Source organism: Physcomitrium patens, chromosome 5 (genome assembly GCF_059467195.1).
Source record: "Physcomitrium patens ecotype Gransden chromosome 5, ASM5946719v1, whole genome shotgun sequence".
Classification (NCBI taxonomy): domain Eukaryota; kingdom Viridiplantae; phylum Streptophyta; class Bryopsida; order Funariales; family Funariaceae; genus Physcomitrium; species Physcomitrium patens.
Window position 1 is genome coordinate 18,068,302 of NC_143414.1, and position 71,771 is coordinate 18,140,072.

At 32.1% G+C, this 71,771-nt stretch overlaps 5 protein-coding genes and 1 long non-coding RNA gene across 27 annotated transcripts; 3 read left to right on the forward strand and 3 right to left on the reverse strand.

The window, feature by feature from the left end:
• Positions 1-6,751: 6,751 nt before the first annotated feature.
• Positions 6,752-10,209, reverse strand: LOC112282044 (uncharacterized). Of its 12 annotated transcripts, XR_016503137.1 has the most exons (11): positions 9,921-10,209; positions 9,573-9,722; positions 9,318-9,386; positions 9,017-9,149; positions 8,690-8,834; positions 8,511-8,583; positions 8,267-8,335; positions 8,010-8,139; positions 7,486-7,588; positions 7,040-7,336; positions 6,752-6,897 (listed from the first exon to the last, which is right to left on the reverse strand). XR_016503137.1 is itself a non-coding variant. In XM_090250742.1 (10 exons), exons 1-10 carry the CDS (start codon positions 9,931-9,933, stop codon positions 6,862-6,864), a joined length of 921 nt encoding a protein of 306 aa, XP_090106868.1. In that variant the 5' UTR covers positions 9,934-10,209; the 3' UTR covers positions 6,752-6,861. The 12 variants fall into 12 exon arrangements, 6 of the variants coding, with proteins under 6 accessions (XP_090106868.1, XP_024374941.1, XP_090106867.1 ...); XR_016503136.1 differs by having other exon boundaries at positions 7,040-7,186; positions 9,573-9,961; XR_016503135.1 differs by having other exon boundaries at positions 9,573-9,958.
• A 6,345-nt stretch (positions 10,210-16,554) lies between these two features.
• On the reverse strand, positions 16,555-23,510 carry LOC112282504 (mediator of RNA polymerase II transcription subunit 33A). 3 transcript variants are annotated; one of them, XM_024520145.3, is made up of 14 exons: positions 22,838-23,510; positions 22,390-22,678; positions 22,080-22,190; positions 21,673-21,993; positions 21,337-21,554; positions 21,134-21,238; positions 20,942-21,033; positions 20,363-20,693; positions 19,760-19,964; positions 19,509-19,623; positions 19,193-19,354; positions 18,354-18,999; positions 18,033-18,236; positions 16,555-17,893 (listed from the first exon to the last, which is right to left on the reverse strand). In XM_024520145.3, the coding sequence occupies exons 2-14, from the start codon at positions 22,659-22,661 to the stop codon at positions 16,758-16,760; spliced, it is 3,918 nt and encodes a 1,305-aa protein (XP_024375913.1). In that variant the 5' UTR covers positions 22,662-22,678; positions 22,838-23,510; the 3' UTR covers positions 16,555-16,757. The 3 variants fall into 3 exon arrangements, with proteins under 3 accessions (XP_024375913.1, XP_024375912.1, XP_090106869.1); XM_024520144.3 differs by having other exon boundaries at positions 20,351-20,693; positions 22,838-23,490; XM_090250743.1 differs by having other exon boundaries at positions 20,351-20,693; positions 22,080-22,168; positions 22,838-22,984.
• Positions 23,511-26,778: 3,268 nt separating this feature from the next.
• LOC112282107 (geranylgeranyl transferase type-1 subunit beta) lies at positions 26,779-30,601 on the forward strand. Of its 2 annotated transcripts, XM_024519326.3 has the most exons (11): positions 26,779-27,107; positions 27,435-27,525; positions 27,873-27,931; positions 28,118-28,263; positions 28,407-28,462; positions 28,704-28,780; positions 28,990-29,035; positions 29,259-29,386; positions 29,543-29,610; positions 29,834-29,921; positions 30,231-30,601. In XM_024519326.3, exons 1-11 carry the CDS (start codon positions 26,940-26,942, stop codon positions 30,375-30,377), a joined length of 1,074 nt encoding a protein of 357 aa, XP_024375094.1. In that variant the 5' UTR covers positions 26,779-26,939; the 3' UTR covers positions 30,378-30,601. The 2 variants fall into 2 exon arrangements, with proteins under 2 accessions (XP_024375094.1, XP_090106873.1); XM_090250747.1 differs by lacking the exons at positions 29,834-29,921; positions 30,231-30,601 and having other exon boundaries at positions 26,792-27,107; positions 29,498-29,610.
• Positions 30,602-33,965: 3,364 nt separating this feature from the next.
• On the reverse strand, positions 33,966-36,575 carry LOC112282905 (enoyl-CoA delta isomerase 3). 4 transcript variants are annotated; one of them, XM_090250746.1, is made up of 5 exons: positions 36,418-36,575; positions 35,786-35,988; positions 34,973-35,443; positions 34,282-34,595; positions 33,966-34,087 (listed from the first exon to the last, which is right to left on the reverse strand). In XM_090250746.1, exons 3-4 carry the CDS (start codon positions 35,388-35,390, stop codon positions 34,303-34,305), a joined length of 711 nt encoding a protein of 236 aa, XP_090106872.1. In that variant the 5' UTR covers positions 35,391-35,443; positions 35,786-35,988; positions 36,418-36,575; the 3' UTR covers positions 33,966-34,087; positions 34,282-34,302. The 4 variants fall into 4 exon arrangements, with proteins under 4 accessions (XP_090106872.1, XP_024376821.3, XP_090106871.1 ...); XM_024521053.3 differs by lacking the exon at positions 35,786-35,988; XM_090250745.1 differs by having other exon boundaries at positions 33,966-34,595.
• A 4,611-nt stretch (positions 36,576-41,186) lies between these two features.
• Positions 41,187-44,105, forward strand: LOC149989319 (uncharacterized). Of its 4 annotated transcripts, none has more exons than XR_016503140.1 (5): positions 41,187-41,481; positions 41,791-41,956; positions 42,360-42,535; positions 42,730-43,230; positions 43,463-44,105. It is a non-coding gene; the product is annotated as an uncharacterized LOC149989319 (long non-coding RNA). The 4 variants fall into 4 exon arrangements; XR_016503139.1 differs by having other exon boundaries at positions 41,248-41,481; positions 41,786-41,956; XR_016503142.1 differs by lacking the exon at positions 41,791-41,956 and having other exon boundaries at positions 41,250-41,481; positions 42,730-42,796; positions 43,059-43,230.
• Positions 44,106-44,979: 874 nt separating this feature from the next.
• On the forward strand, positions 44,980-47,717 carry LOC112282907 (uncharacterized). Of its 2 annotated transcripts, XM_024521073.3 has the most exons (3): positions 44,980-45,306; positions 45,490-46,240; positions 46,693-47,717. In XM_024521073.3, exon 3 carries the CDS (start codon positions 46,787-46,789, stop codon positions 47,273-47,275), a length of 489 nt encoding a protein of 162 aa, XP_024376841.1. In that variant the 5' UTR covers positions 44,980-45,306; positions 45,490-46,240; positions 46,693-46,786; the 3' UTR covers positions 47,276-47,717. The 2 variants fall into 2 exon arrangements, with proteins under 2 accessions (XP_024376841.1, XP_090106870.1); XM_090250744.1 differs by having other exon boundaries at positions 44,982-45,322; positions 45,490-47,717.
• The last annotated feature ends 24,054 nt before the right edge of the window (positions 47,718-71,771 follow it).

The window sequence follows — 71,771 nt, forward strand, 5'->3', positions numbered from 1 at the left end:
AGGTAGGAATAATTCTTAATGATATTATAATTATTTTATTTGAAGAAAATTAAAAAAGCCTCAATAAAAATCAAATATTAGGATAGTATTTTTGTCTTAGTATAATATACTATCAATGATTAAGATGACCTATCAACTATATTTAAAGAAAACAAAGACCATAGTATATAATAAATATGATTTGATGCATCTTGGACTTCTTCAATGTGTGATCATTGTTTCTTATGGAACTTATCTCTAAAAGAGAAGTAATATCACAAACATCCATATTTATTCCAATAATTATCTAGATAATGTGAATAAGTAAAAATAAATAAAAGTAGATTAATTTGATAATATATTATAGAGAAACTTCTCAAAAGTTTTATGGACTCAATTTTGTCTTTATATATGTCTATGAGTGATTGATAGGTTGAAAACTTGGCCAACAAGTTGGCCATGTGTTGCATATGTCAATGACTTGTGGTACAAGTTGGACATATGGCATATATATAAGAAATTTGTCTTGCAAGTTAAATATGTATCATGTAAATTGGATATATGTTGGAGATCTTCTAAAATATTACCATGTAGCTCTTACTTAGATAATATATAGAGGAAAGAATGAGGCCTTTCTTATTCTTATCAATTATTTTTTTTGCTTCTAGTCTAGTTTCAAAGATCTCTAGTTTTTTTTTTTTTTTTTTTTTTTTTTTAGAAATAATCATTTTATTTTATTTTTTTAATATATATTTATATTTTTTTTTTGATCTTCTTTCTTTATAAAATATCTTACTTATTTATATTCATTCATTAAATAATATATTTAATATATAAGCTTATTTTCTATATGCCTATAAGTATATAGAAATCTAAATTTTAAAAAGTTGGAATCAAAATTTGAGCCTTTACATGTTGTATGATGGTTTATCATGTCTTTGTACAATAATCGGTCTAAATAAATTCTCTCAAGTTTCTTAGCACTTATATAATAGGCTCTATAATATCAATATAATTTTAAAATTTTAGTTGGATTAATCCATTTTATTAAAAAATTAGACATTCTATGGATGTAAGTTTGATTACTTCAATAGTTTGAGAAAAAAAATAATATCTTTAAAAATTTAATAAAAATTTACAACTTAATATTTGAAATATTTTTTGTCTATCTTATTATCGATTTTTTCTTATTATAACACAATAAGGCCCTTCTAAGAATTCTAGGAATTTGTAAGGACCTTGTTATGTTATAACATGGCTAATGGATGAAAGAGAGAATTAAACATTACATTATAGAAGATCTTTCTTTAAAATATATTTATAAATTATCTTAAAAATATAAATAATAGTCAAAGAGATAGTAAAATTATTAAATTCTAAGGCTTCTTTTTTGTAAAATGAACTTCTACTCATCTTATAGGGCCATACACAAGAAAAAATAAGATAGATTAGCAAAATTTATATGATGGGCATCTTATGTAGAAGTATATAGAAGCTTCTAGAAAAAATTACCTAGAAAAATTATATGTTGATATACAAAGAAGACCGTTTATGAATATGGATTAAAATCAAACCTTGAGTTACTTAACCATGCTTTTAGGGATAATCCAAGATACTATAGTTTATTATAGAGTAAAATAGAAGAGCAAACTTACAAGGATTTGATTGAGTAATAACTTTAAGTGATTTGAGTTAATTTTGAATTTTTGAGAGTTTTTCAAAGTTAAAGGTGATTTACATGGTTTAGGTTTTTATATAAAAGAGAGTTTATATTTTTAAGAGTACTATGAGTATTATAGCATATTGATAGATAAACATTTGTAAGCTTGTGCATCTACTTGTCTTTAATTTTTTTAGGAATTTAAATTCAATATAACAATCAAATAAAATATTCTTGAAATCCAACTAGATTAAGGTCTTGGAATTTGGATTTCAAGATTTAATAAAGGTTTTTTTTGATCTTGAGTAATATGCTTATTGGATTGAAGTAAATATTTGTGAGCAAGTTATGAACTTAATTTTCAAAAAAATTATAAATTTTGAATGTAAGTAAACAATGTCATGTAGTGATATGACTATATGGTGAAAAATAAGAAAATATGGAATTTATATAGAAGAGTTTAATAAAAAGATGTAGTAAAAAAATTAAGATAAATAAGAAGAAGGTAGTACAAAATTTAGTCTTAATTTTACTTTTTATAATAAGAAATTCTATTTACTTTGTAGAAGCATAATTACCTCAAATCAAAGTAAATGAGATAAGTAAATAATATAGACATCTTTAGAAAAGAATTAACAATAGATTTAAGCAAAAATTATCTCAAATTACCAAAAATTGATACCTAGTATGAGTGTAAGTTTTCACTCTTCAACCCAAGTTACAAGATGGTCTCAATTAAGAGTTGCTTGTAATTGGTGATATAAAGTGAAGTAAGCAAATAACAAGAACAAAAGAAGAACAACCACAAAGCAATTGAAATAAATGACATGAAGCAATTACAACACCCAAAACTAAGTTACATTCTGTTCACTGTTTTTTTACCTAATAAAAAGTAAAAATGAAGAATAATATATATTTTTAGATATTCAATTTTATTATCTTTCCAATGACATAAGAAACATGTAAATCTGAATTATTATGAGTAAGTTATGAAGTTTTAAAGATATGAAGTAAATAATTGAAAAATGAAGTGAAAATATTTTACCTCAAAGGTAACTTGTTTATAGATCAAGGATTCGAGCCTCTCCAAGGCTCACATGTAGTATATAAGGGTGTCTCACAGGGGCCATGAAGCCTTAGTCTTATCCTCCTAACTACCTTCAAGGTGCTACAACCCATGTGGGACTTGTGTACTTTCTTTCGTACAAGGACTACACTAGCTATTGGTCCTCATATTTTCTACTAGAAGGACCAAAATTTTTACAATTTTGACCTCACCATAGTATTCAAAAATATCCAATTAGCCTAGGAACCTTGTGTGGCCTTCAATTCTTGCTTCATTTCTTTATAAAGGCTCCCAAAGTGGTAAAATTTATTTTTATCAAGATCTTGAAAATTGCTCTAAAAATTCCTAAATAAATCTAAATAAATTCTGAAAAAAATCTATAATATTTCTATAATGCTAATATTTATTTAAGGCTATATTTTCTTATCTTGGAAATTTTTTATAATAATATAAATAAATTTAAATCTACTATAAATCTTATTTTTTTATATCAATAATTAAAATGACATGAGGTTCTTTCTCATGCTTCTTCTAACTACTAATATTTATAGTTTTTATAAGTAATACATATAGATAGAAGACCAATATAAATATTGATCTTAATAAATAATTCTTACTATTCAACAATGAATAAAAATACTAAACCAACGAAGATAATTGCCTCTAAGACTTGCTAAGACTCCATTTCCACCACTGACATTCTAATTTTCTATATCTCTAAGGATTTCTATACTACTTACTATATCTTGTGATTTAAAGCATTCTAAATGCATATTTTTATCCTAAAACAAGAAGTGATTCAATTTGATGACTTACACCTAGAGAGGATCGATTGTAAACCTAAATCAAAATCAGATCTTAAGGCACAAAACTGCACATCTACAGCAATTTTTGGGTTCTTTGGTCAATTAAAAAGTAGAATTGTGTAGCGAATTTATAAAGATATTTTTGAGAGTTAGTTTCATATCATTTGGATTAATATTGAGGTATTGAGGAATTTTCAAAGTTAGTAATGTACTTGGTGGGTTTAGATTTTGAGAAATAAAAACAAGTTTACAAATTTTTGTATTTTGTAAGTTTCATAGTATGTTTATGGATAAAAATTTGAAAATTTGTTGTTGGGATTATTATAAATTTTTATAAAAAAATTGATTTTAATTTAGTGATTAAATTAAAGAATATGAGTTTTTATAGATTATAATCTTAGATAATTGAAATTTAGGATTAGTGAGGCATTTTTTACTTTGGAAATATTTTTCAATTTTATTGAAGAAAAAATTGGTAAAAATAATTTAGATTTAATTATTTATATACAATCTAATTTTTGGAGCAATTAAATGGTTCAAGAAAAAATCTTTATTGAAAGATCAACAATCAAATCAAAGAAGGAAGGTGGCCAACAATTGAGAGGTTTTAGAGGTTTTTTTGCAATTTGTAAGCCTAATTCTTCTCAAATTTTGTATGCTCGTTGATTTCTTATTAATTGAAGTTTAGGTGAAATTTTAGTCAAGGTATATGGTTCAATTAATATTTATTGAATTTTCAAATAGCTATAATAAATAATTAATATTTACTTGGAATTTTTTTAGAGTTATTTAGGATTTGATTAGGATTGATTGAGAATTTATGATTTGATTAGGATTTAGAATTTTTTTGGAATTTTATTAGAGTTGATCTAGGATTTAAGATTTAATTAGGATTTAGAATTTCATTAGAATTTGACCTAAGATTTGATTAAGATTTATTAGGAATTTAATTAAGATTTTAATTAGGATTTAATTTAAATTTGACCTAAGATTTGAATTGATTAGGATTGATCTAAGGTTCATGATTTAATTAGGATTTAGGATTTTTATAGAATTTTATTAGGATTTATTTAAGATTTAAAATTTAATTAAGATTTAGGATTTCATTAAGATTTAGGATCTGACTTAAAAATTGATTAAAGTTCATTAGGACTTTAATTAAGATTTTAATTAGAACTTAATCAAAATTTGATTAGAATTTATTTATGATTTATTTAATATTTATATTTTTCGTATTTAAAGAATTCTTTATTATTTCTTTAAATTTTATATTTATAATATTGTTTTAAGGTTTTATTTTTATATTTATTTAGAATTTCTGTATTATATTTTTTTGAAGTTAATGTATGACTCTTTGTGTTCTTTTGTAAGTCCTTTTAAATTTACTTAGATTGCTTAAAATTTGATTAGGATTATTAAAGATTACTTTAAGTTTATAAGACTCTATTAGACTTTGTATGATTTTGTTGCATTTCTACTTATCTTCTACAGCTAGGTACTTGGTACATTTTCAAGCAAGAATACATGTAATATGACAATGGTTTAATAAAAAATTATTACTATTCAATCAACATCAAGATTAGAAGAAGATGGCTAATATTGAAGCAATTAAGAAGATTTTTCTTCTAATTAATCAATCAGATTTTATTTTTAAAGTAGTGTACTTGTTATTAATTATTAGATTAAAATGTGTGCAAAATTTTAAATAAGATCAAAAAATTAATTAATAGCTGTTGAGGTTTTAAGACTATCCTATGGTTGATTAGGATTGATTAAGATTATTCAAGATTTATTAGGATTTTTTTAGAATTTTTTTAGTATTATTAGAGTTTATTTAGAAATTGATTAAAATTTGGTTATGATATGTTAGAATTTAGTGAGAAATATTTTAGGATTTAATTATAACTTCTTTAGAATATGTTTTTTAAAATTTCTTTAAGATTTCTTTGTAAATTCTTTAAGATTTATTTTTTAGAATTTTTTTAAGATTTCTTTTAATATTCTTTATAATTTATTTGATGTTTTTTAAGAATTATTTCATGATTCTTTTAGAACTTATTTATGATTCTGTAGAATTTAATTAAGATTTGACTATAATTATTAGGATTTAATTAAGAATTATTTAGAGTTTTATTCAGATTGTTAGGTTCTTTGTTTGTTATAAATACAATATTTCTACCACAATTAGATGCTTGGTGCATTCGTTAATTAATTTTTACATAACACAATAGTATCTAAAAATAAGTATACTTAATATATTTTAATAAAAAATATACATATAGTAATATTTTATTTTTACATTATTGATTGATGAGTTTTTAAGAATTCAACAGTATCAAGGTTTTTTTTATCTCTAAGTAACAAAAAAGTTTATAGAAATAAGTTTAATGAATTTTATTTGATATTATAAAAGTTTTGAAATGAAATTCCATTCTACTTTGAAACTTTGTATTAATACTAATATTAATAGTTATTTTTCTAATTTAATTTAAGAAAATAATAAATTGTGCTTTTGAATCTTTTAATTACTAGATTGAAAAAGTGGCAATATTGGATGAAATAGGAACAACCTTTGTACCACCTAGAAAAATCTATAAATTTAAAGAAAATTAAAAATGTTTCTAATTTGATGCTCTACATTGCATGATTTTTTATATTGAATAGTAGAACAGAATAGGCTCTAGAAGTCAAATTTGACTCTAAATTAACCATCAAATAAAAATTAATGTAAAATATTTCACTAATTGAAAATTGGTGAGAGATATCGATGCTTCTCCAAGTGCTTATTGAATTATATTTATAGATTGTTTCTTCAAACTGAACTTCTACAAATGTCTTCAATTTTAATCAATGATCGATACTTTACCTGCAGGCTTAAAGATGGCAGCTGTGATGACAGGTTTGAGAACTAGAAATGCCGTGTGAACATGATAGGCTAAGATGTTAAATTCACAAAGATTTAAGAGTGAATATATCAGCTCAGATAACATGTAGAACTAAAGGGGAATTTAGGAAGAACTAAAAGAGAGTACAAAGAGGTTGACCTATCAAGTTTGAAGCTGTGTCCTTTCATAACACTAACAAATGTGAATATACAACGTAACTCTACATCTAATTGATGCCAAGTTAGCATGTCTTCTGAAACAGTATAATACATGTAACAGACATATGATTTCCTCGACAATTTCAGAGGTTCTTCATATGACTATCAACGCTCCATTCCCATCGGAGTTTCAACACTTCTTGCAACTGAACTTTATTGAGACAAAAAACTCTAGGGATAACTGACACCTGATACAGCAACCAAGCATATAAATCCACAGTTGCGATGGCAGCATCGATCGATGCCCTCATTGCTCCGGTTCCTTCCATGCTGGTCCAAAAATCTGCCATGTCAGGAACAGTTTCATCACTACCACCGTCCCGTACCCCATGTACATACGTATCTAGCAAGCGTTGCAAAGTATATTGTTGCCTCTGTACCATATCCATATAAACCCAACGTGCTAACATCGAAGCTGAACACACCCGTTTGCTTGAAACAAAACAGCATGCTGCACTTTTCGGTCGTCATTGGAGAGACTCGAAGAAGATACACTCCATTTTTGTTCAAGTGTAAGTTTTCTGGGAAGTGCACTGAGCACTTGTTCTATGCTTTCTCTCCATCCAGCAACCCTAGGGTCGTTGTGTCCGCAGAGCAAGGAAGTTAGCAATGTGTGGAGATTTCTCAAACAACTTCTTCTGCCGTTCAAGCTTGATGACCAACTCTTCACGTTTATTGAGCGCTTCCTTCGGATTGTCAGATGCGTTGAGGTCCACCGTTACCTAAACCGTTAGCATTTACTAGTTTTGTGATTCTTGGGTTGTTGACAGCGATCACAAATTAACCAAAACTTGGCACCGTTAAGCTAGTTCGGAACGCGACTTGCGTCCATATTAGAACAGAGGAATGTGTGAGAATGCTCCCGACTTACAGCTTTCAGGAAGGTCGTCACTTCAATACTTCCCACAGGTTTGTCTTTCAAGAGCAAAGGCAAAGTGATAGCTTCGACTTTCTTCAACGACTCCAGCAAAATACTGCAAACCGAGGATATGCGAGAGCCCTTCAGCAAATAAGCAAAATATTATTCGGAAGGCATTGCCTCTTATTCATTGTGTTGCTTCGCAAGATAGCTAAATGCGTCTTGGCAACATCATTCTACAGAAAAGTGCAGCTCATACTACTTTTTGTTATCCTAGGTTGAGGCAACGTTTTCCTTAAGAGGCCAATTGAAGGTGCACAAATGGAAATATTAGATGGGATTTAGATGTGTCCAGCTACAAATACATTCGAACATTAGCCCAAAAGAGGAACAATGTAACTAAAACAATGAGGTGATGCTCGGTTGGGTTTTCAGAGCATCACCACACATATTCAGCACCAGTATTTTTCGCGGTGCTGTTGACCTGCAACTTGTGTGGTGATGCTATCAGGCGCATTGGGATAACGAACACTTACTCGCATTCTCCCGCTAATAAGCGATGATTGAACACCTGGATCTTGATTTTATCATTAGGGTCTGTCTTGTTGATCAAGAAATTGAAAGTTCCTCCTGATCCTTCAAGCCACACAAATTTATCTCCAGTCTCTGTCACAATTTCACCAAGAACGAGATATAGCATCAGGGAGCAATCTCGGGGGAGATATATATGACATTTCCAGTCTCAAAGCGTAATAAAAATGCAATTGTTGCGACCACAGAAACTCAAACTTACTGTGAAGTTTATCACTTTTGAATGTTACGTGCCTGTAGGTAAGATATGCTTGGATATCGGACACCTTGGCTTCGTGTAATAGACAGTTAAATAAACAAGGATTCAGCACGTCAGCTCTGTTGCACGTGTTAGGAATAAAGAAAACGAAGCCTGTAACAATTGTTTGACGGAGGTCTTGAAAATAGGAACCATGCGTGGGAAATAACAGAGAACCTCAATAGGAGTCAAAGACAATGAGAATTACATATCCGAGATGTAGCTCCCTTGAGATATCCTTTCCGAAGCGTCAATATGAGATCCCCGTACTCTCCGGATGCCTGCTCCAGAACGGAATTATCTACTTGTGATAACTACATTGGATAAATATATCAGGTTATTTACGACGAAGAATTGACTGAAAGTTTCCATCAAGAATTCTCTTACCTCACTCCTCTTCATTTGGGTCAGTACCACTAATTGTCCCGACTGCTTCTCTTTTTTCCAACCTAGCACCGGCACCATCACAGGTAAGATCCTCTCCTCTGGAGTGCTCTCCGGTGACATACCAGATACGTCTCGAAATTTAAGTCTGCAAGACCGTGCCGCATAAAGAGCTTTCAGCAATTATTGTTGATTGACCACAAAAGTAGGTAATAGTTGAAAGCTCTTCAAAGCTATGGAGAAGTTGAGGCACAGCTTCATTCCACATGTGCCTCGACTTCTGTCCCGCTGCTTTGATAAAGTGGTATGTGCAATTTAAGTCCCACTTACTTAGCTATCCCAATACTGTCATTGTTCCTGTTGAACAGCTCTAGGGTGACAATGTCATCCTGCTCCGTGAAGTCGAAAGGAAACCAATTGGCTTCCTCGGAAATCGTTGCCCAGATTGGATTCTTTCCCATATCTGGTACCAAATAGAAACAAGTCTTAGTCGTGGTGATGACTTTAAAATGTCGGAGCCCCGTTGAATAAAGTGTGAAATCCAGCAACCTTCAGTTTTAACCGCATCCATTACAAACCCTCCATTCTTATGCAATATACATTAGAGTCTGTACACTAGAAGACTTCATACCTTTTACCGTTTCAGTTGTGTAGAGCGTATTCTTGTAAAACACTTTTACATGGACCCATGTCCGCACCTCTGCGAGATCATATTCAGTTTCCAGAAGGATCAGCCTTTCATGCTAGCCGGTTTGTGAATAGAACAAGCACATGATTCTCTTCACAAAAGACGTGTGAAGAAATACGAATGTATTACCAAAAGGAAACGCTTGATAATTTGAAAGAAACAAGCGAAAGCCGGAAAGTATGATATTTGCTAACTTACGTCGGAAAGTGCACGCGTCGACTGCCAAGGCCCGCATGACCTTCAACTGAAGGTGACTCGTACGCGTCTGGCGAACCGACATTATATCCGCAGGTGCCTTGTTCATTGAGTCGTCTATATTCCTATGGCTTGAATTATTTCCTCCGCTTCCTGTAAACCAAAAAAACGCATGACCTTCGGAATTCCTGTCGCCCAAAGCGTTTCGTGTAACAAAACGGACAAACGAGGGGGCTCGTTTACAGCAACACCTCATGTACAACACCTCAGCAACACCTCAATACAGGGCAAGAGGTGACTACGAGTCCGACAAAACTTCACTCACGTTCCCAAGTTTTAAGAATTCCTCACCCCATGTCATCATTTTCCTCCGTTGTTCGACAAAAATGATAGTCGAAAATCCGTCTCTGGCTGAGAATCAGAAGAGCCTCGACACCAGAGACCAGAGATCTTTACACCAATCCTGTTCCGCTGCACCAACCTGATGAAGCAGTGGGAGCCAGATTGCCCTGGTCTAAAACATCCCTTGTGTAGAATGCAAGTGATAATCCACTGCAAGATCGTCGGTAGCAGTTAACTGTTCCGAATTCGCATGGAAGAAAGTTTCTAAGTAGGTGCTTTTTTAAGATCACTGAAACCTCGGATTTGAAAAAACAGGGAAATTGCGTGAGATGATGACTAGGATTTAGATGACCTTCGCCCACAATTAGATAAGCATTAGGGGAGCGTTTTTCCAAATTCCAGACTCTAGTCCTTCAATATTGTTTCTAAATCCGTGTTAGCATTGAGAAGAAAAGCTCAACGTTGAGAATGGAATCAGGAATCTTCTGTAGTTCAGCTCGTTTCACCGGGACCATCATTGACTATTATAAGTAAATAATAAAAAGAAAATTGTCTGTGCAATAGCACTCTACAAGTTAGGCTTCCCTGTACCAGCAACGACTGGGCCGTTTTTTTTAGGCCATAAGGACGCATAATATCCGGGAGATCCCACCACCAGTTACTGTCACTGATCCGCATCCGTGAAGAAGAACCGCCTTTTTTTGTGGCTGATCTCTGTGAATACGTGCAATACATTATTCAATAGCATCGAGAACAACACGACTCTCTGCAGGTAATCTTCGGCGGGACTCGAAACTCAGGAAGATGCTATTCCAAGCATGCACGCATCTCAAGGTTTCATTCGACAGAGTCGTGCCTGTGATTCCGAGTACAAAAGCATTTACTAACAATAGTCGGCAGATCCTTCCTAGCAATGCATTGCTGTCTGCCGGTGCTCGTTTCAGAGAAAGATCTGGAAGTCGCCTCTTTAATCCACCTCAATCCACCCCAACTTGCGAATCGTCAACCTTGGTCCATGTAAGACGATCACACCGACGCCTTGCACTTGATATCATGTAGAGGGGCTCTTAGTTTTGCCTAAACTTCTCCTGCACCTGCGATGCTTCTCACGGATTATGATAGATGATTGTTTATACACACCACTTCTGATTGTTTAAATCCATCAGAGGAGCTTGGTTTCTGATCAAAAGTATTGAAGCTGCATGCTCTAATCGTCCGCTCGCACTCAGGTCTAGAAACAATGCCACAGTGTAGACCAACGGTCCGCTTGCTTATAGGGGATCTCACGGCGTCGGTGACCGAACAGCGAGAATGATTTCCTACACGTAGCACTGTCGAGCCCCTGATGACCGTGTGTTGCTTACTTTCGATTTTCATATAAAATCTTACTAAATTTGTTGTATATGTAAATAGGAAGAACAAAGTTATAGTTAAATTAAATTAAAATAAGTTCTTTTTGTGCATGTAAAGATATATATCTTATATAAAACACAAATCAAGGAGGATAAACCAATAGGATAAATTGGGGATACAAATTGGCTTGTTGATTGACTAGATTTTATATGTATATGTATGTATATATATATATATATATATAGGGAGGGTGTTATTAATGTCACCACAATATTTTCTATTGCTATTACAATTTGTCATTCATCACATGTCATGACAATTTGTGCTACTTTCACCACAAGTTGTACACAATACTTTTGTTTATGAAATATTGTTATTGCACACTATAATGGATAAAGTGAAAATCCTTTATAGATTTGTATTTTAGTGTTTCATAAAATATATTGTGCTTTACAACACAAATTTAAGGCACCTTGTGGTGTCATTAGCAATATCCTCTAGATATTCATATATATATATATATATATATATATCAATACATACATAAATTTAAAATTTCTAGTAAGAATAATATTGCAGTTTAAAATGTGTAATATTTATACTTTAAAAGATTTATTCTATTTTTATTTTTCATGTCAAAACATCTATATTCTTAATAAATTATTATTAAATTATTAAATACTATTATTTAATAATTATATGATTAGTCAAGAAATATAAATTTAATGGAAAAAATCATATTATTTACAATCAATATTTTTTAACATTCTAATGCTTTTTTTTTCTTAATTTTGTTTGATATTTTTATTATTTTTAAAGAAATTAATAAAATATTTGTACCTTATATTTATTTCGGATGTAACAAATTTTAAGAAGATAAAGAAAATACAATAACATAATAATATTATTATTATTTTTAAACTTAATATTATTATTATTATTATTATTATTATGACAAACTGATCACAACTTTTTATACATTTAGTTAACAAAAAGAATAAGAAGAAATGTAAACCAAAAGAAAAATCTTTTTTTTGATGTTTTTTACAAAATCAGCTTCTAAAAACCAATCATTTGTATGCTAAAAGATTATTTAACACAATGGATTATATTATCATACAAACACATCACAAGCACAATAATATAAATATAATTTTAAAAAAAAAAACATACAAAGTCTACCATAATAAGATCCAAAAGAAATCTTGAAATTAAAAGGAAATGTCAAAAGGTAAATTGTTAAGAGGTGATATAAAATACTTCTTCATATCATCACATGCATATAATCAAAAGTCTATTTTCAAAATAATAATAATAATGAACTTTAAAATTCTAAAATAAAATTTTAAATCTAAATTTTAAAATTAACACTCAATCCAGATTTATAATATTTTTTATTCACAAATGTAAAATTTTAGTATATTATAGTCTTGTCATAATGTTTTTTAGATTGTATTAGTCTTGTGATTTTTTTCTTTTTGTTATAATTCTAATTTTAAATTAATAAATTTGTATAATAAATTTTATCTTTATTTTTTTATCTAATTAGATTTTTTATTTTTTGATTTTTTCTTAAGAAAGATAAAATATGTTTATATACTGTTATTAAATAAATAAATATAGAATAAAGAACCTTAAATCCTACATCCAGTTGCAAGGTGAATTCAAGAGCCAATAGATATAATGTAATATATTAAATATGCTTTTTTACACCAATCATTTGTATTTAGTGAAATTAGACAAATTAGTTGATATATGTGTTTGTTACTTTATATTTCTTTATCATAAGATGATAAAAATAATTATTATTATTATTACTTGCAAGCAATGATTTTAGATAGATCTATGTCATTCTTAGTCTTTTCAATTTTAGACCTATTTTAGTTGCAAAATTAGCTTTTTGTCACAAAAAAGAACTTTTCATAGCTTTAAAGGTCTTAAACTAGTCATTATCTTGGTCAGTAAAGATTCAGCCTACTTTCAATTTTTATGCACTTGTGTATACTTCCAAAACATATGTTGTTAAAATTTAAGAATATATAGTATAAATATCATAAGATATTGTAATATTCTTATATTAACTTGTGTCATCTATTGAATTATAGATGTTTTATATTGCCAAATCAATCACATGAGTATTACTACTTTTTTAGCATTTGATTTGAATTAAAGATTCTTCTAATCAAAATTAAAGTTAGAATCTCATTTATTTTTAACATTAGTCAATGTTAATTACTATTGTAACTAAGATTAATTGAATTTTTTTTGAATTTAATTATATTATGATCAAATTAAGTATTAAGCTCCATCAATACCTTTTTAAATCAAATTAAAAACTACATTAATAACATAAAATCTTTTGAAGTATTTTTTTATTACTATGATTTGTCTTTGCACTATATACAGCTCAAAAACATTATAAATCTTACAATATTATTATTATTATGTAATCTTTTTACTTTAAAACTTTTGATTCTAACACTTAGAAAGATTTTTTTATCAATGTATAATATTTTAATTAGACTTCTAATTAGTAGTCAGTTACATAACATAGTATAGACATAAAGAAGCCATGTCTTTTTTTAATCTCCAGAATTTTATTATAGAATTAAAACACCATAGAAAATCACTCCCAAAAAATAAATTATATCAGTAAATTTAATTTTTGATAATTAAAGGTTGTATTTCTATCATTTAGCATATTTTTTTAATATATAATATATATTAGTAACACAAAGTCATTAAAGGATGATGGAACGACTTAAAAGAGTAAAACAATAAATCCAATTTAATTGAATTAATTAAGATACAAAAAAACCTATATATAAAAAGATATGATATCCAAATATGTTAAGATTTACCTAAGATTCTAAGTATTTATTGCTCCTAGTTGAAGTTCTAAAGTGAATTAGAGGAAAGATTTCTACAAGTAATGGAAATTAAGTAACAATAAGAATTGTAAGTTATCCAAGAAATGGCAATAAATACAAACTTAGCATTTATCAAGGTAAAATGAAGAATAAATTTAGAATGACTTTGTAAAAAATTAAATAATGATTATAATCTAATAAAAGATATTAAAGTATATATTTTTTTTGCTACTTAACAATAAAATATTAATAATTTATAATTATAGCCAAATTATGTGATTTCTAAAAAATAATTTAAATTCTTTCTTTAATTTTTTATATATATATATATATATATATATATATATATATAATATGTTAAAAATTCCTTTAATTTAATATTTTCTATCTTTAATAGCTCTTATAATTCTTTGAAGTATTATAAATATGCTAATTATATAGAATCTTATATCTAATTTTAATAGTATATTACAAATATTATAAAAAATTATATAAAAAAATTATAATTAGGAAAAAAAATATTCTAATCTAGTAATATTCAATTCGAATTTTCATCATTTATACTAAAGAATATCCAAGAAAAATTAAACTAGTATTTTTTGTTCTATATAATTTAACAATCATAAACCTATATTTGATTAGGTATTGGAAACATAATTTGTCAATGTATGTTGATCTAATCATCTATTTTTATAATATTTATGTCATGGCTATTTTATTATCTATTAATTGTAGATATTTTATTAATTTTAATTTTATCATATTTTTTAAGCTACTAAAGAAATTTATTTTAAAATAATACTTGTCAAAAACATAAATATATATATATATATATATATATATACTTCTTTTATTAATCATATCAACAAACAATAATTTTCAAATAGAATTTATTTAGATATCCACAACATCTTTTTAATCATTTAAAATACAACTAAAATATTTTTCAAAGTTCTTAATTTAATCAAAAAACTTAGTTGTTATTCTTTTATTTTTTATTCTAGCTTTAAATGAATATTAATTCATTCTCTATAATGACTTTTATAGTATCATATTAGAATATACTAATATTTGGTGTCTACCTATATCTTCAATCCATGGCATTTCTTCAAATCCTACATGTATAATATATTAGTAATTTCTCATATTTACTCATCAACCATGTTTATGATTATAATAAAAGTCTACAAACATCATATATATTAAACATCAAATGTAAGAAATTAAAAAAATAAAAATAAAAATAGATTTTTTTATGCATCAATACTTTTTGTATTATTTCAACAAATTAACTAGCTAACATGATATAATTATAATTAAAAACTGAAAACATTCTCTTATTCTTTAATTTCTTGTTATACTAATCTAAATCATTTCATCCATGAAAAAATTGAATACAACATTTAAGAACCTTTAAAGCATTATTATATCCTAAAATAATTACATGACGATAATTTTATAAAACAAAATAGTACTTATAGCCACTATTTGTCAAAATAAAACCTACACATTTTAAAAAACTAACAAAAATCATCGACATGGCCAAAGCAAAAAAAAAAAAAGATAGTTCTCATAGAACCACCCTAAAATTAAATAGTAAATAAAAATAAGAATAATAACAAACAACCAATTTTTAGTCTATGTGTTATAAATAAATTGTTTAAAGCAAAAAAAACTTACATTCTTCAACCAATGTGTGTTGGAGCACTAAGTTTAGATAATTTCTAATGAGGGTTTTGAATGACTGCTTTGTTTAAAACAATTGGCTCGATTTATTGGTTACTTCCATGCAGAAGAGACTCACTTTTTGATTAACTTCAGATTGAATATTGTGTGATGTAGATATGAGATTGCCAGCACTTTGCACTATGCAACATGCTTTAACTTTTTATTCTCGTGAGTTTTTCAGAAAACATAATTATGTCCATTATTGCAGAGCAAGTTTTCATCTAGTTTGTTTGTTGTGGAGAAACTCACCTGTTGCAATGCAGGGAATCAGTAGTTTCACTCGTTCCATCTCTATGCGGTCTCGTAGCTCACCAACTTCGTAACAAAAATCACAGGATTCCGCCAGTTTGGTTGTGGAAGAATAGGGCCCACTCGTTGAATCTTTTAGTGAAAATAGCAAACATCCGCTGCTTTTCTAAGAACTTTCTTGAGTCGCATCATGTCCTCCGTGATCCAACATATTCATTCCATTTCGATCCATTGTTGCCTACAAGCATCTTACGTTAGACAGGAGGCTCAAGAATGCTTGATATACCTGCAATTCCTAGACTCTATCACATTTGTTGTTACATAAGATGCAAGCAAAATAAAGTCTGAGGTTGACTAGAACGTGTACAATGTAAGCTTGCTACATTATACGTGTCTACATATTGACTAGGATGTTGAACCTTCAAGATCACAAGATCATGATATAGTAAACTGATCCCAATTTCATTCGCTCCATGTAGAGGGAAGTACATACGATACAAAATTACATGCCATGTATCACGCTCATTGAACAGAAGACGTAGTATTACTCTTCTCTTACGAAACGATCTTTTTGTTAAGAGTAGAATGTCATACTAATCAAAATTGAATGTAAGCAAGGGAGACTTGCAGTTCACATCGTTCACTATTAACACAGAATGAGTTCTGCAGCCGCTCCCATTGCAGACGGCCCTCCTCTTTCTAGTAACGCAACGGCTAAGTCATGCTCATGCCAAAATCTCAAACCTGTTGCCAGCTTCTGTAACGTGTCTAGCTTGAGCTCCAATATCCACATTGGTGTGCAGGTAACCATGAGCGCCAGGAACCCAACAACATATGATCTCCACAGAGTTTGTTCGCAGCTTATGAAAATCTCGCCACCCAATCCTGAAGCTAGAAAGTCCATGTGCGCTCCTAACACGTAATGTCGCTGTATTTGGGAAGGGATCCCTGTATTCTCAGCTTGCAAGTGCACTGCGCTGGAGCCAGACACACCCCAGGCAAGAGCTCCTGACAAGAGAACAAAATGTGCTATGGCGTAACCCTCTAGAATCAAGCCACCCGTGGAGTGGATACCTTTAGAACCTTTCCCAGACAAGAACCAAGTTGGGATGCTGTCAGTGAAGAGCTTGGCTACCAGTATAGCTCCGCCTGATACATATAGTAAAGAAGCTCCTAAAGATGATGCTTGAACCGCTCTTGCCATAGAATTGGGCAATGAAGCTTGAACGCACCGCAAACGTGACCCAAGCCCGACTAACGATTCTTTGTTGAAGTCACCTTGAGTACCCAGTTCTCGGGCTGCTTCAGCTACCAGAATGAGAATTTCGTCGCTCAAAAACATAATATCATGGAAAAAGACGTAGGATCGGAGGTAAACAATTCCTGGAGCGACAGGTTCGGGACCATACGCAGACCAGGAACCGAGAAGCGCGCCTACGCCACCGTTCATCTGCAGCTTGGATCCGAGGGAGGGTGAAGAGGAAAGAGTGACGGCGAAGCAGCTCTTAAGCAACTGCAACATTGCAGGTTTGTTGTGCTTGAACACGGAGCAGGAGCTAATAAAGACAATATAGTCATGCCACCTCCTCACTTTTTGAGCCCAGAGAGCCGCAACCACTTGCATGCTGAACCAAGGTCCAGCCCCAGAACAGCTCTCAAGGCCAGGACCTGCAACGCTTAGCAACGTGTCTCCAGCTCTGTCTAACTTGAAAGTAATGGTCAAGCCTATAAGAGCAGCTAGCGGCAATGGCAAAGACACCGGTGCATTTCCTCCCCCAGAACCTGTCACACAAAATTCAGATTGAGTAGAGATAATTTATTAAGTGCGGAGGAAGCTTCGCAGTAACAACTGTACAAAAGTTCACTTGAATAGAAGCTCGAAGTAGGACTGCTGCCCATTAGTTTACCACCATTGGATTACCTGTTGGATTTGGAATGTGAACACCAACAGCAGCTAAAATGTCCTTCACCTCTCCCTGAATAGTGAGTAGATTGGCAGCAGGACTAGGCCAGTCCTGTCCGTTCATAGACGCATATTTCCATAAACCCCTAGTAGTCTCCGCTGAGCAATAGCTCACTATGGTTGCAATAGCGCCGGGAAGATAATCTACCAGCTCTCGAAGCCCTGCGAGCAACCAAATACCTGTATCTCAACCAATTCCGGATACAAACATACGCCAGTAGGACCAGCACTCACAAGATTACTGTAGGCACGTTGCGAAGATATAAGCAATAGACGTACCAGTGGTTAAATCACGAGGAGACAGACTGCCATGGGCACAAGCTGTCAGCGAATACTCCAAAACATTTGGAACAGCAGCAATTATGTCCCAGGCACACAAAATTGGCCTGCCAGAGACGTCCTCACTTGGACTTCCAGATATCCCTGGTGTAGGACCAGGGCTACTCTTGTTAACCTTCTTGAACATCATAGCAAGTAAACGATCTCCCACTTGATGCATGGGGTTGTTGCGAAGTAAGCCCGAGACAGTAGCAGATATGCACGCTTGATGCTGCATGTACCAAATCTGCAGCCGTGGGAAAGAATCCAATGATACTACACTGCCTGAAGATGGAGTGTACGTGGATCCAAGCACTTGCATACGCTGCTTGCCAAACCTGTCTGAAGGAGAAGCCAATTGCATGTTACGCAGCTGAAGCAGATACTCAAGGCTCAAGTCTGCACCAAGGCTAGCCCCACTACCTAGCAGACAGTGCTCCAGAGGTGGTCGATGAAACTTCCACAGCTTGACAAGCTGTAGAAAAGCTACAGAGAATAGCATATGAGCTGTAACATCCTCTCCCGCAACAGTTGCAACGGGTTTTGAATTTGAGAGTGACCCGAACACTTCGCAAATAGGGAGAAGTGATGCCGCCAATTCTGGAAACTGTACTTATCAAAGTCAATTTACCTTATACCACGATAAGATACTAAGTTTATGCGAAATAACAGATCTAATTAAACCTTAGTCCCAACAAGAAGGAAACAAAGGGAAGAAATAAAAGTATGTCCGCAAGGAAGTCAACCACTTGAAAATAACAGGTACAACGCACAAGATTATGGGAGATTTTCAGTAGTACCATGCCAAATAAGGAGAGGACGTTCATCGCATCAGCAGTGTTCATGCCTTGAAGTGCAGCATACAGCATAGGGGCATGCCCAATCAATGGGTTACTGTTTCCACCCCAGTTTTCGGCAACCGGCGGGGATAATAGTTGCACTGCAAAGTGCACTGCATATTCCTGTCATTCCTACACCTCTGTTACAAAAATGATCGTAGCATCTCAAGAAATTTCAGACAATCTCCATGAACCTCGCCACTGCTAAGATGCTCAACAAGTGTATAAATTGTGGGTACTTGATAGGGTATCACACAATAATTAATAACAAACGGACCTGCACATTCCAGCTGCGAATGAGAGAGGCTCCGCAGAGGATGCTAGCTGCTGCTGCTCTTTCTTCTTCAGGACCAACAATGGCTGTTTTGTAGACCTTTTCCAACTCTGCAACGCTTACAGACATAACAAATGATCGTCAGCAGAAGATTATGCATGGTACTTCCAATGTAACAAACTAACTCCCGTGCTATTCATAAACAAAAGCCCAAGTTTAAAACAACGGTTCAAAACACCCATTTTCTAGCATACCTTCCAGCAGGACACGACATCAACGCAACTCGCAGGGAGCCTGAGAAAGGAGCTCCATCCATGAATACGGACCAAGGAGACGGTTGGGAAGGGGAAGAAGGAATATTTGCAAGCTGCCCTCCAGTTACAAGCCAGAAGTAAGCCGAGTTGTCTAGCAAACCTCTGGATACACAGGAATCCACAATCAAGTGCCGCATAGTCCCAACTGGTGCAACACGTTCAGACAACGCATTCTTGGTGAGACAGTAACAGTTTGGTGTTATATTCCGTCAACGTAGTGGAAAAAAGTAGTAAAAAAGGGAAAATCATGTCTTTCAACGTCTCTTAAAGAATTATTTATTTTTTACTAGCCTGCATTATAGTCAAGGTGCACAAAAACATCACTATACGTGTTAAGTAATCACGTCATAATGAACAACGTCCCTCACGAACACTCTTACAAGACACTTACAACCAATCCTGTCGCACCAAAATAAACAGGCAATACGTTATGAAGAAAAGCACACATAAGAACATAATTTTAAGATTGCATCTAAGAAGTCACGAACATTTCAAAAGAAATAGCACTTGAACTACCTCAGAAACACAAACCTGCAGATTTACCAGAATTGCTGATCTCCACATTCATTTTTTGTCCCCCAGTGCTCACAAAAGCAGCCACCTTCGCAGCCACCTGATTTGCTGCAGTAACTGCAGCAGTTGGAGGAACCAAAAGAGACTCAAACTGACCAAGAACTTGCAGGCAAGTTTCCAGAGCAGCACGCCGACCTCCTGGAATTTTCCTATCCTTGTCATCTCCAGAAATATTTTCAGGGTGTGGTTGGCCTCTCTCTTCTTCTTCGATCACAATGCCTGCTGCTAGTGGCAAAATAGAAAGCAGCATGCACAAGCGGGACTCTACATGTGTGTTTGGACCTTCCATAGATTCACGATCCTACAAAAAAGCAAATGAGATCAAGTCAACAAAAATTTGACGTTCGCAATTTACGGTTTACCAATAGCCTCACCTAATAATTTACTAAAGTGGCAGTACTGTGCATGAACCAGCAAAACACAACAGAATAAAACGAGACTATCTCATAGCTTAAGTGCATGTGATTTGAAACACCGAGAGAAAAAATACTTGACTGGAACAGTATTTCAAATCGCCCACTCTATCAAGTATTACGTATGATAGCATACCCGTTTCACTAATCGCAAACCTGCTGTCCAAAGACCCAGAAATAAATCCACCCAGTTCGCAGCGTGTACCGACTGCATAGCCTTCATAACATCTGCACTAAGTTAAGCATGTCAATCTCACGCTCGTAATGAAATCAAGGATCGCATGCAGTTGCACTAATCACTAAGACTGTAAACGTTAAGAGAACTAACCAGCGAGGATCTCCGCATTGGAACGTTGGGACAGGCGACGTCCTTCCATGGCAGCTTCCATGTAGATATCGAACGGGAGCCAAGGTGAACTGTAGCCCAGCCCACCTGTCATAAATGTTAAAAAGGTGAGACTTACAACACCCAGCAAATAAGCAGAAATAAGTACCTGAACGATCCAAAAGAATAGATGGAAGAAACTCTACCTGCATTACCGAAGGACGATGAACGACAACTCGACGGCAGCAACGCGTGAATGACCGGCATCTGTGACGAGCGCCATTCTTGATGAAGACCTTGCTGTATAGCATTGGCTAACTGTCCTAAGGCATCCATAGCCTCCTTTGGTGCCTTGGACGAAGGATCATTGGTCAGCGATTCCAAGAGCTGCAACCTTTGCACAAACAGAGTCCACTGATCCTGTCTGCTCCACCAGGCAAATATGTTATTTATTTGCAAAACACCTGCTGAAAACGACTGAACTCAATTAAATACCAAATTCCAAACTTAAGATGACACGGCATCAAGCTTCTGTTACTGACAAGTTCCGGCGAGCGATACGAAGGAGGTCAGCAGTCCGTTTGTTCTGTATGATCTTCGCCATGAGGTGAACTGCCGCCAAGCTATTAGTTTTTTTCAGCTGTTCTAAACCCATTTCATGCTTCTCTTCGTGCCCGGCAGTCCCTGACTCCATCGTTCGACCGTGAATAGATCCTTCGTTTGATTTCCAATCCTCGTACACTGACTCGGCCAGCCGCGCCATCAGGGCGAAAAGAAAATGCACAATAACAATTCCGACCTCCGTAATGGGTGTGTCGGGCGAATTTGACAATTGTAGGGCCTCGTCCACGGCCTTCACGACCCTGAACCGAATAATGCCAATTAGAACGCTTCATTCCGAGATTAAGATACCACACGGAGTCACTATCGCGTAGGAGAATTAGATCACCTGTCTCGGCAAAGCATGAGCTTGGTAGACGACAGAGAAAACACGAAGGTGCTAGTCAGCTCCAAGTACATCCTGTAATTTTCAGGTTGCTGGTGTCGACTAGGTAAGATTCTGAATGAGACGATACAAATGCTCCCAACAAAATCAGTACAGCAGAAGTATTAAGTCACAAATAAGCCGCCGTCCTTCGAATTGTCGAAGGCAGCTACTGTCCCTTCAACAATAAATAAATAACTAAATAAATAATGTTACTACAGACGGAATGTCTCACAAAAGTTAAGAAAAATAATGGAACAGATGCGAAACATACCTGCTTGTAAGAAGAGCAAGCATATGAAGAACAGACACCATTTGGCATGACATGGCGTGCTGAATATAGGTCCATATAGTAGCGGTGCTCGATGCATAGGAGGCATTGGTAACGAGGCAGTGCACCAGAACGGAAGAGAGCTCGACACTCGGCAATCCGATGCCGTGCTTGTGAATGCACGTGACTAAATCCGTGCCCCACACCAGCGGAAAGTCGTTCTGCGCCATCGCCGTCTTCGTCACCTCCATCACTGCCTTCCATGATGGTTGCATCGTTCCCCTCCCGCAACCTGCATTTCTCAATGCCACTCGTCAAATTCTCCCGCTATGAAACAGCAAAAGCAATTGAGTGATGACCACTCGACCGAAACCTCGAGGAAACATCAACACCCTGTCAAACAGAAGACCCATTCCAGCAACTTCTCGCAACCTCGGGAAAGCAAACTTACCTCAACGGGCGAGCTGGCAGCAGCAACCCTCCTCAGATCCCACCGCCACTAATCGCCAAAGCCTGAGAATATACACCAGGCATGACGAACACAGCCAATCCTTCCCACACTGAACGTCTCCTCCGTCTCCAACTCAAAAAAAAAGACACGAATTGCGGACACAACCCACTTTATCAAAACAGCAGGTAGGATCCCGTCCTACAAACTTCTTAATTGGTGGCTGCAATGTGGGTCCCACTTCAAGAAGACCCAAGGCGACACAGCTTCTAAATACAGCAGGGCCCTGAAAGACACATGACCACTAACCCTTCACCCCCTGAGAGCAATGACGCTCACAAGCCACATCCAGCAACCGCTCTTCAACTCACAGACACCGAAGCTGGGAGGAGGGTTTAAGCAAATTCCTCGCAGGCGAATTCTCACAGCGGCATTTTCCTCTTCTGTTTCCAGTCTCCTACATTTGCGACCTCCACGTTTAGACAACTGCGCCATATATCATTATTTTGGGTGGAGAAGGCCCCGTCACGCTCACGCACCCTCCTCCACATTGTGGACGATGGGGGTGTGAATGCGCACTGTGCACAGTGTCTGTCTGCAAACCTAGTACTATGCTGATGATTGTCGCTGGAGCCTCTTCGCCGCTATTGCCTCGTTTGCGTACCATTACAATCGAAATCGGAGCGCGTCGAGGGATTTAGGGGTGCCGCTGCCATTTCTACAACCACCCCGCGGTTATAGATCCCACGCCCCCAGTGCGGTTGTAGATCGCCATTCGTGGATGGAGTCGCCTTTGATGGATGGATGAAATATTCCCCATTCGCCATGTCTTTCCTTATAAATATTTCACATCAATGGAAAACCCAATTGAAGATTCTAGAGGATTGTTGTCGTTGTTGGAGATGTGCGTAGACTGTGTGGTTGGTGCTGCATTATATATATATATATATATATATATATTTTTTCATTCTTTATGAGAGATGTGATAATTGATAATAAATATGAAAGATACTTGTTGGTATTAAATTAAAATAGAAAATATGTACGTCTGGAAAATAATCTTAGAAATGGACATGGGGATTAAATGTTTGAGAATGAGATGTTTGAGATGATTCCGAGTTAAATAAGATTTGGAAGGAGTCAAATTCACTTTGTTCAGAAAGAGTTATTTAGGAAGTTGAAAATGGAATTGATTTCATTTGTGGTCTAATTTGATATTATGAATTATTATAAAAGAGCATCACAGAAGGATATATACTAGCATAAATCACTTGTGTGGTGCTTTTAAAAGAAAATTATAACATGCACCAACCACACAGTCTATGCACATCTCCAAAAAATTAAAGAGAAATATATAATATATCTAAAATAAAACACAAATAAACGTACTAATAATACTTTACTTTCTCTTCAAAATAAATAACAAAAAAAATAATTGTAAATGATTGCACATAAATAAAACAAAAAAGGGAATATACATATTGTTATAATACTTTTGTTACAAAAGAAGATGAATTTAATTTTAGATCAATGGACTAATTTTGTAGTACATTGATAAAACAATATATCCAAAAAACATAATTTATATCAGCGTGAGCATAAAAAAATTAAAATACTATATATATAAATAGAAAATTATTTATTTTACTTAGAGTTGTAAAATAAATAAAATATGATTTTAGAAATGTCAAAAAATCGTTACATAAATATTGATGGGTCCTCAATAAAGATAGTGGTTTTACACTTTTTTAAAATTATAGATAAAAGAAGGTGATTATTGAAAATTCTAGAAGTTATTCTAGAAAAGACCCTCTTATTTTTATACTTCTATAAATTATTAAAGAACTTAAAAAGACATAGAACAATATGATTAGTACTAGAATTTTTTAACAAATAATTTTTATATTAATATTGTATTTATGTTTCCATGAACTTATCTTAAGTTATAATTATTAATAAACATTATTAATACAAAAATGTCACACCTTATTACAAGTCACATTTTAAAAAATATTCAAATTATTAGATAGAATCATAATGTGTCAAAGATATGAATCTCAAAGAACTAAAATACACTCTTAAATCACTCAAAAATATCAATACACTCTTAAGTCACTCAAAAAGACTAGAAAATCACTCAAAGATGATATAGTATTAAATTAGAATGGCTATTGCCAAAGACAAGAGAATTAGAAAGTCGTGGAAGAAGATTAAGTACTAGAAAGGCTTTGTGGGGGCATAAATGCCTCAAATCAAAGTAAATAAGATAAATAATTGATATAGACATGTTTAGAAGGGAGTTACTATTAGATTCAAGCAAAAATTATCTCAAATTACCAAATATTTATAGCCAGCAAGGAGTGGTTGTCAACTTGGGTTGAAATCAGATCTTGAGGCACAAAACTGCATACCTATGGCGACTATGGCAACTCCGGGGTTTTTTTGAAGAGATTGGAAAGTAAGATTTGAGGGCAGACTTATAAAGAGATGTTTAAGCATTGGTTTCATGTCAATCAAGTTATTATTTAATTTTTGGAAGAATTTTAAAATTAATGATTTTTTTAGTTGAATTAGATTTTGAACAATAAAATTATGTTTACAAAATTAAGGGTTTCTTGAGTTCTATAGTATATTTATAAGTAAATTTTAGGCATTATGTTGGTGTACTAGTTTTTTGTGTGTGTGTAAGTTTTGAGGTCAATTGAATAGTTAGATCAAAGTGTGTAAAGATTTTTGTGGATTGAGATCTCAAAAATTGGAATTTGAAGGTCAATGAGTATTTTTAAGATCTTTAATAATTTGTTAATTGGATTGAAGTGAATTCTTCTTATGTGGAGACTAAACTTGATTTTCAATAATTTAGATATATTTAAGAGGCAATTCAATGATTCAAGAAGGAGATATTGGCACTAGAAGTCCAACATTCAGATTGGAATAGGACGTTAGTCAATACCCAAGCAGAATTTAGATTTGATCCTCTACTTGGTAAGTTTGATCTTCTTTAAATTTTTTGTACTTGTTGCCAACTTAGTTTTTGAGAGGTATGTGAAATCTTAGGCGAGATCAACAATATAATCAATGAATATTGAGATTCTAAATTGCCCTAAAAGTAGGTTAATTTAATTTGGATTTAATTTAAGGTTCAAAAATTGGCTAGGATTTAGAATTTGTTTGGGATTTAGTTAAGATTTGATTTAGGATTGAATTAAGATTTGATTGGAATTTATTTAAGATATATTTAAGATTTTATTCTAATACTTCTTTTAAATTTCTTTAGGATTTCTTCATGCTTCTTTTGTAATTTCTTTGAGGTTTCTTTGGATTTGATTAAAGATTGATTAGCATTGTTAAGGTTTAATTGGAGTTATTCAGGATTTTATTAGAATTAAAATCTTTTTGTTGTAATTTTCTTTCTACCTTCTACAACCAAGTATTCAATTCATTCTCAAGCAAGGCTTTATGTAATATGACATCATGACATAATGCTAATATAGATGATGAATGATGGAGTTGCAAAACCACCAAATATGTTTGAACTAGTAAATTAAGTGGTGCCATTCCAAGACATTGGATATAAAAGAATAATATGATTTTAAACTTTAAACTAACTAGAAGGAATACATATATACATACTTGCATATATAAATTTAATACATTATATAATAATTTATTAATTAAAATAAATATTAAAAAATAAATAAATACAAGACATATACATACTTAGTTACATACAACAAACAATTGAGCTTTGTTTGTATTGTTGCAAAGATTTAAATCATTCTTTATGAATAAGTAGGACAAAGAAGGCGACCATGAATAATATCCAAGGTATAGATAGGAAATGAATGGATGTTTTATGATCCCAACGTCGTCGACCAACTTTCATTCATCCGTTATCGAGTATTCGCATCCCGGCCATGTCTGTCAAGCTTTGCGAGCCCGCGGAGAAGGGGGCGGAATGCGAGTTGTGGTCTCGTCGTCGCAATCGCGTCAGTCACCTCGTGGCTCGCATCGCCATTGATATGCGACTGTGTGCGTGTTCGTCTTGTGTGGAAGAAGACGAGCAGAGGAGCTTCAAGGCTGGCTTCAAGCTTTTTTGTGGGCGATGGCAGAAGACTCGCTGTCGGAGTTCACGCATCGCGCCCATGTATTCTACTTTCGGGATGCATTGTTGGAGCAGCTGCCGTCCCCGTACGAACCCAACGACGTGAATCGTCTTACGCTCGCTTACTTCGCCGTCTCTGCGCTTGATCTCTTGAATGCCCTGGACCAGGTATGTGCGATGATGATATTTCTTCAAGCAATGCTGTTGTTGGTACGTTGCCATTCCCTTCGGAGCGTCGCTCTGGCGAGACCCTGTCTCGATCGGAGTGCCTGTTTTGTAATTGCCCATGATTCTAGGATTGGGCTTTTTCTTTGGGTACGAGATTTAATGGGTGTAATGTACTGCTCCGATTTTCTCATCGCTATCATTTAATGTGAGAAGCGCCTTTTTTATTTTTTATTTTTTACTTTTTTTCTCCGTCAGATTTTGAGTTGGGTTATGGATAAGTTAGCGTCGTTACTCACAAGGTTCAATTGTGTGATGTTGCGGCTGCAGGTTCCAGCAGTAGATGTCATTGACTGGGTTTACTCTCTCCAGGTGCTGCCTCTGTCGGCTGATGATCCTCGCAGCTCTGTGATAAATAAGGGTATGAATTCAACCATGTGGACTCAGATATTTTTGTCCAGTTCTACGTCTCTAGCATCACCGCCGAGTATGTCGAACATGTAGTGAAAGTGTTCTGGACGATCACTGTGCATAATTACTATGGACATCAATGTACCAATTTCCTGTAATTTATATTCTTTACTTGCTACATTGGTTTCCGGGATGGATTATTCAGCTGCAATGACGATGTTTACATGTTGATCATGGAAGCTTTCGGTAATTTCGCTCGTGTAATAGTACACATGAAGGACTTTTAGCAGCAAGTTGTGGATGTCAAAGTGAGCTGCTGCCAACATCATGTACTTGTTTGGTGTTGTCTTTTTACAGAGCCTGTTTTCGGGTTTCGAGGGTCTCCTTCTATTGGCATTCGTTTCTGCTCGAATGGGGTATGTGCGTCTATGTACATGCCTGAGAAATGACTCGTGACTATGTCAAGACCTTGTTTGCTTGGTTGTATCGGCAAAATTTAAAATGTAATTTTTAATCTTATATTTTTGCGAATACAGATTTCTCGCTCGGCATAGCCAGCACACTTGGATTCATGCATCATTTACATGAGGTATCTTGTGCAGACGCCACCAATCTCGTATGATGGTGGCCACTTGGCGTCAACTTATTCTGCGCTATCTATCTTGCGTATCTTGGGGGATGACCTATCCTGTGTTGAACACGAAGCCGTTCTCAACACTGTCCGTGGTCTTCAGCAACCAGATGGCAGGTCAATATGTAGAAACAGTGCATTCCTATATGAAGTGTATTGTTAGAATGTTAACGGTGGACAGCAATAACGTAGATATTGATCCATTTAATTACATAACTTCTACTGGAGAGGATTCTGAGAACTGGTCCCTGTATCAACAGCTTTTGTCCAGTGCAGTTGGGAGCAGAAAGGGACTTGAGGTTCACCTACTGTGCAGGTGGAGTACCTTCCTTATTGCTAATATAGTCCTGTTCGCAGCAATTTGGATTTTAGGTCTTTTGGTCCTAGCTACATCAATCTGAACTCGATCAGCTTCCTACAAACTAGCGGATGTGAGAGATCCACATTCAGATATTTTCATGAGGCTGTTGTGTGTTCACGCCTGCTATGCTTCAGACAATAGTTTCATCTAACAATTTATAACGCTGCCGAGGGAGGTGGGGTTTACATGAAGACAGCTGCCATCTGTTCATTGCTCAATAATTGGAAAGGGATGGATGTGGATAAGTCAGTGGCTTACATCCTCAGCTGTCAGGTACTGTGCTTCATACAATATGTCTGTCTAATCCTCTCTTCACTTAAGTCAATTTTTCCATACGCAAATAGGAGTGTATACTGTGCAGTTTCTTCTACGATTAATCTCCAATTTTTTTGTTTTAAGAAATTTTCCTGACCCTCAAGATTTGGTGCGGCTTTTCAAATCTTATTTATTTTATTTTTTTGTGGGTTTCCTGTTGTGTGCAGTCCTACGACGATGGTTTTGGCATGTACCCCGGTCTTGAGGCTCATGGTAATAACAACATTGTATAAGATTTCTTCTTGTGTGTGTTTCCAGATCATTTCTTAGTCTAGAATTTTCTTCCTGATCTCCCGCGTTTGGTTTTAGAAGGAGCTGTACTGGCTTACTGCGATTGATGAGTACTTGACTTGCTTGGAATTTTGTATCTGTCCCTCGTGTGTTGGGACTGCCAAGTCTAAACTTTAATGTAGTTGCACAATTTACTGTTCAACAGGGGGTGGAACCTACTGTGCCCTTGCCAGTTTGAAGCTTATGGGTCGGCTTCTCAATGATAATCTTCATGACCAGGGACTGATAGCGGGTGTCTTAGACAGGACAGGCCTTGTAGGCTGGTGCGCCCGGGTAAGTTGAGCCGCACGCCTTTAACGATGTACTGTTTTTTGTAAAGTTTCATTCGCACTTGTGCTTCACAATCTGGTGGAGCTTTCCATCAGTCATTTCTCTCATTTGCAGCGTAAAGAACAAAGTGATAGACACGGGATATCTGGGTGAGGACAGAGACAGACCGACTGTGGAGGTTTTCAAGGAAGAGTGAACAAGCTAGCAGATACATGCTACGCATTCTGGTACTTTCATCATTAAGTTTTCTGGCTTTGTTTTGGTAGTCTTTTTGGTTTTGTCCCCTCTACCCTTCTTATATCTACTCATGTAATATTTGGAATGTACTGAACTTTAGATACGTCTAGCATGCGTCTGTACGCAGTTTTCATCGCTTAACCGAGAGATATCAACTGGCTGTTATATTTTTATGGAACCTGTCGTTTGCTTACCTAGACTTCGTTCGGGCAGGGTGGGGGGCTCATTGAAGATGCTTGGGAAATACAATTTATGCGACGCCGCTAAATTGAGGTCGTTTCTTTTCACTTGCCAAACAAAGGTAAGTTGTTGACCTTGTGTGTTGTTTTCGAGAAATTCATTATGCATCAGATGTGGTTCTTGCCTTCAAGGGTTTAATGAAAGTACAATGAACAAAATGAAATTTGATGGTAGTTAGCTGAACTACTAAGTTTTAATTTGGTAGTATAGGTGAACAATCTCTTTTTTGCAACTCTTCATTCATTAACTTGTTTCTAATTCCTCAAGGATTCTCTTCAAATGAGCTTGTGTGTGTGTGTGTTTTCTATTTTTTTAATTTTTTGTAATTTTATTATTTTTACAATCCACTGATGTGAGAATTTATTTACAGTTTGGCGGCTTTAGTAAACTGCCACATGGGTATCCAGATCTGCTGCACTCGTATTATGGCGTATGCGCGTTTAGTTTACTTGAAGAATCAGGCTTACAATCCTTGTGTCCCGAGCTGGGGCTCTCCACAAGGGCTAGTTATAATTAGGCATTATTTCCTTTTAGCGCTGAAGCTCTTGTACAAAAGCGACCTAGACTCAAGTTGCTGTAAGTGGAATTAAGGCAGGGATTGCGTTCATACAGGTGACCAATCTTGCAATTTCAACAAGCGACTTCGCTCCCTGACGCTCTGCTGTTGCATAGTTTACATGCAGCAAAAAAACTAGTGTGTTTCGGTACAGAATTCGCAACCAGCACCAAGATTTCACATCATGCATTGCTCCTCTCAAATTCCCTATTCATTTAATCGAAGTGTCTTTCTCCCTTCAAAACAGTGTCGACATACTGAAACCTTGCTATATGATCGACAAATGATCAGAAAGGTCTCGTTTAGATTCATTGATACTACGATGTTCACTGTTCTCAACCACCATGACAACTGGGTGTGTCGTGTCTCTCGCAGGTTTGCCATTAGATACGTTTTTTCTAAGCAGTTCTTTACAGGAATTTAGACCTGCGCCAAAATAAGCTCATCGAATTTCAGATAGATGTTTTGGACATGCCATGATGAACTGTGTCAACAATGCGATATTTAAACCAACCATGCAAATCTAAGTGGATAAGCACAACACTACTGAGCATGCACATGGAAGATCTAGCATGTAGAAATAGTACACCAATTTTCTGGAAGCAACGCGTCTTAACCGGTTAGAGTAGTGACAAATCGCTAGTAACAGTACTCCCCCGATATCTTATCCAAGGAGGCATGATACAATGCCTAGAGTTTCTCTGTCTTCGTTTCTAAAATATTACTCAGAATTAGCAAAACAAGGAAAAATGCAACTGTGCGATGTCCTAGATCATCCCTTAATCTTAAGTCGATGTCGCCTGAATAAGTGCCCATCCAGCAACACTTAAGCTTCTATCGAAGTGCATGTCCACAGAAACTCTAGTTACAAAATATCATTATACTTACATCATACCCAAGCTTTGACAACGGATTGGCTCTCCACCCATTCAGTAACATTCAAATACAATGAACACAGGCGACACCGTAATGAGCACCGACACAACGGATAGGGCAGTTTTGGGCCTCAAAGTTAGCACCTGATTTTGGATCGTGCTCAGGAATGGTAAATGACTAAACGTCAGCCAGAGCAATTGGATCCCACTGCTGGGGTGTCGTAGGAAGTCTCTTTTATTCGATCGATCTGGATACATTTTCTCAATTCCATCAGGTTGGAATGGATCAAACCTGAGCTACGTGCAAAGACGGTACTCATCGGGTCCTGCACAGATATGTTCCAACGAGAAAATTCAAATCAGAAGCACATATATCTAAACAAAGTAGCATTACAATCCAGCAGGCGAAGGAAGTCATGGAAACTATTGTCGATGAGTTCCAGACGACTCGGACTTAACCATTCTCATTGCTTCCATCGTCAACATCGCTTGATGAACGTCAATAACTGAAGCAACGTCGTGGATCAAGACGATCAATAGTGCAATGGTGGACCTCTTGACTGTAAATAACACACACCACACATAACACTCTAAACAATACACTCGACTTCCAAACTCTCAAGACTTCTAATGAGAACGACATATAGGCAAGAGAAGTAACGAGAAAGAGCTGATCATAAGGCAGGATCGATCACTGAACCTGTATGGATTCCAGAGTGAGGCGAACGGATGGCAAAACTCGGTGATTCTAGCAGGACCCACGATCCAGATGGTAACGAAGAAGTTTCGCTTCAATGCATCAAACGTTTACTGAACAGCTGGAAAAGCGACATCCAAAATCCTCATATTTCACGCAAAGTTCTCACCACAACGTGCACATCTAAAACTTGACCATAGGTCTACAAAACAAGTGAAAGATGACATGATGCCATACAAACTAGTGAAATTCTGTCCTGCTCATCCCCATCAGACAAGTCTATCTATCAATTGTGTGAAGATTGCATAGTTGTGAATATGTATTGATAACTAGGGAATAATAATTTGGAAGTTCATATCTCAATGAATGAACGCTGCTTATTCACTAATGCAGTTTGGCTTATTTAATCTTGATAAATATGCAATGATACAAGTTTATATATATAATACAAGTATCGTATTTTGTAATAACGTACAAAAATAATCAGATGTATCTTTTTAAAAGATGTTTAATAATTATGAATTTTTTAATAATACATGTGTAGCATAATAATTATACAATAAATAAATGAATGAATAAATAAAATACATATGGTAATTTTTGCATAAAAAATAAACATAAATATAATATAATATAATAATTCAATGTAAATATACAAAATAGTAATTTTATTTTTGTTTTGATAACTAAATTTCTTAGATTATTTTATGTAAAAAATACTAAAAAATATCTTTAAAATATTTATTAATTTTATAAAGAATTATTAATGTAGTTATATATGTATATGTGTATGTACATTTTAATTTAATGTGTTAACTATAAACTATAATCCCACTTGGCAATAACAATTTTGGTACATATCATATTTTTGGCTAAGTAATGACTAGAATTTGAAAAGTGATTTTAGGCAAGAGTGGACTAGGTTGATCAACAGGGAGCTTCCTTATTGACCATTTGCTAAGCTATGATCTTATTAGATGTGTTGCTTTCCTTGATGTATTCAACTAAATTTAAGTAGTATTTATATCAATGTGTTGACAACCACATTGAAACTTAGCTAAGAGTATTTTAAAATGAAAATTTGTATAATATTTTGATATAAAGAGTTGAGGAGGGCATCTAAGTTCATTTTCTTCTACTTCACAAAAAAAAAATATGAAACATATTAATCTCCACAAAATCTTAGGAGATTAATATTCAAGAACAGTTGTACAAGACTATCCCTAGACTTAGTCTCATTGACAAACTCCACTTGATAGATTATCATCTAAGAAACTTTAACACAGAAAACAAGTTCAACAATTCAAAATAAGTTAATCATTCCAACAAATAACAAGGGAGGGCAAGGGGCAGAGGGATTAAATCCTCTCTCAGTGTCATAAAGGTATTCTCTTCTCAGTTAGAACACATTTCTCTATCCCCCTAATAATTATGATGCCCAACTTTGTTACATTGTTTCGACCCTACTGCAAAAATTGTTTCAGCAACACTTTACTTGCACTACTACTTTGAGACCAACTTTTGGCCTTGGTCTTGTGACCTACTTTTCCTCTAGGCTTCCAATTTGTATGGGCACAATTGAATTTTTTGGACCTGTCCGGATTGTTCTATTGGATGAATATCAATTTCAAAAATTTATCTGCGTTGGGTGGTCGTTTCTTGGTGCACATTCAGCAAGGTTTATCCAGGACGAATTGCTCAGGATAGAATTACTCTAACTGTAGACCAGAAGACTCCAGGAAGAACACACCAATTGTGCTGCTTTAAAATAACCAGACTAAAATTTCATTCATTGAAGCAGAGAATATATCTCCACAAAAAAAGGCTTATTGTCTCTCTGATACCAATTCCTCTCATTTTCTGCAAATTATAAACAGAACTTTAAATCACACGGGCATGGATCCATTACAAATTCCTCGAGCATCAATCACAAGGTGCATCAGACAACACGACTGCATATTCCAAGTGCGCCAGCGGTGAACGTACCCACCAAGTAGGGGAAGAAACGTCATTCGAGTGTTGTGCATTTACCCAGGTAAAAACCACTTGAAATAAGACGTAACAGAGGCTGCTGGAAATCGCCATTACGCAAGTGTCATCTAGGAATCAGATAAAATGTTCATAGAATTATATATTGAACTATCCTTCTCTTCAGATGTCTTGTGCAGAAATATCCAACTGTCGACGGGATAGTGAAAAGGCATGGCACCAAACAGGAATCTCAGCCAGAAGCTAGGTTGAGTCAACATATTTTGGAAACCTGAATTAGTCGAAGAGAGAGCGCTGCACGTACCTACAGATAAAATCAATGCTATCACAACTTGGAAGAAGCGACGATAGGTTCCAGTGTAGCGAGTATCTCTAATTCCTTTATCTCTGCCTTGAACATCTGCTTCTTGATGGTTTGGTAGACGACACGGTCAAAATTCCTGCTTGCAAGACCTTTAGCAAGCTTCAGCGCTTCTTGATATGTGGATTGTAAATCTGAGGGCGAACTATGAACCATACCAGCTTCCACTGCTGTCTGGCCAGTGTATCGAAACGCAGATAGCATTGCCTTGTGATATGTCATAACGGGAAGCTTGCATCGAATAATAGCATTCATGCCTGAGGGAATTGGATAACAAAACCACCATTAAGTATAAGCAAGCATTGATCAACTAATACCCTACTGCAACCTCTACTTGCTGAATTTGGAGATAAATATCACACTAGACAAACTTGCAGGGCACATGAATGCAAGCATAATCTCAACGACAAGAGCACATCCAACCAACATAGCCATAGCAAAAGCTCCTGATAGCAAACCCCAGATCTTTCGAGTCCGCTAAAACTAAATTCACTCTACACCTCGCGATTGGTGAGACCAACCAAAAGAGTGTGCAGAGCTGCAGATGAAGTGGAGACATAGTTCCTCCATTCAATTGAGGAGAAACAAAGGGGATGAAACTGTTGCAGCTCACATGTATAAAGTTAAAATTCACCTGGGGAGAAGGGGAGTTTGATGTCGATCTCGCTGAGGAACATGAAACCTCTGTCGGCCCGCATGAACCTGTAGTCGTGAGCAAGGGCTACCATGCATCCTCCGGCAACAGCGTGACCATTCACAGCCGCAACAGTGGGTATCGGATAGGTGAGTATTCTCTTCAACAGTGCATGAAACTGGTCAATTAGCTGCATGTTTTCCTTTGAGCCCCTGTCCTCCAAGCTCAGACTTAGTCCATTAGAATAGAACTTTCCCTCTCCCGTGGTAACAAGAGCGCAAGCCTTGGGATCGGCCTCCACTTTGTCGAGGGCAGCCATAATTTCGGGAATACTTTGGGGAGTAAAACGGTGCTCCCCGTCTCCAACAAGCGTCAGGACGTAGACATTACCAGGTAAGAATTCTAGCCTCACTGCCATTGCTAAATATCTTTTCTGCCCCCTTTCTGCTTTGTTACCAATATAAGACAAACCTGTACATTCCATGTTGCAAATGTGCAGAATTACAGGAGTGAGAACTTGTGGCAACAAAAGCAAGAATAAAAAAAAAATCTGATTTCAACCCACAAACCTGAAGAAATTGGTGTCCTCAATATCCTCTTTAATCCACACATTTATATTATCTACAGAAAGTAATAGGATAAATTCAAATACGTCGAAATCCAATCTGTAAGAATGTCGAGAATACACTAAGCGACTCGATAATCCTAATTTATAGGTTGAGAGGGCTGTGGATGACACAAACTTGCATTAAATATTCGACCAATTCTCCTCACTGCGGGCAGATTTCAACGAGATAACTGAAGGAAACTCACCAGCGATGCACGGATGCAAGAATAATTGTGTTTGTCTTACAGCGATCAGTGCAAATTTCAAATAATTCGCATAATCACGTTATTCTCCATGCCTTAAACAGAATATAAGTGTAATTCCTTGCAAACCCACTGCACGATATCTATTCTGCCTAAGCGTTCCTTCACTCCCTTACACGTGAAGTATAATAAGTTTTAAGTGCAGCCTTGAAAAATACATTCCACAAAGAGTAGCATTCAATTAGCACAAATTATTGCAAAATTCACAGCAACCACTGATTGTGCAGAGAAAAGTCATGCCTTCTAGCAAATCTCTACAATTCTATGCACAGTTATGTACAATTATCTGGGTACCGAGAAGTAGCAAAAACTCGACAAGATTTTCTGCACCCACTAGCGCAAATCCCAGGATCATGCTTTACCAAAACAAAACCCTACTCTTCGCAAAACAAGTCATCTCTCAGAGTTGTTCTATTATACACTTCTCTATGTTCAATTACCGAACCGAATAAGCACTACTACTGCCAATCCTCAGCCAAAGTCTCAAACACCCACAATTTTCCTAAATCACATCCTCATCCAGCAAAAAAAACATGTAGCCATTCAGTGGCAAATGCAATAGCGGAGGAAATCACCAGAATTTAAATCGCTGCTCCACAAGTTAGAAAATCGAAGATCAGCGACCTCAGCGGCGTAATACTGACTATGATCACAGGCGAGGAAGAGATTTCTGTGGAATTCGACCGACAATATTCCGGAGCGCACGGGGCAGTTCGGCGCCGACGTGAGCGAAAGTGGAGTTGCTCCTTCACTTTCCAGCGTCCACCGCATCCGAATAAGAAAACCCATAAATAAATAAACAAATAAACAGATAATCCCCTCGAAATTTATCTTCAAATCACGTCGATGAAACGCCGATCTGTGCTCATCACAGGTAGAGCTAGAAAAATGCATTCGTCAAATCCTTCGATTACTGATGTTGTGTTGATTTGTGTGTTTGTGTATTTTTTCGTTTTTTTTATTTCTTTTGTTTCATTCATTGTTACCATAGGTTTGTCACAAAACTGGATTTACCAAATGGTGTGGATAGATTGAAAACTGAGCACAACCTTGTTGGATTCTTATATTTTAGAGGCATGGCTGATACAAGAGGAAGAGAACATGAAAATGCAAATGATTCTTTGAAAGGTGTGAAGAATTCTACCATCTACAGGTTCCAACACATTTGAACTTGTTATTTCATTTAATGTTCAATTTAATTTGCACTCCTACAGTACTTTTGGGTGTTTTAAATTTGTCTCAATTTTTTTATCAATGTTATAGCAATTATTCAATTTTTTTTATTTTAGTGTAACTAACATTTTGATAGCTATTTCTCATATTATATCAAAATAATTCAAACATGTTTTATTTTTATTTTGATGAGTATTATTTCATTTCATTCCGAAAATAAAGTAGCCAAAATTATGATAGTAAGAATTTTTTGTTTTGGCAACAAAAAAAACAATGATTACAATATATATATATATATATATATATTCATACATACATTTTTATAAAATAAAAAATATGGTTTTCAATACTAAAACTTATTTTAAAAAAATTATACAAAAGAAGCATTGTCTAGTTCTAGATGCAAACATAATTGCACTTGCAAAATCAAATGTATTTTCACGGCAAATAAAGAAAAACAATATGTAGAGGTGTTAGAGTGAGATTGTGTTGTATATCTATTAATTGTTATTCCACTATGCTAATTAGCCACATATATAAAATATTCTTAGATGTTTTTAGTATAAATTAAATATCTTTTTAAATGAAGAAATAACTTGAAAGTAAAATGGATTGCTATTTAGAATTTATTAAGTTCTAAGCCTTGTGATAGGTACCTACAAAATTTTGTTGTATACATAACCAAGTTAACATCAATGTTCTAATAATATATCTTAAGATCAATTAATGTTTTTTCCACTACTCTATAGAATAACTTAAGTTTTTTTTTAAAAAAATCTTTATTTGTATCTTCGGATTTGTAAATCATTCTGATGATCTTTGCAAAGCCTTCTACTAAATTGTTATTACTTATGTTTTCATTTGATGTTCTATTTTTATAAGATTTCAAATGAATAAGGTTATAATGTAGAAATCGATTATGTATCCACTTGGTACACCACAAATCTTGTAGGTATAAGCATGATATATTATATATTACATATAAATCCAACATAAGCATGCTATAATTGAATAAAAATTGAAAGAGTAGAAGTATCTTGTGATTTATATAAATCTAACTAACCTTAAATCTAAGGGGGTAGAACACCACTATTCAAATTTTGACAATATTCCAAATAAGAGGAATGCAAGTGCTTCTCAACATTTTTCATCTTCATGAGTAAGTTGTATATGGCTTCATTCCACTTCTTGAAGCAAAGATTGAATACAATAAATATAATTTAAATCCTATGTAATTCATTTATATAAAGCATTAGCATTCTTTTTAATTTAATAAATGAGAGAATAATGGAGAGTCTAGTACAAATTTATAAAATAAGTAAATATTTTTTTAATATAATAATATAATTATTTTAGTTCATGTTCTTAAAATCATGTTCTATTTTTTGGATCCAAAATTTTATTTAAATAGATACTAATTTAGAATTTCTTGATTTAAACTTCTAATGAATATATATATATATATATATATATATATATATAAATTCTATTGTATCTTAGATTATAACTTTCAGAATTTATTAAATCAAGATAAATAAATATAAGATCAAACAAAAAATGTATTTAATTTTTTTTTTGCACACATGATTTTTATGAGATTTTTTTATTTCATAGATTACTTATTTTTGCTCCTTTAAATAATACTTATATCATATAGATGATTTATTATTTTTGCTCCTTTAAATAATACTTATATCATATAGATGATTTATTATTTTTGCTCCTTCAAATAATACTTATATCATATAGATGATCTAGTGGTTGAATCTTATTTTTTTCTACTCCTTCAAGTTAAATTTTTTAAAAATAAATTAAAAAATATTATCTATTAGAAAAATCTAATATTACTAATAAGAGATTTTTTGGAAGCCTTGGTCCAATATATGATTTCTATGATTACTAAAATACTATCTAAAATAAACATAAAGAATAAAAAATAAAAAATAAAAAAACTTAGTTTGAATATTTACTTTTTAAAATACCTATAAATAAGTTTTTATAAAGATTTTGCATATATTTTTAAATAATATATTTAATAGAATAACCGAGATTCAATTACTAAGGATGAACATATGATTTTATTTATATATAAATATTATGTGTTTTTTAATATTATTCTATGAGAAATATCCATTAGCTAGAGCATGGTTAATCATAAATGTCATAAACATACATCATTACTTAAATAAGAATTATTAGGTAGAAGATAAATAAATATAGATTTGATAATATCTTGTATAATAGCTTCATAGAAGCTTCATAGACATGAATTTGATTGTAGACGTGTTTGTAGTTAATTGGTAGGTTAAAATCTTGGCCAATAAGTTGGCCATGTGTTGCACATTTTGGCAACTTGTGGTAAAAGTTGGCCATGTAGTACATATATAAGAAACTTGCCTTAAAAGTTAGATACATATCTTGCAAGCTAAATACATGTCAAAGGTCCTATAAAATGTCACCATTTATCTCCAAGTTAGATTGTATATATAGAGGCAAGAGTGAAACATTCTTCACCTTTGTCATGGATTTTTTTTATCCTTAATCTTATTTCAAGAATCTCTAGTCTTCTAGTTTCCAGCAATAGCCATTCTAATTATAATATATTATTATCTTTGAGTAAATATCTACTCTTTTCAAGTAACACAAGAATGTATTGAGGATTTTATTGTTTAGGATTCATGTCTTTAATAATAAATAATTATTAAAAATTATGAAAAAATTCTATAATAAAAAATTATATATATAATTATAATGACTCGTTTAGGTTTTAATTAATTTTAAATTAAAATTAAAAAAATTAAAATTATATACTTCTTATATTTCATATAAATTTTATTTAAAAATTTATAAATATATATAGATATAAAAATTTATATTAAAATATTCTATAATTATTTCAAAGGTAATACTTTTAATTTTATTAGCCACTTAATTATGTACAAGAAAAAATAAGTTAAAGTAAATAAAATCATATAAAGGTATATTTTCTTATATTTATGATTGTAATTTAAATAATATAAAACATTATTCTACGTAACTTTTATTATTCAAAATCTATCTCTCTTTATATATATATATATATATATATATATAGAATATTATAATGTCATAAGTTTTCTACCTTTGTTGATTAGAATTTTATTTGTTTATTTATTCTAACTAAGATTATGAATCAAGATATAATTTATTAGTTTACTATTATTTTAAAAATAAATCATGTACCATAATGATGTAATTGTACAAAAGATAAAGTGATATTTATTCTAATTAGTAAGTTGTATCAAATTAAATGATGTGAAAAATATGTGTAATATCATTTCTTATTAGAAATTAAACTTTAGTTGATGTTACATTTTAACAATAGAAAATGTATCTATAACTTTAAATTTTTACATAAATAATCATGTCCAACATAAAATATTCATTTAAGTCAATGAAATTACTTGCTTGAATTATAGTTGTGAAATATATACTTGATATAAGCTAATTTTTAAAATATATATATATATATATATATATATAAGTATACACATATGCGAATTTTTAAAAGTATAGCTTTATTTATAATCTAATTTTTTATATATTTATATATTTATATATTCATAATCTTTACAAAAAACAGTCCTAGACATAAACAATCTCAGTGCTAACGGGTGGATTATTAAGTTTTTGTCAAAAAATTCTTCAAGATTAACAGATATTACAGGATTTGTCAATCCGCATTCTATATTTAATCCAATTTTTTAAATCTTGAATTCATGCACCCACACTTATTAGCTTATTTCAATGTTAGATATATTACATTGAAGTATGACATTTTTCAAATTATCTTTTGCTCACAGGAATGATTGTAGGCATTCAACAAATGAATTGGTTATTACACATCATTGGAAAGTTTGGTTTACAGTAGAAACCCCTTTCCATGGCCTTGTGGCCTATCCCATAACTCAATTTACTTAATCTTTTAATATTGGATCCATTACGAAGGCTAAATATTTTACACCTGTGGTCCGCCTTTGCAACCATAAAAAAAATCATCCACGTGGATTAGCACTACCCGGGTTAAAATGGGTCCTTATCAATAGCAACCCGAAACGTTTTTCTGCCCGTTACTTTTTCTGCATTGCCAGAATGACGTTAAAAGTATGGCAAAGACTGAAAAGTTGCGCGAGGGAGGCGCAGGCACGCAAGAACGACGTCGTGGTTGTTGCTTCATTAGCTCTTGTGCTCTTTGGCAATTAAGGCCTGTTGCTGCCGGATCCCTTTCTGATCGCTACTTCTGCATGTGCCCTCGACTTGAATTTGCTTCCATCTGGCTACGCTCCGCATAACAGTTTGGTATACATCTCCCGTTTTCATCGGCCACTTTCGGACGGTGATTTTGTCGTCTTTGTACCGAGGCTGTCTCGTGTGAGATCGGATCGGTTATGCAGATTGTAATGTGCCGGTAGCATTGGAATTTGGAGGTATGCCTTGTTCCTTTCATTTCGACCGGAGTCGACGTCTTCAGTAATTTCAATTTTGGTCGATTAGCGGTCTTGCTCCCTGGAAATTGCTGTCGGATGTGGTATCAACTCGAGTGGTTAAATTCTGAGGGGCTTGTGGAACAATCATAATGTCGCATGTGGTGAAAATCGAATTAGCAGGTGCTGGGAGTGGCATTGTAGCTGGACTGCTGACTTGTTACTTGCAAGTGGTGGATTAAATTTCGCCCCATTCATCGGATAATGATTGTGTGTGACATTGAAGGTTTGTGCGTCGAATGTTTAGTGCAGGATTTATGGACTTTCAGGCACATGCAATGCACGAGGCCGAATAGTAGATGATTCATGCCTAGATTACTATCTCGACGCTGCAATTTCTGAGGCTGTAGGCGGGCGTTTTAAGTCCTCCACTGGCTTTGTCTCTTTGCTTTGAACTCTCTGGCACTCGTCAGGAAATGTGCGTGAGAAAATCTCATTCATTTATCGTCAGTATTCAGATGCAATCATTCTTGTCTGTCGGAGTCTCTTTGGAAAGCAGATTTTGTACATGGTTAACAGGTTTGATTAGAGGTTGGGGATGGACTGAAATTGGTCAACCGGCACATTACCGAAAACTGATGCTGAACCAGATGTCACATATTTGAGCGTTCGCGGATATGGTCTCTCAGCATCCTTTCTAGGAATGAATCACCTCAGTGCAGACGATCAAATCTAAGCTGGCAAAGTTACTGTATATGTAGAATGCTTGGAAGCAGAATAGTCGATTACCAACAACAATGAATGAAAACTCAGTAATAGGCACCATGATTGGACTATGTTTCCTTGACGTGACTACTAAAAATACTCACGGTTTCTTGCAGAATTTCAATGGACAGAATAACGTGCCAAGGTTGCAAAATATTCAGATGGAATGTTGGCCTTTTGAAATTGTTTCCAACGAAGTTCCGGAAGGGAACAGTTCAAAAAAGTTGAGAAGTTACCTTGCTTTGCCACCATGGTTTAGTCTCTGGCAGTATCGAAGCTTAAATACTACAAGGTTCGTTGATAATGTCGCTTTGTTTGCTCAGGTTATTTAATGAAACTGAAGGTGTGGTTGAGTAGGGTTTGTGCATCTCAACGTGGAAGATATTCTAGAGGGTTGGGAGGGTGAAAGGAGAGAAGTGACCGCACGTAGCAGCCTTCCCCAGGATGATCTGGTGACTAACTTGTACAGTTCTTTTATCTGTGCAGGCGATCAAGAACGATTTTTTCATAGGGCTTCTGTTATCGTTAATTGGCACTGCTTGCGCATGGATATGTTCAGCCTTCTCAACTTTGCTTAAGTTTGATTTCAAGGGCTGGATCCATTTGGTTCAATTTGAGCTCATTTGTGCTGTTGTTATCATTTGGACAATCTTTTCTAAATGAACCATGATTTTGGCTCATTTTTTTCAACTTGTGTATTCGCCTGGTCAATGCGTTCCGTTGTCAACAGTAAGGTCAGAACCCCGACCTAGTCTTATGTTGTAATCTGCGCAATAGTTCGGTAGAATCCTGAACTTGTGCTTCATGGTTTGCAGAGCGCACCATCGATTCTTTCTTCTTTAATTTAAAAAATAAATAAATCAGAGCTCAAGACAGAAACCTGAACAAGGAGGTCCATAAAGTCAAATGGCGAAGATAGTTCAGTAGAAATGCTGACATCTCTCTCTAGCGCAGGTCTAGCCGAGTCAGACTTTCCTAGTGTAATTGGTAGGCTTTCTGCTTCTATTACCATCCATGTTTCTGCAGGTCATGGTCTACTGTAAGTGCTATAGGGCTCCTCGGATTAAATAAGATGACTAGCTCGCCGTGGTGGTCGTATGCTCGTTCCTGATATGCCAGAAACTTCTGTGTTACAGGCTATCGCTTTCTATACAAAATGAGACTCCAAGTTAAGAGCGCAATTTTCAGAACGGAAGCATACTAACATGGATCATGGCAGTGGCGGTATTGCAGTACTTTGAGCGAAATAGCTTAATGTATGACATTCACAAAACCAGCTTAATAATCTGGTTTGGGCGATCACGGATGGTGGACATTGCATCGGAACCTAGACTTCTTCAGGCATGCAAGCAATGAAAGTGCAGAAACACCAGGTGTTATATCTATGTAACAACAAGCAGGTGCCTTCTCCTCCAACACCACGTCGCCTAGACAGACAAGATCCTAGGTAGCAGTGCAAACAGAACTTCTGGTGGCAGAATTTTTGTAGCCCACTTTAGTTGGCGAAAATCATTCAAGATATTTTCTGATGGCCATTTGTGGCGTTCGAAACGGCGGTTGAAACAATCCTCGTCCCTACCTGAGCTTCACCATTCACTTTGTGTAACATCATTCCAGTAGCCCTACGACTTAGAATTGGCATCGACAAACTATTCATTCTAAGGTGTAGCAATACTGTTAAATCCTTTTTCATATCCTTTACAGACATTCGAAGGGGAAATGTGTGGCGAGTCCACACGCCTTGAGCCACGAAATTGTTACATGGTGTAAGTGGTTGGTTTGCTTGATATTCACTTTAAAAGCTGAGCTTGTACCCAATTGTGATTCTGGTCAATAAGTATTTAACATTATTTCAAATTTTAGTTCCTGTTTCAAAGCTTCATGTGCTTTTGAGTCGAAGTAACGTCATGATTCATGTGCTTTTTTGTATGTTCAATAATCATATTAAATGTTTTGAAAAATCCACTACAATTATATTTATGTATTTAAAATTATTGTGTATTGAGTAAAATTAGTTGCTGGAATAAGAGTTCAAACGCACTTTGTGGTATTGTTTTGGTGCTTCTCTTTTCCTTTTTCAGAAATTAAAAATTAGAAAAAACGGTTGTGAAGTGGTATCATCCAAAAACACCATGCTATCTTGATTAATTTAACAATAATCAGTATTAATGTAACAAAGAATATATGATAAATGATAACTTTCATAGTATATATTACAATGCTCTTTTATTTCTGGTATTCAAATGTAGTCATATTGTGGTGGCACTTTTTTTCTTTTATATTTCAATTATAAATAAATATCACCTTGTGAAATCAACATAGTTTATAGTTTAACTATTGTAATTCTAAATAAAAACTACCCATGCATTCACCTTGATTCAATTTTTTTTGTAACTCACAAACATAGCGAAGATGAATCAAATATATATCTTTTGAAATCACGTGTCTGGATACTGGCGATTTATTCAAAAAAAGCGTCTAAAGTAAGATTCCTAATCATGTACATTGCAAGAGTTCAATCATTGTTGATCACAGATTCTTTCATATATTTCTTGCCTTACCACCACTTATTCCCTGTTACTGATTTAAAGCCAAATGCGCAAAAGTGCCGACTGAAGAGCAGCAGCAGTTCATAATGTTCTGGTTCCAAAGCGAAACCCTAGAAAAAGTTCAAGCACCGCTTGATTAGGTGCCGCAGGTGACGGTGGCCCCTGAAGTTTGAATCAGTTGTTTGCGTAGTATCTGCGTGGAGTGCTTGGCTGACGCTGTAAAAAGGTCCTGCAAGCGCTTCACCAAACACATTGATCATGTGCATTGACTCCTAAGCCCAGTTTCAGTCCACAACGCTGTTGATCACACCACGAGGATTGCGATGAATGTACTCGCCGCCTTCGATTCGAGGGAGTGGAGGGACCAGCGTCCTTGCGGGCTGCTCCTCAGCTTCTCCCGTGGCCAGCCGTCCTGACAGCTATTAGTACTTTGGAAGCATGCAACGTAGAGGCGAGCCTCAAAAGGGGAAACTGGTCAGCAAGTCGTCTACCGAAGTCTCTGCTTCAGTGCATGGTGCTGCGACGATAACGTAACTTTTACATTGAGCTCCTTGATTCACTATTTCGTCTGCACCAGTGGTTGTGGTATGGAATAGAATAGCTTGAGATGCTGTGTGCATAGGTATTCTGTTTCTTGCTTGAGTACGAAATGAATCGTGGCTGATATTCGTGTGCCCGGTCTTCTTTGGACATAAAGAGGGTGTTTGACGCAACCTATTATTCGAAATTTCGACGACGCGGTAAATTGGATTGGAATTTTTCGAGCAAGCAGTACCTGGAGAACTGGTGATTGACTGCAGAAGCTAGTCGTTGACATCGTTCCAGGATTTCATGACAGCCGCTCAAGATGGAAAACGATTCCACTGTTGACGAGCACAGCGCTCATGCCGCAACTTCGCTAATGCCAAATTACCAACGACTCAAATCAGCATATTCCTTCGACCTGTGAAATTTTAGCATGTGACACCTTTCACACCGTTGTTGTGGCCTACCTTTAGTACAGGTACAGTACTTGAAGCAAAAGATTTTCTTAACATGCGAAGACTGACAGAGACTACGTCGTCGCGCTAATTACAGACGGGAGATGCGGATCAAGAATAGACGAACAGTTTTAAAGGAGATGAATGGAAGGACCAAATTGAGAAGCGGCGAGAGCTGTAGATGACCTATTCCTGGATATTGGTCTGCGATTATGCAGGTGGAATCTGAGAGGTGGCTGTTTGAAAGTGATATCTATAACATTTTTTCGGATGCCTCGATCGAAGTGTCTGCCATAGCTACCCTAGTTGAAGGATGTTCTTGTAGAGGCCTTGGAGGGAGCAGTATGTTCAATGTGTCGATACAAATTCTGCGGAGGTACGGTAGTCGTGGCGGAATTGGAAGCTCTCTCGCGAGACGTGCTTTTCATTCTTGTCCGTCGGACCACCGGTTAGTGGAGCATCGTTCAGGTGCTGCTGTCCATTCTTTCTTGTCCATATCCGGACTGGCAATCAATCATCGATGCGATATGCAGTCATTGTGCTCTGGAACAGCCCGTCGGTGCGTGATTTGATACGCCCCATCGTGCTGACTCTGAGGTTTCTTGAATTGAAGCAGCACTTACGTAGAGCGTTTGTCAACTGAAGACTTAGGTACTTCGAAGGTTGCCATGAGTTGTTAGATCGGATCAATTTCAATCTCTCATTAGTCTGCTTCTCTGATCTACCCTTTCTCTGTCACGAACAGTTTGAACAGTTTGAACAGTATTCTCTTCAAGAGCTTTGAGCGTTGGTGAGTGCCGTAGATAAGATAGTTCGTCTCAATTTTGCATCTAACAGTCTTTGCCGAGAATCCGAGGCAATAAGGTACAGTTGTGTGAGTTTCTGTAAGTGCTCATCTTTTTCGCACACTATCTCCCCAGGAATTCTTTGCCCTTGAGTTGCTGAAGAGCTGCTACAGAGCTTTGCTTAATTCTTTCCAACAAACAACCATAAAGGCTTCTACTCCGAGCAACGATGGGAATGGGAGGGTGTGAAGTTCAGTTAAACTCTAGCAAATCCTCAGCTCGAAGGCCTTCAAGCGTACAGATTGTGAAAAGCGGGGGATGTATTAAACCACGCATCATTCACACATATTCTCCCAAAGTTTACAAGATCAAACCCGAGGAATTCTTGGATTTGGTTCAGAAGTTGACTGGGCGGCCTACCACTGAGGAATCTACATCGAAAACTTATCAGTTTTTTGGAAATGCCTCCAACTCCGAGAGTTCCCGCTCGCAGGAGAATGACTCTAGTTCGGTTCAGTCTGCGGATTATGACCGGGATGAAATTGTGAAATCCAGTGTAGAGGCGCTTGGTTCACCAGTCAGCAAGCAACTGCTCGCCTCTCTTGCTGCACCGAGGTTGGTCACTTTAAATTTCTTGCCTATGTTGTCCTCAACACCAAGCACTTTCAACCAATCTAGGAGGGATCAAGGGTTCTCTTTCTCGTCAACTGCATATTGATAAGGTAACTGCAATCGTCGTAATATGATGCAGTACGCCATTATATTGGCGTAGTAGCTTTAAACTCTAGTTTCTCTAATTACAATTAAGCTTTTAGTTAACTGAATTAGGTTTGAACGTGATGTGCTAAGTGACGGAACACGAACATTAACTCTATGCGCACTCTCAGGTCGACCGGTGAATAGTGTACGGAATTGTGTTCCTACTCTGTCACTGGTCATCAGCATATGTACAGCCCCCTAATGGAGGAGAAATGTCGAGAGTTTGAAGTTGCTCAAGCGAACGAGGATAGAAAATTTAGCGGGAATTTGAGTTGTGTCCTTGTGCGTATGTACTACCGGGAAATCATGTGTACAATATTAGAACAGTGTTCAATTTCGGACGCAGGGGTCATCCTCTGTCGTCTCTCACAATACATTACTACGAATCCGAGTTCCTCTAAGTTGCACTTTTTTTTTTTTTTTTTTTTTTTTTTTTTATCTGTCAATTCCACTCAGTCCAAAATTCGGCATGATTGCTGGAAACTCTGTTTCCACTCCTCTCTACTTGATGCTTGTCATTAACTTTTATCTAAAATGTCCTTCGATGTCTCACTTAGTCGAACTAGATGTGACTGGTATCTTTCTGGCCCACATTACCTTTTAACTGACGCATCTGAGAACCTTAGTATCAAACCCATGTTACAGTCTTCTCTGGCTTTGTCTTCAATGAACCGTTCACCGAATTCGCTATCATTAGTAGTTTCATGACACGGAGAGAATTGATGTAGTAGCTCCTGATGGATACATCTGATGCGCGAATGATTGAACAATGAATGGTCGAATGGAGCCGAGTCAAGCCTCATACACGTCGCTGGGTGAAAAAGTCTCCGATAGTTTGAGAGTTTCGGTGACGAAGAAGCGATTCGCAGGTTCTCTCACTTACCCATGCAGAAATCTCTTCCGCAATTCGTAGGTACGAGGATCTTAGCAACGCTCAGCTCTGAATCGGCTCATGGTAGGTAATCTAGGCAATCCCTGTCAATTTCTCTGGTCAATGTTGCGTGTTTCAATACAACACTTCTTCCCAATGAGGAACTTCTGCCGGAGTGCTCAGAGATTTGACCATGTACTCTCCTTACCCTCTGTGACCTTTCGAAACACTACCGTACTCGGAGAAAGAGGTCAGCATAGTTTTGCTGGAAGTACAAAGTACGCAGTGTACTGGTAGTGCCAAGAGAGTGTTTAGAAAGGTTGGTAACGTCATTGACATAGTCTTCCAGAATCCCATAAATTGTCAGACATATACATGAATATTGCTTAATCGACCTTACGTGAAGCCACTAAGGTCTTGCTAAGTCAACAGCCCAACGAGTAGGACAAATAAGTACCCACTTGGGTCACTGCATGACGATGGATAGTGGCATGCCCTGGGCTTCTCGCGTTCGTCGCCCCCGCCTTTATTGAACGACATTCACCTAGAGGTACCTTTTAAGGTGCGGCGATCTGCACCGAAATGGCACATGTGAGCGGAAAAATGCTGCAAGTTGGAGTGTCGTCGATCATGCTCAAATAATCGTGTTTGTGCGAAAAATCCTCGGAGAATCCAGGGCATCAAGATTTAGTAGCGAGGCAAGGGTGAAACACACACTCTAAGTTCAGCATCGTAATTTCACGTCTGGGCCGTGCGTGAGGGCGGATCGGGCGAACCTGTGAGCAAGGTGGAAGACGAACGTCCCCAGAGACGTCCGCCCACAACAGGACACTTCACCTGGTGCGAGGGAATGAGGAGTCCTGCCGTGGCCTCGGTTCACTAACAAAAGGTGAGAAGTAACAAATGTGCGAGGTGGGGCCGAGGATGGTGCGCGCGGGGAGTTGATCCTTTTTCCAATTCATGATTCATGAATCATCACAATACAGACAAATTCCGGCTGCCCTTCCCGCACAGGACCGTTGCGATGGTCAGCCAAATGAGCACCTGTCTTCCGCCCTCAATTGGTCAAACTCCCTGCAGCCATCCTTCGACTTCAACCTTATCTTCAATGGATCTCGAGGATGAGCAAAGTCAACGATTCAAGATGCGGGATGCGGCTGACACCTTGTTAATGATAATAACCCAGCTTCTCCTTTCTACTTGGAGGCTAGTCTCTAAATCGGGAATGTCGACTGCAGTTCAAACAGTAATATCGTCTCCCGTAAATACTTCCATCACTAGGGTGTTTTTCTTTTCCACCTCTTCGGTGGCACGCAAGTGATCTGACACCATCGATCTGGAGGAAATAAAAGAGCGCTCCAACTAACTAGCGCTAAAACATCTGCAAAAATCCTGCTGTGCCTCGGAATGATGCTAGAGCATGGTGTTAAAGAGCACGCGGAGCAATTGGCAGGAGCATGACATTTCCTTTGCTCACATCTGTCCCTGTTCGCTTTTAGGCTGATCCAAATATAGTGATGGAATGCAAAAGGTAGTGTGACACGATTGGGGATAATGAAGAGCAGATTGCGGTGACGTTTCACTTCGACTGAGCGCCGTTTCCATTGCCGATGCTGATTGACTTTTTGCGTGGTTGCAAGCATTTCCAGACATTCGGTGCAATTGTGGGTCTAGATCTGACCGACTGCACTGTAGAGCTGCTCATGTGCCACTCCGTCCTTCGTAGGAAGAATCCTTCCCCCACTCATGGCTATGGCTGCTTCTCAAGACCTTCCACTTCCAGGTCATGTTTGTAAGGAATAATGGACTCCAGCACCCTTCGGCCAACTTGATGGATGGCGTGAACGTCTTAGTTAGCTTTGATATCGGGAGATTTTATACAAGTAAAAATATGATTGCGATGTTGCATACATATTGTAATGTGATGTGGCCCTTTTTTTTTTTTTTTTTTTTTTATCATTTTCATGTGACATAGATATATATATATATATATATATATATATATTTTACAAGATCTAATTAAAATATCTAATTCTGGTATTTTTGAAAGGCTTAGTTATATGTTTACAAATTCACAAAATTTGGGTAACTATAAATAGGATGGACCAATTCTAGTTACAACTGTATGTGTTTTTTTTTTTTTTTTTTTTTTTTTAATAAAAAGACAAAGCCTTATAATGCAATAGTATTGATAAGAGATGCAAAATTGTCTTGGTTGCATTTTAAGCTACATTTTAAGAAAAAACAATGTAAAATTGTATTAGCACAGAATCAAATTAGTTAAAACTAAAGAATATAAAATGACAAATCTAGACTAGTAGGCTAAAAGACTTAGTTAAGGATTAAATAGGCATTAATGCTTCTATATTATTTCATACATTTTTTATTATAATATGCTTCTATAATTGTAATTAAAATAACTTAAAATTTTCTTTATATTTCATAACTGATGAGATATTAAGCACATGTATTACAATGTCTACTTAAAACTATATGTTAGTTCATCTAAACCAGAAGACTTCTAATAAAATATTAAAAAATATATTTAAGAAAAAAATATATATATATATATATATATATATATGTATATCTTTCCTTCTATTACTGATACAATTTAAGGATTCTATTTATGAAATGGCCTCACAAAAACTCATACAAAGATACAAAATAATTATTCAATTCTTTTAGTATTATTGAGATAACATCATTACAAATTATTTGAAAATGATGAATCTTATAATGATTTAAGGTTTTTATTTTTATTTTTATTTTTAATATAAATTATCTCATTGCAAATACAAGACTAAAGACCTAATCTTACAAAATAAAGATCCATGCTCTTTTAGATTATTTTTATAAAATTTATCAAAAAATTCTTTAATTAAGTCTTTAACTTATAAAAATAATTCTTAATTTTTAAAGTTTGCATGTAAATAAAGATTACCTTGCACAACAGGTTGAGTGCTAGAAATCAATTATGGAATTTGCAATCTAAATTAAATATAAATGTATAAGCAACATACTTTCAATTGTCTCTTTTAGCTAATTAAGAGCCTTTTCACGTATCTAATACAACAACCCGCATACAATTGAAGATGAATGTTATACTGTTATTGGTACAAAAATATACACATCTAAGTTGATGTAGTAGCTAGGCTATTAAAATGTAGAAAAAATATTAAAGAATGAATCTTCAAACCTTGTCCACAAATGAAGTTGTGAAGGACAAGAATTCAAAAGAAGATATATAAACAAATGAATTAAGTATTAAAGAGAGATAATAAAATAGAAATAAGAAAGTATACATATTTAATAAGAAACTAGAATGCTTATTGCTAAAGATTACAAAGCTAGAGACACTTGAAATTAGACTAAAAATATATTTTTTTTTCAAAAATGAAAAAGGCTTTATTCTTGCTTTTATATATACTATCTATTTAAAAAGCTATGTGGCGACATTCTATAGGACCTCCAATATGTATTTAATTTGCAAGACATGTGTTTAATTTACAAGACAAGTTTCTTATATGTATATCACATAATTAGCTTGTTCTACAAGCTATTTGCAAGTGCAATACTTGTTTAACTTGTTGGCTAAGTTTCTAATCTATTAATCATCTATAGACATGTATAAAGGTGAAAACATGTCTATAAAGCTTCTAAAAAGTTGGTTTAGAAGATATTATTAAATTAATCTAATTTTGTTTACTTATATTTATTTATATTACCTAAATAATTATTAGAATAAATATGTCTATGATAATATTCTTCCTTTTAGAGATGAGTGCCATGAAGTACAACAATCATATGTTGATGAAGTCCAAGATGAGGCAAATTATATTTGCTACATATTCTAATTGTTGTTTCTTTTGAAGGTATCATGGATATATATAGGTACTCTAGTAAATACCTATATGATTAAGTAGAAGTAGATAAAAGTAGATAAAAGTAGATTAATTTCATAATACCTTTTAGAGAAGCTTTATAGAAGCTATAATGATGCTATTTTGACTTTACATGTGTTTGTAGTTGATTTGTAGGTTAGAAACTTGATCAACAAGTTAACCATGTATTGGTAGCTTGTAGAACAAGCTAACTATGTGGCGTACATATAGAAAACTTGCCTTGTAAGTTAAGATATGTATTTTGCAAAGTCAACACATTTTGGAGGTCCTATAGGACATTGCCATATAGCTCCTAATTAAGAATATATATGGAAGGGAGAGTGAAGCCTTTTTCACTCTTCTCAATGCCTTTCTAGTCATTAGTCTTGTTTTTAGACTTTCTTACTCTTCTTGTTTTTGGCAATAGCCATTCTAATTCAATAATATATCATCTTTGAGTGACTTTCTAGTTCTTTTTAGTGTTACAAGAGTGTATTGAGGATTTCTTTCTTTGAGATTCATGTCATTGATAATTTGACAAGAATGCTAATTTATTGTTTTATCTTGTTTTAGAAGTGAGTGGATTATTTTACTTCTATTATTATATTTTGAAGGTTGCAGACTATCCACCTTTAAACAAATAATCTTATTTTATAATAGTAATTTTTTTTTAAAGAAAGTAGATTATTTCTCTTTATAGAAATTTTTATTTGATATTAGAGGTTGTAGATTATCCACCTCTAATTTAACTTTTTAAACTTATTTGAGTTGTTTATGAAAAGAAAGATTATGAATGCTACTCTCAGGAGAAGTGAAAATAGATTTGTAACTATTGTAGATCTTCATGAGCTCATTAACACTTTAAGAGTAAAAATCTTAAGTATTTCCAACATGAATCATAGAGGTACTATTCCTATGCTAATAGAAGAAGTTCAAAATTTGCAATAAAAAGTTGTGCATTTAAAGGAAGCAAGCAGATCAACCTCACAACCAAATTCAAGAAGTTTTGCTTCTACAAGTATGATAGAGAAAAGGATTAATATGCCTAAGAAGTTTGATAGAACATGATCAAAATTTTAGGGATTTCTGTAATAAGTAAATCTCTATCTAAGGTTGCATCTCTTCCAATACTCCAACGGATTTACTCAAGTTGGATTCATGAGCGCACTTCTATTAAAAAGTTCTGTCTCTTGATTTGCATCTTTATTCAAAAAGGATTCAAAACTCTTTTATGATTTGAATTCATTCTTAGAAGTGATTACGGCCACATTTAGAGAAAGTGATTAAGAAAGAGTAGCAAAGACCAAGCTTTTATCTTTGAGGCAAGGATTACAGTCAAGTACCATATATGTTGCTGAATTCTAAAATCTAGCTTGTGAAGTGGACTGAAATGAAAAAGTCCTTATCCATCAATTTTGATAAAAGTTGAAGGATAATATCAAAGATTTATTATTGATAATGAAAAAGATAAAATCTTTGAAATAATTTATAGCTCAAGCTATTGGATGTGACAATTGATTATTTGAAAGATATCAAGAACAAAAACTTGGCTAGAGAAGAACAAATCAAATAATAACAGTAGCTCCCAAGTTTTCAAAAACACATTCATCAAGGCCATAATTAATGCAAATTGATACGATACATTTTAAACTCCTCACGAAGCAGAAAAAGACTCAAGAATGTTAAAAAGGCTTATACTTATATTGTAGAAAATCTAAACACACTATTCAATAATGTCCAAAGAAACAATACAACCACGAAATGAGAAGCATAGTTGCAAAAGAAGATGATGTGCCAAAAAACAAGTTTCTCTAACTACAATAGGCACCATACAACTAATTTTTTTTTTTGTAATTCCTAATAAAGGTCTTATTTTCTCTTCAGATCCCTCACCTTATTTTATAATAGAAGTTTATTTAGAACCAAAAAATCACAAAGTCTTAACTTTGTTAGATTCAAGAACCTCTGTCTATTTTATAAACAAAGTTTGTGTCAAAAAATAAGAGATATCATTAGTTAAAAAAACTAAACATGTATATGTAGAAATCATAGATGGTTGTTACGCATGAGACTATTTCTTTAAATATAACAATTAAAGATCATAATAACATAATAATATTTAATGCAATAAGATCTTTATTCAATCTAATTATTTTAAGATTATCTTAATTAAAAAATATAATCTTTAAATATATTAGATTTTTTGTAACCTTAATTTTTTTAATAGTTTAATTCAAAATCTTGTTAGTCAAGTAGAAATATATAAGTTTAGTATATCCAAATTCTTACTAGTAGGTGCAAAAGCTTTTATACATGTTGCAAACAAAGGATTATCTTTTTTTTTATATGCCATGCTTAATTTTAATGACGAGAAGATATTGAATAGTATTCCTAGCGAGTATCAAGTTTTCTATGATGTTTTTGAAAAAAAGAACGCAGATATTCTTCCAGAGCATTGTCTTTATGATTGTTCTATCAATCTTCACGAATGAGCTCAACGACCATTTGGACCAATCTATAGCCTATCACAAAATAAGTTGGTTTTAGGAGGATTTATTAGTTAGATGGTCTTATCTTTCTAACTACCTTAAAGGTCCTACAACCCATATAGAACTTGTGCACCTCCTTTCTTACAAGGACTACACTAACTTGTGATCTTCCTATTTTCTACTAATAAAATTGATATCTTTGTATTTTTGACTTCACTATGATCTTTAAAAAGACATAATTAGCCTTAAAACCATGTGTAGCCTTTAAATCTTGCTCCATTTCTTTATAATGGCTCCCAAAGTGATAAAACTCATTTTTACCAAAGTCTTAGAAATTACTCTAAAAATTCCTAAAAAATTCTAAATAAATTCTAAATAAATTATGAAAATTCTCATAATGGTTTTATAATACTAATATCAAATTAAGGCTATAATTTTCTATCTTGATATTTTTTTTACTGTAATAAAATCAATTTAAATCCACTATAAATCTTACTTTTTATATAACTAATTAAAAAGATACGAGGTTCTTTTTCATACTTATTTTAACGACTAATTAATATTTATAGTTTTTTTAATAACTAATACATATAGATATAAGGAAAATATAAATATTGATCTTAATAAATAATCCTTGATACTCAATAATAAATAAAAATATTAAATCAACTAAGATAATTACCTCCAAGACTTACTAAGACTACATTTCTACAATTAACATTCTATTTTTTTATTTGTCTAAGGATTTTTATACTAGCCACCATATATTGTGGTTTTAAGCACTCTAAATGCATCTTTTTATCTCAAAATAATTAGTGAATCGATTTGATAACTAACACCTTATAAAAGCCATCTACATTAATCTTTTGTCAATCTTGAACTTCCCTTAACTATATCTTCATTGTTGCATACAATTTTGACAAAATTTTTGCCAAATCTTTTTTGTAGGATTATCGACTTTTAAAAAATCAAAGGTTTCTAGTTGTAGATGGTAACTATAACTTATAAAAAAAAGTATTTATTAAATAGAAGAATGTACCAAATTATTATATACAAATTCTACATTGAAATGATAGTTGATAGTATACCTTGAAATGATAGTTGATGGTACACATTGAAATGATAGTTGATCAATCATTTCAATGATAGTTGATGGTACAACTCTTTTTCAATATCATTAACAAAAAGAGTTGTTCAATCATTTCAATGATAGTTGATGGTATACCTCAAATACTGCTTCAAAACTTGATTCATCTATTTTGTTTGTCCATCAAATTGAGTATGAAAGATCAAAGATAATTTTATATCTACCTTCAATATTTTAATAAGGATTTTTCAAAATCTTAATACAAATTGTGTCTTTGTATTTGATATAATATCTTTTGGCAATCCATGATAGCAATAGATGTTGTTAAAAAAAGCTTAGGTATTTTTTTACTTGAAATAATTTTTATACATAGCACAAAATATGCCATTTTGGTGAAATAGTTTATAATCATAAATATAGAATCATATGAACTTAAACTTCAAAGATCTGTTATTAGGATAGATAGAATTTGCTATAAGAAAGTATTGGACTTTTGGCTATGACTAATTGCTCAACTAAATCTCAAGATTAGAAAAACATCAAGTTTATATATAAAATTATTGCTATAGGAGAAATTGCATCAATATGTAAGCCCTAAGTACCAAAGATCATTCAAAATATGATAAAAATACTATAAAACCTTATATATCCTTAAGATAATTTTTTCCTAAATTTTAATAATTCATATCTCACGATTAGTCTATTCAAACAAATCAAAATTATATATGAAGTATTAATATACTTTCAAAAACTACTACAACAAATTTCAATTGCAATTTCATTAGAAATCTTGAAATATTGCCAAAATCCTAATAGTAGCTTTAAATACTTATTTATATACACTCGTGTTTAATTTTCTTCATATCTCATAAATTAAGTACTCAAATACCATAAAATTTTGATGTATATTTTTTTAATCTAATAAAACATACTTTCAAAAATTTTGAGCTAAAAATTCGTCTAAAAACTCAAGATATGGCTCCAACCATTATTAACAACAAAACAACTCACTTACTACTTTTGAACTACATGTGCTGACTTCAACTCTCCATAACTCCTTCATAAAAACTTCAAAGATAATAATTCTTTAGTAAAAGTCGTAGGTCTTGAAATTACCATTGTAATTGCCTCTTTCAATTTCTAAAACCTATTGTAGAACTCCTTATATCCTCAAAAGAGCAACTATATGTCTTAAAAAGACATCTTAATTTTAAACGACTATATTTTCATCACTCTAATTTCAAACCTTCTAAAATTTATACACAAATTATAGCTCAAATCTTAAACCTTGCAATCTTTTCTTTTGATTCTTAAATTCTTCTTTTGAAGTTACCAAAATTCTTATTATGATCCCAAATAGCCTCTTGAAAGCCTATTGGACATTACTTTTGACCAATAGAAATGAAGATCTTCATCCTTGCCTTCATCCATCCATATCTTACTTTCATCTCTTCAAATAAGTTTCTTAAAGGTTTGAATCTTCATCTTTGAGCTCCAATCTTTTTTTAAAAAAATTTATACTAAATATCAAAATCCTTTATAATTTAAACATTATAATGCTTCATGAATATATAAATGTATTTATATATTTGTCAAAATATAATTATCAAAATAAATAAACATCAAAATAAATTTTCTTATATAAACTCTCTTTAAATTAATTTATTAACTACTCTAATTTACATCAATATTTATAAATATATTATTTATATTAGATAATTTTTACATACTATAAACAATTACAGTACAATATTGGAATAAAATCCATAGAAACAAAAGACCATGATTTTTTAGGTATAGGCAATGGTTGGAGAAGTCAATAATGTTGATGACAAGGAGGTTTTGACCTTGAGCTAACATCATATAATCATACAAAGTCTTTTACATCCTTTCACATTTGCATCTACTAAAGATCTTTAGATATAAGTTCCAAAGTTTTATTTTATCCAAAATATCATGCTATTGAAAAGTCATAACAAGCTTTATGAATATATAAATGTATTTTTTAATTTTTTTAATAAGTAATCTTTAAAATAAAATAAAATATTTTAAAATTCAAACTTAAAAATATTATAAGACTTAGAAGAAGTATTCTTAATATTATAAATAAAAAAATTAGAAGACATATTTGATTGAATTTTCTTAGCAAAAATTGAATCAACAATCAATGTTGATTTTATTGCTCAAAGATGAAATTGCTCAAGCTTTAAGATGATTATTTTTTATTGATTAAAAGTTTTATTATTTTTTTAATACAAGATAAGAATATCTAAAAAGTGTGTATAAAAAACCTTGTTGTTTTTTAGGTCAATATGTAATCTTGAAATCAAATCTTCATAATGACAAGTTCCAATGGGCTTGGCGATGATTCAACACGTATGTTGATATAAAATACTGAAGTTTTTTATAGCTTATATATATTATAATTGGATTAGAAGCACATTTGAGATTGTGACTCTATTATTGAAAAGAATCCATAATTACAAGTTCTTTATTGTGGATTTTATAGTTAATCTTTGTTACTAAAAATTTCTTAGAATAAAAAGCTACTAAGTGGAATTTGTCATTTGCTCTCATTTGTGACAATACTGCATCCAAGGCAAAGTCTAATACATCAATTTCTATTAAAAATTCCTTGGATAAGTCAACGCCATATAAGATTGATATAAAATAAATTCTTTTTTTAAAACATCAAATAATACTTTAACTTCTTTATTCTATTCAAGTTTACCTTTACAAGTCAAACGTGTAAGTAGAGTTGCAACTTGAAAAAAATTCTTAATGAAGATCTAGTGGTAATTAACAAAGTCCAAAAAATATTGCATATTTCTTATTTTTCTTAAAATCTTTCAATCCATAATAGTCTAAACTTTTTTAGGATCCATCATGAGGCCTTTGTTAAAAATCATGTTTCCTAAGAAGTCAACTTGAATAGTATAGAATATATAATTTTTTATCTTGGCATATAATCTTGTATCTCTAAGTTTTTATAACACATGACAAACATGAAGTTTATGTTCTTTTATGCTCTTAGAGTAGATTAGAATATCATCTAAATAGCATATGATAAAAGCATTAAGAAATTCATAAAAAAAAATCATTTATGAGATGTTGAAAAGTTGCTAATACATTTGTGAGTCTAAAAGGCATGACATTATATTCAAAATGTCCATACATAGTTTAAAAAATAGTCTTCTATTTATCTCTTTCTTTGATACAAATCAAGTTGTATGCTCTTCATAAATCTATTTTTTTTATAGATCTTAGCTTTATTGAGTTACTCAAGAAGTCTTAAAATCAGAGATAAAGAAAATCTATTTTTTATGGTGATCTCGTCAAGTCTTTGATAGTCTATGCACATTCACAAAGATCTATTTTTTTCTTTCTTAAATAAGATAAGAGCTCCTATTGGAGGTTTTGAATTGCATTTGAAGTTCTTAGCTAAGTTCTTGTCAATGTGCCTTTTTAATGAAATCAAATTATTTTACAATAAGATATAAATTGATCCAAATATTAATTGAGCTCCTTCTTGAAGATTAATTGAATAATCATAGGATCAATATTTTGAAAGAATATTTGTGTTTTTCTTTTTAAAAACGACCTGAAAATCTTAATAATAGTTAAAAATATTACTTGACACCTTTCCACCATCATAAATGGATATGGCATATATAACAAAAGATGATTTTTTTTGTTGCATTTATGAAAGCTCTTACACCTACTAATAGGAATTTGGATGTATTAGACTTATGTATTTTTATTTGACTAATAGAATTTTAGATTAAACTACAAAAAAAGTGAAGATTATAAGAAATCCAATCTATCATGATTATACTTTTTTAATTATAATAATCTTAAAATAATTGGATTAAATAGAGATCTTATTATATTAAATATTACTATACTATTATAAACTTTAATTGCTTCATCTAAAGGAATAATTTCATGGATAAAAATTCTAAAAGACAACAAATGACCATCTATGATTTTTACATGTACAAATTTAGTTTTTTTAACTAAAGGTATTTCTTGTTTTTTTGACAAAGTTGTTGTTTATAAAATAAGTTGAGGTTCTTAAAACAAAGACTTTTTGATTTTTAGGTCTCAAACATATATCTATTGTAAAACAAAGTGAAGGATTTGAAGAAATAATAGGACCTTTATTAGGTGTTGTACATGATTCTAGACACATAGTTCCTATTATAGTTGAAAAAACTTCTTTTTTAATACGTTTTCTTCTTTGGAAATGGTTCTCTTCATTTTGTAATTGCATTGCTTCTTTAGACTATGTTAAGCAATATGCTTAGTTTCTCTAAAATATAAGCATAAATCTTTTTGATAACGTTAAGTCTTTTTCTACTTAGTGAGAGGTTTAAAATATACCATATCAATTTGAATCGATTTTGGCCTTGATGAATAAGTTTCTAAAAACTTAAGAGCTTTTGTTATTATTTGATTTTTTCTTTTTTATTTAAATTTTTATTCTTGATGCCTTTCAAATAATTAATTATTGCATGTAATGGCTTTAGCAATAAATTATTTCAAAGAATCTAATTTTGGCATTATCAATAGTAAATCTTTAACATTATTTTTCAATCCATATCATAATTGATTGATAAAAGCTTTGTCATTTCAATCCATGTTGTAAATAAGATTTTGAAATTTAGTAACATATATGATGGCTGATTATGATTCATTTTGTAAAAATAAGAATTTTATCTCTATTATTATTTTCAATTACTTTCTCCAAATGTGGCCATAAAAACTTTTAAGAATGAATTCAAATCATTAAGGAGTCATGAATCTTTTTCCATCAAAGATAAAAATTAAAAAAAAAAAAATTCTAAATAAAAGTACATTTATGAATTCAATTTGAGTAAATCTATTAGGATGTTAGAAAGAATGTAATCTTAGATAGATCTTGACTTATTATAAAATCTTCAAAATTTTGATCTTGTTCCTTCAAACTTCTTGGTCATATTAATCCTTTGCCTCTTTCATGCTTATATAAGTCTATCCTAAGAATATTAACATGCTTATAAAGATCTACAATAGTTACAAATTTATTCTCTTTTTTTCCAAATGTAGCATCTATGATTTTTCCTTCTATTTCAAATAACTTAATAAATCTATAAATAAAATAGAAGAAGATAATATGAAGCTTCTAATATCAAATAAAAATTTCCACAAAGAATAAAGATTTGCTCTTTTCAAGGAAATAAAATTAAGATTTAAAAAACAAAGAATGTTAATTCAAAGGTAGATAGTCTGTAAATATAGAAATACAATAATGAAAATAAGGTATTCCGCTTACTTTTAAAATGAGGTAAGAATATTTAATTAATATTCTTGTCAATTTGTCAAGATTAAGAATTCAAAAAAGATACATAATTAATTGAGAAATAAATCAAAGAGAGATGACATAATAGAAATAAGGAAGAAAATATATTAAATAAGAAATAAAAATAACTATTTCCAAAGATTAAGAAGCTAGAGACTTTTGAAATAAGACTAAAAATAAGAAAAAAATTGACCAAAGTAAAGAAGACTTCATTCTTGCCTCTATATATACTATCTATCTAAGAGTTATGTAACAATGTTCAAAAAGATCTCTAATATGTGTCCAATTTGCAAGACAGATGTCTAACTTACAAGATAAGTTTCTTATATATGCGCTACATAATTAGCTGGTTTTTCAAGTTATTAATACATTGTCTTGATGTATTTTATTTAAGTGTATCAAAATTATTTAGACGGCAATTAATTTTATTTGTATGAAGGGAGGAATATAATATTAATAAGTTTACAAATGTAAATAGAATTTACAATAAGAGATTGTTACTTTAGATGGATTGTTTAAGCTTTGAAGGTATTGTCTTTTAGGATACATATCTAATTCTATAAGAATTGAAGATCTATATTAGAAGAAGGTTAGGGTGGAATTTTTTGAATTAAATAGGCTTCTTTGGACTAGTATGATATAAGAAAGAGGATATAGAAGGAAGAACGGGAGAAAAAAGAGGGAATGAAGAAAGAAGAGAAAGGAGAAAGAAAGGGATTGTTAGAATTTTGGAACAATGAGATTCAAATCTAGTTTGAATTTTTTCATGCCATCTAATGTATTTTTATATTTTTGTATTGAGATTTTTGAAAAAAAATAGATTTTTTTGTTAGCTTTGCAATAAGCCTTAGTACGTAAGAAGAAAAACTATGATGTAGGAGATCTATGCAAATTTACAGATGAAGATTTTAATGACTATAGCTACAATAAATGGCCAAATTTTCTTTAAGTTTGGTTCTTATTTTCTTTCAAATTTATTTTTTGACTTTGATATTTTAAAATTTATAGCTTGAATTAAACTCAATAAAATAAATTTTACTTAAATGGAATTAATAATAAGTAAGTTATAGATATTTTAATAAGAGAAGGTTTGGATTGGACATTAGAATTAGGAATTGAGTGCATCTAGATACAAAAAAAAGAATTAATCTAAAATTTGTACTGAACCTTTAGACTATCCTTTTATATTTGAGTTCATTTGGAATAACATTGTCCCTTTTTGTAATCCACTTGTAATCAAGGATCCTATGTTCTCCCAAAGAGGCTTATCTTTTTAACAATATGTAATACATGGCTAATATATTAGCAAAGTTGTCAACCTATCAATCACCTATAGACATGTATAAAGACAAAAATGCATCTATGAAGCTTCTAAGAAGCTCTTCTATATGATATTATTAAATTAATTTACTTTTATTTAATTCTTTTTATTTTTATTATATAGATAATTATTAAAATAAATATATCTTTAATACCTAAAAAATGCCTAGATACATGTACACTGTACTACCATACATTTTACTACTATATAACATATGCTAAACACAATATAGTACCTACAGATATATTATCTTTTTATCATATCATATTTGATATGCTATATGTTTCATAAAATATTTGTATTTAGTATATATTATTTAGCCTTATAAAATTTATATTTAGTTGATATTTTGATTATATTTTGCATGTATTTCTATTATCTTTGTATTCTCTAGTATTTCATATTTAAAAGATCTTGTATTATGTATGGCCTTTATATAATATCTATTACATGTTAACTCGTAAATCATATATTATATAATAATTAGATCCAGATTATATTAGAATTTTGACTATTTTAGATTTTTCTTAGATGTTTTTAAAATATTTAAAATATGTCAATTGGATATCTTCCAAAATGCCTTCTAATACTTAAAATTTTCTATTAGAATTCCTACATATAACTAGAATTAATAAGCTAATTCTATTTTACTTTTATTTAGCAATTTCTTTATTTTTCTACAACTAAAATTTGACAATTGACACTCTTATTTTGTTCTTTTGTTCTTAAAAATTCCATGAGTTTATTTGATTATTTATACATAGCAACTATCTAGGATGACTTGCAATAAAGATGAATCTACAATTGACCGCTTAAAATCTAATAATTAAAAATTTATTTAATTATAGAATTATTATTATTATTACTATTTTAATTTTTAAAATCAAATTAAGTAAATTTTTTCTACTTGATATTTTTAAAACTAAAATTGGCTTATTCTATAATTTTTCATATAGAAGACAAAAAAATAAAATATATCATGAAAATTAAAGATTTAAGAAAAAATAAAATAAGCCAAGAATTAAATCGGTGGTACTTCTAGATTTTTCTTCTTATGAGAGGATTTCAGCATCAAGCCTTATAAGGCCTACATATCCCTTGGATGTTTAATATTGGTCTTTCTTGTACTAACACTAATTCATTGAGGTAGCCTATTTTTTCCAACAAAATTTGAACTCAAGACAATCAACAATCTTTCATTTGACCAATACTTATACAATCTTTGGATGGTTAAACATGACCTATACTTATAATTCCTAATATGTGAAATTAATAATAATAATAATAATAATAATAATTATTATTATTTTTTTATTCAACAATCATGAGAGTTTTATCAAAATAAAATAAAATAAAATAAAATATTAAAATTTTTAGAATTATATGCTAAAAGAGACTAAATTAAGAGGAAGAAAAGACTAATGAATAATTCTATTGCTTGTCTTGAACTTCAAATTTTATTTTTTAGAATCTACTTAAATTTGATGATATTATTATTCTAAAGAATTGAATAAGAGTGACTTTAAAGATGAGATGTTTGACTATATATGTAATAAAAATTATACTTGATATTCTTTACATCAATTTCTAAAATTTCTAGTAGAAAAATCTTCTTTGTTGAGAATTTACAACCAAATTGAATTATTTAAAAAGACTTCTTTAATCAAATAAGAATTCAACCAAATAATATCAAATTTACTTAAAAAATCTAATCTCTTAGCATCTTATAAAGAGAATCAATATGCTATGCCTAAAGATTCTAATCTTATATTTTTTATCAAAAGATATATATATATTTCATTGAATTACCTTTGTATGTTGAGCATTTTGTCTTTTGGTCCCATTTAGACCTTCTAATTATTTTAGTCTATCAATTAAAGATTTTTTAATTGACAATCTTTGTATCAAATCAATATAAAGAGAAGGAATTTGAAGTTAGATTGATAAAATGGCTTATATACTATAAATCAATAATAATAATAAAAATTTCTTGGATTGTATCAAAGATAAGAACTTAGTAAAACCAAATAAATAAGTGAGATTTTTTTAAAGAAATATAATTAAATAAAAAAATATATGTATTAAAAAATAATTGAAATGGCTATTGTCAAAAGATAAGAAAATTAGAGACTTCTTAAAACTAGACTAGAAACAAGAAAAGAATTGATAAAATTAAAGAAGGCTTCATTCTTTCCTCTATATATGTTATTTACATAGGAATTATGTAGCAATGTTCTATAGGACCTCTAAACTATGTTGAATTTGTATAACTTGTATCTTAACTTGCAAGACAAGTTTTTTGTATGGGCGCCACATAATTAGCTTATTTTGAAAGCTATTAACATATATGGTACGTGGTTAATTTGTTGACCAAGTTTCTAACCTACACATCAGCTACAAATACATATAAAGTTAAAGCAATGTCTATAAAGCTTTTTAAAAGCTTCTCTAGAAGATATTATGAAATTAAACTATTTTTATTTATTTTTATTTATTTATATTATTTAAGTAATAATTACAATAAATATATGTCCATGTCATTATCTCTCTTTTTAGGACAAGTTCAATGAGGAGCGGTGATCACTTGTTGAGGAAGTAAAAAATGTGGCAAATTGTATTTGCCAAATACTTTGATTTTTATTCTTCTTGAAGGTAGTTGATAGGTCCTCTTAGCTATAGGTAATATCCCATTTTAGGATAAGAAGACCATCTTATTATTTGATCATTGTTACAAACATAAATATTTACTCTAATAGTTACTTATATAATTAGATAGAAGTAGGTAAATATAGATTAATTTCATAAAGTCTTTTTGAGAAGCTTTCTAAAAGCTTTATATACATGGTTTTGACTTTAAATAAGTTTGTAGGGTAGAAACTTGGCCAACAAGTTAATTGCATGTTGGTAGCTTGTAGAATAAGTTAACTTTGTATAGTAGCTTGTAAAACAAGCTAACTATGTGGCACATATATAGATAACTTGCCTTGCAAGTTAAGAGATGTGGCTAACAAAGTCAACACATATTGGAGATTCTATAGAATATCGCCACATAGCTTCAAGTTAGAGAGTATATATAGAGGCAAGAATAAAGCCTTCTTCACTCTTATCAATGCCTTTCTAGTCCTTAGTCTTGTTTCTAGACTTTTTGGTCTTCTTATTTTTGGCAATAGCCATTCTAGTTCAATATTATATCAACTTTGAGTGTCTTTCTAGTTCTTTTCAATGATACAAGAGTGTATTGAGGATTTTCTTTCTTCAAGATACATAACCTTGACAATCATTATTGAAACCTTCATAACTTCCTTCAAAAAAAATATTTGTAAGACCATTAGAAATTATTCCTATTTTTAATAAAATCACCAAATATGAAGACTCTCTTTTTAGTTTGTGATACCAAACGTATTATATCTTGCCATTTATTTGAAGAAAAACATGTCACTTTTGAAGGTCTTTATTTTTATTACATCATCTTGAAGGTTGTGGTAATTACAATATTTTGTCTAATAAGTCAATAAATGATGGTTCTTGAGATAAATCTATTGGTTCTTGATTTTTTGTCTTTTTAAAGCTAGAATTATACAAAAAGTACAAATAAGAATAAAAGATAGAATAAAATCTTTTTTAAATTATATTTTTTTTATAATAAAAATTTATTATCCTTTATCTTCGTTTTGATGGATGTCATTGATAAAAAGCTTTGATCTTCTTTGTTGCATTTATAAGATTTTTTACTTGCTACCATGTACATTTGCTAATATTATATCTATACCAATGAATAAGATATTCAAGCTTAAGTGGATGCTGCTTCAAGTCTAAGACTTCTTCTATTTCAAATTATTGATTATTAGCCATTTTTATAAGAGGCAGTGGTATTTGTCTTCTTCTCGAGATATTCACTATCTTATATGGTTTTAAAAGAGATATGTAAATATGGGATGGATTTTCATAGACTTTGATAGATGTAATCAATTAGCAACTAGATTGACTTGTTTACAAATAGGAAATGGTTCAAGTCTACAATAATCCAATTTGTCACAAGGATGAATAATTTTAATATTATAACAAAGTAAACATATATCCTTTACAACTTTAAAAACATATATCATGAACTTTAAAAAAGTCAAAAGCATCAAAGTATAAATGATAATTTTAATTAGTAAAAAAAATATTTGTTACATAAAAAAATTTATTATGTTATTATAATCAAACTCTACCAAAGGCAAAAAAATTATCTGATCATTTTATTGGTAGTTGATGGTATATCTTAAATATTTCTCTAAAACTTGATTTATACACTCTATTTGTCCATCAATTTGACAATAGAAAGTTGAAGATAATTTTATATCCATCTTTTAAATTTTAAAAAGCAATCTCTAAAATCTTAATACAAATTGAATTTCTCTATGTGATATAATATCCCTAAATAATCCATGATAGTAATAAATATTGTCAAAAAAAACTTTGTGGTTTCTTCACTTATAATAGATTTTGTATATAGTATAAAATATGCCATCTTAATGGAACAATCTATTATTATAAATATAGAGTCATAAAAACTTGAGACTAGAAGATCCGTAATAAAATCCATAGAAATAGAAGACCATAGTTGTTTTGGAATAGGTAATGGCTGAAGAAGTCCATAAGGTCAATGCTAAAGAAATTTTGATCTGGAAGAAACATCACAAGATTGTATAAATTTTTTAATTGTATTCTACATGTGGGACCACCAAAAATTCCTAGATATTAGCTCCAAAGTCTTATTGTACTTAAAATTTCATACTGCTAGAAAGTTATAATAAGCTTGAAGAATATGTAGTCAAGCTTCACCTTCTAGAAAATATAAGAACTTTTTTGAATATAATAGATTATTTTTGAATTTAAACTTAAAAGTATTATAAGATTTTGAAGGATTTTTTTTAATATTATAAATAAAAAGATTAAAAGATATACTTGACTAAACTTGCTTAATGAAAGTTAAATTAATAATTAATATTGATTTTATTACTTGAAGATGAAGATGCTTTAGTTTCAAAAAAATTATTTGTTACTGATCATAAGTGGAATTTTCTTCCTTTGATATAAGGTAAGATTGTCTAGGGAGTGTATGTGACAAACCTTGTTGTTTTTTTAGTTGATAAGTAATGTTGAATTCAAATCTTAATAAAGATATGTTTTAATGGACTTTGAAACAATTCAAAACATGTACTGATATAAAATATTAAAGATTCTTGTATTTCATTATAACAAACATGTTTTCATGGATATACATATTTATTCTAATAATTACCTATATAATTAAGTAGAATTAAGTAAAAATAAATAAACATAGATTAATTTTATTATATCTTCTAAAAAAGCTTTCTAAAAGCTTTATAGATATAATTTTGACTTTACATATATTTATAGTTGATTTTTAGGTTAAAAATGTATTCAACAAGTTAGCCACATGTTATACATGTAGGTAGCATTTGGAATAAGCTAACTATGTAGCTCAGACATAAAAAACTTGCCTTGCAAGTTAAGACATGTGGCTAGTAAAATCAATACTTATTAGAGGTCTTATAGAATGTTGCCATGTAGCTCCTAGGTAGATAGTATATATAGAAATAAGAGTGAAGCTTTTTTTAATCTTATCAATTTCTTTTTTGTTCTAATCTAGATTTAAGAGACTTTAATTTTCTTATCTTTTGGAAATGGCCATTTTAGTTTTATATATATATATATATTTTTTAATTTATTATATTTCTTTAAAAAAATCTCAGTTGATTATTTTTTTTCATTAAGTTCTTATCCATATATGCAATGGCATTTGTGACATGCAAAAAACTCTTATATTTACAAATATAAGTTTGGTTGTATTAGACTTATGCATTTCTTCTTAATTAATTATACTCTTAGTTACACTTTTTAAAAAATGAAGACTACAAGAAATCCAATATATTCAAGAATTATATTTTTTTAACTATAATAAATCTAAAATGATTAAATTAAAAAAATCTAATGATATTAAATATAAAAAAGCTATTAAAACTATGAATTATTATTTATAAAAGAAATATTTCATAAATAATATCTTCTAAGGACAATGGATGACCATCTATGAGTTCTATATGAACAGATTTTATTTTCTTTACTAAAAGTATGTTATGTCTTTTAAGAATTTTTTTATCTAAAATACAAGCTAAGGCTCTTAAATCTAGTAAGGTAGAAGCTTTGTGATGTTTAGGTCCTAAACTAACATCTATTATAAAACAAGGAGAGGATTTTGAAGAAAGAATAGATCTTTTATTAAGTGTTGTACAAAGTTTTAGCCAAATGATCTCTATTGTAGTTAGATAAACTCATTTTTTGACATATTGACTTCTTTGACAATCGTAAATATTATTTTATGATTGCATTGCTTCTTTGGATAATGTTAAGAAATGTACTTTGGTTCTCTATAATATAAACACAATCCTTCTTGACAATGATAAATTTTTTCTTATTCAATAAGAAGTTTGAAATGTATCTTATTAAATTTACATATCTTCTACTTTCAAAGATATGCATTGAGAAGATATTGATATTGCCATTGAATTGTAATAATATTGAGGCCTACTTATGTGATTTTTAGATTAAAATTCATAAAGTCAATTGTCACACTTTACAGCAAAATCAATAGCTTGACTCAATGTTTGACAATCAAATAAATTGAGCATCAATTTTTTTTATCTCATATTGTAATCTATAATAAAATTAGCTAATGAGTGTAGCATAATTCTATTTAATATCAATTATAAGTTATTTAAATTGTGAAGCATATAATATTATAAATTAATTTTTTTGTTACAAAATATAGATCTTATTTATTGTAACACAAATTACATTATGTTTTCTATATATAGATCAAAATTTTACTAAGAAAAATTTTAAATTATCCAATATTTAGTCATGTGGTTTAAAAAATGATGAAAACCATAATAATGTAAAACTAAAAAATACTGTTCTAATAAACGTGACTTGTGATCTTGGACTTAGGTAGCTTTAGAGTTGAAGTTCAATTTCTAGTTTTACTTGATTGATAAATCCTTAAAACTTTGATTTTATACCATTGAACTTTTTGTGTGAGGCAATTCTTGGTTTTTTAGTACTTGAATAGTTTTCTACTATAGAAGAAGAAATATGATTTGGTATGGATGTTGAAGCAACTTCAATTATCTTTATATCTCTATTTTTTATCATTCTTGTTCTTTCTTTTGGTGGTATTAAAGACATACATATTTAATCTAATATTTATCTATATTATCAAATAAAAATAAATAAAATTAAATAAAAATAGATTTATTTTATAATATTTTTTTTAAAAAATTTCTAGAAGCTTCAAAGATGTTGGTTTGACTTTATATATATTTGTAGTTGATTGATAGGATAGAAACTTGGTCAAAAAATTAATCATGAGTTGGTAGCTTGCCGAATAAGATAATTATATAGCACACATATACAAAACTTGATCAATAAGTTAATCACATGTTAATAGCTTATAAAACAAGCTAACAATATAGTGCACATATAGAGAACTTGCCTTACAAATTAAGATACATGTCTTACAAAATTAACAAATTTTGGAGGTCTAATAGAATATTATCAATCAGCTTCTAATTAAGAGTATATATAGAAGCAAGAATAAAACATGTTTCATTCTTGTCAATACCTTTCTAATCTTTTGTCTTATTTCAAAACTTTCTAGTCTTCATTTCTTTGATAATAGCCATTATAGTTTAATATTCTATCAACTTTGATTGATTTTTTAGTCTTTTTGAATAATACAAGTTTATATTGATATTTTAGTTCTTTAAGTTTTTTATCATTAATAGATGGTAAAATGAATTGATGCATTGCAATTATTTACTCTTTCAATTTTTCTTGCATTTGTACCATTGTACTCTTCAATTTGATAAGTTGTGCCATAACAACATTTAGAAGAAAAGAGATCTTTAATATTGTTCAAGACAAGTAAAAAAAAGTATTTAAAAATAAAAAAAATACTAAAAATAATATTTTTTTAAAAGAGGGTATTCCTCAACTTCAAATATGCTTATATCTTATCAAAAAAAAGATATTTTCTACTCTTAATCAAGAAAAAACAAAGTATTGATATTATAAGTATCTTCTTTTCAAATTTTTAAGGACAAGAATTCCATAAAAGCAAATAAATAAGTGAGACTTTCTTAAAGAAATATAATAAAATAAAAATAAGGAAGTATGTATATTAAAAAAAATTAGAATGGCTATTGCTAAGAAACAAGAAAATTAGAGACTTCTTGAAACTACACAAAAAGCAAGAAAGGAGTTGATAAAATCAAAGAAAGCTTCATTCTTTCTTCTATATATACTATCTACCTAGGAGCTACATAATAATATTCTACAAGACCTCTAAAATATGTTGACTTTGCATGATATGTACACTAACTTATAAGATAAGTTTTCTATATGGATGTCATATTATTAGCTTGTTTTATAAGCTATCAATACGTGTGGCATGTAGTTAATTTGTCCACCAAGTTTTTAACCTATCAATCAACTATAAACATATGTAAAGTCAAAATAGCATCTATAAAGCTGCTAAGAAGCTTTCTTAGAAGATATTATGAAATTAATCTATTTTTATTTACTTCTAACTATTCATATTATTTAAATAATAATTATAATAAATAAATGTCCATGATAGGTTGTCACTTTAAACTTTGTCTCATAAGTTTGCAAGGTTGTAATAAGCTTCTTATCTTAATTTAATTTGGATGTTGTCATTATTTTCTTGAAAATATCAACCAAGGTTTGGTTCAATCTTTTTATTTTCTATTCATTTAAGGGTGATAAGGAGTAATATTTTTATAATTAATTTTAAATTGTGAGGTCAAATCTTCTATCACCTCTTTTAAAAAATATTAATTTCTATCACTAATCATGATTTTTGGACATCCAAATCTAATGATGATCTATTCATAAAAAAAATTAGTTTCTTTCTTTGCATTTTTGGCTTTAATTTCTTTTTTTAGCCTAATTTATTAAATATTTGGTGGCTACTTCTATGTATTTCATTCCACTAGTAGAATTGGAATGAATCTCTTTAATATAATCAATTTTTTATTTTTTAAAGAAAACCAAAGATGAAGAATTATAAAAAAGCAAGTTTATTTTTAGATCATTCTTAGCATATTATTGATATATATCATATATTTAAATATATTTATAGAAATCTTGAAATAATATGGACTAATAATATTTGGCTCTAAGGTTTTTTTGGCTAAATAAAATTCTAAAAAAATGCCTTCCACATGAACTATTATAATATGCCAATAGAATGATAGGAAATTTTTCTTCCATTATACACTTTTTTAACATTCTATCAACTTTATATTTGTATAATTTTCTATAAACTATAGAAAAGTTTCTACTATTAATTTTTTACTTTCTTATGTTTTG

Excerpts from the sequence above, each read along its gene's own strand:
- LOC112282107 (XM_024519326.3), top strand. The coding sequence starts at position 26,940 with ATGGCAGAAGACTCGCTGTCGGAGTTCACGCATCGCGCCCATGTATTC. Across the intron at positions 29,387-29,542 it reads TTGTAGGCTGGTGCGCCCGG|AGACAGACCGACTGTGGAGG; the intron begins GTAAGTTGAGCC and ends GGGTGAGGACAG. Across the intron at positions 29,611-29,833 it reads GATACATGCTACGCATTCTG|GGTGGGGGGCTCATTGAAGA; the intron begins GTACTTTCATCA and ends TCGTTCGGGCAG.
- LOC112282044 (XM_024519172.3), bottom strand. The coding sequence starts at position 9,825 with ATGAGGTGTTGCTGTAAACGAGCCCCCTCGTTTGTCCGTTTTGTTACA. Across the intron at positions 9,150-9,317 it reads CACAACTGAAACGGTAAAAG|ATATGGGAAAGAATCCAATC; the intron begins GTATGAAGTCTT and ends ATTTGGTACCAG. Across the intron at positions 7,337-7,485 it reads TGACGACCTTCCTGAAAGCT|GTAACGGTGGACCTCAACGC; the intron begins GTAAGTCGGGAG and ends CTAACGGTTTAG.
- LOC112282504 (XM_024520144.3), bottom strand. The coding sequence starts at position 22,661 with ATGCAACCATCATGGAAGGCAGTGATGGAGGTGACGAAGACGGCGATG. Across the intron at positions 21,239-21,336 it reads ATCGTCCTTCGGTAATGCAG|GTGGGCTGGGCTACAGTTCA; the intron begins GTAGAGTTTCTT and ends CATTTATGACAG. Across the intron at positions 19,965-20,350 it reads CAATTCTGGTAAATCTGCAG|TTGGGACTATGCGGCACTTG; the intron begins GTTTGTGTTTCT and ends GTGTTGCACCAG.
- LOC112282905 (XM_024521053.3), bottom strand. The coding sequence starts at position 35,390 with ATGGCAGTGAGGCTAGAATTCTTACCTGGTAATGTCTACGTCCTGACG. Across the intron at positions 34,596-34,972 it reads CAAACTCCCCTTCTCCCCAG|GCATGAATGCTATTATTCGA; the intron begins GTGAATTTTAAC and ends CAATTCCCTCAG.
- LOC112282907 (XM_024521073.3), top strand. The coding sequence starts at position 46,787 with ATGGGAATGGGAGGGTGTGAAGTTCAGTTAAACTCTAGCAAATCCTCA.